Below are 72,089 nucleotides of genomic sequence, written 5' to 3'. Positions count from 1 at the left end.
GTAGGAGATAGGGTCTAGGGAGACCCAGTTTTGATCAGATGAATTCATCTGGCCATCCACCATCAACCAACTTGCTAACTTCCAATTCTCTTGAATTTCTTGGCTCATGGTAGATCATATATGCAAAATATGATGAAATTTGAAGTGCCCCTTGAGAAATTTGATCGATTGGTGAGATAGCTTGTTGGAGAAGTTACTCAAGATACCCAATCAAACTAGGGTTTCCAAGGCAAATCACCCTCAAACTCTTGAAGAAAACTTGACCAATATAACATGTAAAGAATATTGGGACTCATATATGATGCTCATAACCATTATTGGATCAATTATTTGTTATGCTCTTTGTTCATGAGGGTCTCAAACCCTAGATGTGAACTTGATGAATCAATGGAATCATGCCTTTTCCTATAAAAGAGTTAGACAAATGCAAAGACATATTTTTGGTATTTTGGTTAGTGAAATGATAAAGTACAAGTATGATATAATCACAAAGTGCTTGGTGATCTCTCCCAAAATAAACCCAATGAAAGAGGGGTAAGGAGGATGCCAAGATATGATCCCAATGCTAATGCTTATGATGGAATTACATGAGGGATCTTAGGGTCAAAATTGGGGTCTTACAGCTACCCCTATTTAAGGACATTCTAACTGAGGAGGTGAAGGTTAAAATCTTCGGCTCGACTCAGTAGAATGGGCTTAAATAACAACATAGAGAAACCAATTTTGGTCCCTAAGAGACCTCATGATGCATATGATATGAATGTAAAAGTAAATTCTTTGTGGGGAAATGTTGCCACAAAAGAAAAGAAATCAGAGAGACCGAAAGTCCGCAGGAGTAAAATGCATTTCCATAAGGAAAACTCACTAGGGAGATAGAGACTCTAAGGGGATAAAGAAGTTATGCGTAGGCCAGGTTACGACTTAAAACTACTGGGAGACTCGAGGACATCCATGTAAAATGGAAAGACTCAGCCAGAGAACAACAACATCTGCAGGGGATACGAGTAAGTCAGGATAAAATTGAAATACTCGACTCATGCAGGAAAAGTGATTTCACTAAGGAAATGCGCACTCAACTCGACTTGGGAAGATAAACTTCAACACAGGAGGAGCAAAAATTTATTATCTACTACCTGTTACTGGGTAAGGAGATAATAAAGATCTGACAGAGAGAACGTCCGTCATCGGTTAGGATGAACATATCAAGGATGACTCGCTGAGGACCATCAAGAGGGAGTATTCATTACCGGTTACTGGGTAAGAATAGCCTTACTGGGGAAAATTTTGTAGAAAATAGGATTTACAACTACCAGTTACTGGGCAGAAGACCAAGGGTGAGAGTATCCGTCATCGGTTAGGATGAACATATCAAGGATAAACTCAACAGGGAAGAAAATCCGTCACCGGTTAAGATGAACATATCAAGGATAGACTTGCCTGGAAATGCCAAGGAGGATACCCGTCATCGGTTAGGATGAACATATCAAGGATATACCAACTGAACAAAAAAGGGTAGGAATTACATCTATTGAAAGCTGGATAGAAAACCGTCGGAGAGAAAATCCGTCACCGGTTAGGATGAACATATCAAGGATAAACTCTGCGAGGGGACAAAGTAGGATTTACAACTACCGGTTGTAGCACCTCAAATTTTCACCCCCCATTCATGCATTCATTTCATTCTTAGGTCATTAACATTACATATCATTGCATATCACATTGCATCTTATCAGTCAAGACTGGCATCAGGAGAATTCATCAGTACAAAGAGAGCAAGTTTTCCTTGAGAGTAAGGCCACATGATTATTTTGAAGAGCTTATATGAATCAAGGTTCATTTTGAAGCTATTGTACCAAGTGTTAGAGGCTCAAAGTCATCTGTGCATGTCCAGGTCATCTGGGGCCCATAAAAGTCAACTGAAAGTCAACTGAGGGCTAGGAGGTGGAGAAATGGTTTGAGACACTTCATTCATGTCCAAAAAAGGTTTATTCATCATGTCAAACATCTATCTTGAAGATTTTGAAGCCAAATCAAAAGTTTCCAAAAATGGAAAGTGACCCGTAATTTCAAGTTTCCAAAAATGGCAAGTTTTTAGACCATATTCAACTTGACTTTCCAACATCAAAGAAGCTTCAAATGAAATTTTGTCCAACATGAAAGTTGAAGATCTTTCTCTCTCATTTCCAAAAAGTCCAAGATCATGAGCATCTGATAAATGGTTGAGAATTTATGAGCAAATGTTCACCAAGTGTGCATGGAACTTCAAAATGCCATAACTTTTGATCCAAAACTCCAATTGGAGTCACTCTTTTTGCAAAATGCATGTCATGACTAATATTTTCCAAATCTATCATTGCATTTCATGAAATAAAATCATATGATCATTGGCTTACACAAGTGCATTTTGGAGGGAAAATTGGCAATTTAAATTTGGTGCATTACATGAGCTAAATTCCAATTCTATTGTGTTCATGAGTTGATTTTAAGTGAAAATACACCTCCACGTGGTACTGTTCACGTCCATTTGGCCATGCATAGGATGCACTTACCAATTTTGCATCACACTCCATATTTTGTTAATCTTTCATTAGCCATGCTTAAACTTAATTACAACATGATTAAGGAGGGGTATATAAGCTTAATTCTAACAGAATTTCTCAGTTTTCACAAATTCTAGGTCTAGATTCAAGTTCCCTCCAAATTTTCTCTCAATTGAAACTTCAAATTTCTCCATATAGCACATGAATTTTATTGCATAATCGTGTTCAGCAAGTGTTATTGATGAAGGATCAAGCTCTGGATTGAAGATTTTGGCCAAGATTCGTGCACATCAAGCTCATGAAGATGAACATGGAGGTTGCAAATTGATCAAGATCCAAGCCAATTCAAGCATCAAATCGTGCATAAAGCTTCCATACACAAGCTTAGGAGTGGATCTGGACATTGCTGGAGCTTGAACACAAGGAATCAACTCACTGTTCTTCAAGAGGTTGGAAATTCGATCATCTTAATTCTTAATTCTATTACCATGATTAGATAGGCCTTGATGCACTGAGAATTCTGATGTGAATTTTATTGAAAATGGTTGAGAATTGATTGAGTTATATTGATTTGAAGTTTGTGTGTTCATGAATGTTTTAGCTCGATCTGCTTTTGTTATGAGGTTTTAGACTTAAATAATGTTAGATTCATACTCCTGGTACTGAGACGAGTCCATTGATATAATCCATGTTGTTTTTTGGAAAAAAAATGTTGAGCTTCACTGTAGCGCCACCGTCTCCATGAAGAAGACGGTGGAAACCACCGTCCCTCACCGCGCCATGAACAGTACCATAGGAGCTCTGGTTCGTGGGCTAGGTTTTACTGTACATGCGCCTTTCACCATGCTGTGCCGTGTTCGATCCTCCCCGCGTGCGTTCTTTATTTTCATTTTAATTCCTCACATTGCCAAACGACAGCGTTTAGTGTAATACGCTAGCGACCTTGCCTGGGTTCGATCCTTCCACATGTATGTTTTGATTTTCCAATTGACCTCATGTTGTAGCGCCTCCTTTGACATGTTGATCCTGTGTTCGATCCCAGCATGGTGCATTGTTCCACTTTTCATTTCACATTTTATTTCCAACGGATTTTCACATTTAATTCATTTTATTTCATCAAATTGCAAAAATCACTAAAAATAGAAAATGATTCCAAACAAATCCAAACTTTTTTCTACATGTTCATTTGAATGTCTTTTATTTTGTGGTGTGAATTTCTGGATTTATGCCCTGCTGGATTTTTGAATGTGATTGATTATTTGAACATGATGCAAAATGTGACATGTTGTACCAATTCTCTTATGAAATGCTCATACTTGATCCAATGGCCATGAAATTTGATATGCTGATTCCTAATATGATGCCTGATTTTTGAGTTTTTTGTTTGGTATTTTTAGCATTTTTCATCTCTGTTTTAGGCATAGGGATGTATGGTGTGACAATGTGTGTCACACATTTTGATGTTATACTTGTTCATTTTCATTCCTAGGTCAATTGAGCTTTTCTGATTCCAATTTTTTGCATAATGCTTGTGTTTAACATGTTGTTGCACATAAAAATTTCCATGGTTATTTGATTCATTTCTGTTTTAATATGGAATTTCTACTCTTGATGTCCAATTGTGTGCTTTGTGATTGCCTTTGCCTTAGCATGATCATTAGATGGATTTGCCTTAGGATTTGAGTCTGATCCTTTTAGGACATGTTCTTACTGGAATAAATGTGCTTCATGTTGAATATTGGCTGCTGTTTTGACTTTTTGCTTTGCCTTTGACCCTAGTCTTGGTACTAGTGGTTTGTACTCATCTTTTGAGCTTTGTATTTCAGGTTCAAGCTATTAGCTCTAGTGGTTGATGCAATCTTATGACTTGAGATGTAAATTTGCTTTGTCCACTAACCTTTGTTGTGTTGTAGGTCCCTTGGTGATGAACTCACTTGAGTTGTTGACTTACCTTGTGTGCATATTGGTTGTAACATTGTTGATTGACTGTTTGGTTTGTCTGAATGTGAATATTGACTTGATTGACTGTTTGGTTTGTCTGATATGACCCCTAGACTAAAGCCCGACTTGTTTGTCGAGGTTGATATGACCCCTTGACTAAGGCCTCACCCTTGATGTTTGAGCCCCTTGTTGGTGTGTTTACTTCATGTTATGTTTTTGTGTGGTGTGATTGTATCCCCATAGGATTGCTAGACTTCGCATAGTCTCTCGTTTGCATGTCAATTAAGGTAGCACGGTTCCTTCGCCTAGGACTTCCTTTCTTGCGTGAGCTTTCCTAAAACACAAACAAACTTTACCTTCTCTTAAGGACACGTTAACTTCTTCTACTACAGGTGAGTAAGTCTCCAAAGGTCGAGCATCCGGTAGATTGCGTAGTAACGTCGTTCATCTAAAAAACACAAAACAAATAGAAATAGTTTAGCCGAACTACGGCAACTCTGATTCTCATGTCCAGATGAGATACGTAGGCACGAGATGCGATGTCTTGTCGAGTTTGACTGACAACTAACTTTGATCCTTCTTTTCTCTCGCCCTCGTTGCGATCGAGACCTTCCGTTTCTCTTGCCCTAGTTGCAATCGAGATCCTTCTTCTTCTGTTTGCCTTTGTTTGTTAGGAGTCAGATGTAAGACCATTGATTGGCTATCTGTTTCCTGTTTCTTTTGTGGAGTTGGATGTAAGGTCGGCGATTGGCATTCCGTTTCCTATTTGCGTTTGTTTGTTCGGAGTTAGATGTAAGACCAGCCATTGGCAGTCTGTTTCTAGTTGTGTGTTTGCTCTGACGTCTCAGCGTCTTTGGTTTAGCGTTTTGTTTCGGCGTGCGTTAGCCGAGCTACGAGTGCTCTGATTCTTACTCTGGTTAGAGAAGATACGTATGCATAGGATGCGATGTCCTAGCGAGCACGCTTCCCGTTTCCCCGAACTACGTCGACTTTGATGTTTGTGTCTGACAAACTACGTAGGCCCAGGATGCGACATCCTGCCGAGTCCCCTTCCTTCATCTTCTTTCACTTGTTTATTGTTCCAGTTTGTGCAGTTTTTGAGCAGTTTCTCAGCAACCTTATTCTATTCTTTTGAGCGTGGATCCCGTCGAGTACGACGGACGTGAGGGGTGCTAATACCTTCCCCTTGCGTAACCGACTCCCGTACCTTGCAATCTCTGGTCGTAAGACCATTCCTTTCCGTTTTTCAGGTGTACTTCTAGCGTTTCCTTTCCCTCCTTTGGGATAAATAACGCACGGTGGCGGTTCTGTGTCTTTTCCCGCCGGTTGTTTTTCGCGTATGCGACACCGGTTACTGGGTAGAAAACCGAAAATTAGAATATCCGTCACCGGTTAAGATGAACATATCAAGGATAGACTCTGAAAAGGGGATAAAGCGGGATTTACAACTACCGATTACTGGGTAGAAAACCAAACAAAGAGAAAATCCGTCACCGATTAAGGTGAACATATCAAGGATCGACTCTAATGAGGAGCAAAAAAAGGGATTATATCTATCAGTTACTGAATAGAATACCATAGAAGAGAAAATCCATCACCGGTTAGGATGAACATATCAAGGATAGACTCCGCACAGGGGAAAAGTAGGATTTACAACTACCGGTTACTAGGTAGAAAACCACAAGGAGAAGAAAACCTGTCATCGGTTAAGATGAACATATCAAGGATTAACTCTCTGAGGAACAAAATAGGGATTACAACTACCTTTTTACTGGGTAGAATACCAAAAATGAGAATATTCGTCATTGGTTAAAGTGAACATATCAAGGATAGACTCGGGCAGGGAAAGATATTTGTCACCAGTTAGGATGAAGATATCAAGGATATACTTCCTGGGGAATAGGTCCACTGGGGACTCTACTGAGGAAAGAAATAGGGTTACTTTTGTCGGGTATTGAGCAAGAAGTAACAAACTGCAAACTAAGAAGAATATTACCAGTTACTGGGTAATAGACTCTTAGGGGACCAAAGCATCTATCTAGGTGAGAGCTAGAAAGAAACAATCAATCAAGACTCAACCCAATGAGGACATAACTCAAGGGGAGTAATTCCATCCAGAAAATCTACTAGAGAGGAAACTAAAATAACAACCATCCACGAGGAAACAAACTCAGTGGGGAAACGGAGAAAGGTTAAAGTCTTTCTACTTAAGGGGCTGCCACTCTACAATTGAAGGAGGACAGACACCAGATTTGGTATGGGGATAAAATACCGCCATAAGAATCTCAAACAAATCAAATATGTGAGATATGCAAATTATGAAGTTATATGAATGTATATGTATATATGATGGTTATGCTGACAAAACGATCACAAAGGATACAGAGGTGTTGCAAAGAATTTGAACCACCGGTACAATCCTCGGTCAATCCATAAAACATGGAGACAACTGCTGGAGAACAGAGAAATCAACATCCCAAAGGTTCAAACCTAACAGGGGAAGGAGGAGATCTATTGAGGATAGAACAACCAATCTTTGGGGAATTTTAGGTCAACACCATAAAAATGGGAGACAACCCTACAGAGAACAATCACAACAAAAGCTGCTCAGAAACCAGGAGGAAACTCTGACTGGGAGCAAGTTGAATAGCGATTGGTGGGGAGATGAACTGATGTCAACCCTTGTGCTCAATCAAGCCTTCAAAACACTGAAGATCAGCAGAATGCAGTTACTTGTCATAATCCCTAACTTTTGCATAAGTTGCCCCAAGGTGGGGTACTCAACTTATCGGGAAATTCTTTCTGTTTTATGTCTCTAATTTTTTCCTGGATCGCCCTTTCGGGTTTTCAATCCACCGAGACGCTTATTTTTGCCTAAGTCGCCCTTTCGGGTTTTCAGCTTAGCGAGCTGTTCTTTTCTTTTTTAGGTGAAGTATTTCTTGACTGCATCTGCGTTCACAGGACGAGTGAACTCTTCACCATCCATAGTTGTAAGAATCAATGTACCGCCTGAAAAGGCTCTCTTAACAACATATGGGCCTTCATAATTGGGAGTCCATTTTCCTCTAGAATCTAGCTTAAATGTTAAAATCTTCTTGAGCACAAGGTCACCTTCTATGAATACACGAGGTCTGACATTCTTATCAAAAGCTTTCTTCATTCTCTGCTGATATAACTGACCATGACACATGGAAGTTAATCTCTTCTCTTTAATTAAATTCAACTGGTACAACCTGGTCTGACACCATTCAGCCTCAGTCAACTTGGCTTCCATGAGCACACGCAACGAAGGAATCTCAACCTCTACGGGGAGCACTACTTCCATACCATATACAAGAGAGAAAGGGGTTGCCCCTGTTGAAGTGCGGATGGATGTACGATACCCATGCAAAGTAAATGGGAGCATCTCATGCCAATCCTTGTACGTGACAACCATCTTCTGAATAATCTTCTTAATGTTCTTGTTCGCAACTTCAACAGCCCCATTCATCTTGGGTCTATAGGGAGAAGAGTTATGATGTGCAATCTTGAAGTCTTTGCAAAGAGCTTCCACCATATTGCTATTCAAATTCGATCCATTATCAGTAATGATCTTGCTTAGCACATCATAATGGCATATGATCTGATTCTTGATAAACCTTACAACAACTTGCTTGGTCACATTTGCATACGATGCAGCTTCAACCCATTTCGTGAAGTAGTCAATTGCCACTAAAATGAAACGATGTCCATTCGAAGCTTTGGGCTCAATCATCCCAATCATATCAATTCCCCACATGGAGAAGGGCCATGGGGAAGAGATAACATTCAATAGTGTCAGAGGAACATGAATCTTATCAGCATAAATTTGACACTTGTGGCACTTCTTCACAAATTTGCAACAGTCAGATTCCATTGTCATCCAATAGTAACCTGCTCGCAACATCTTCTTTGCCATTGCATGTCCATTATAATGAGTACCAAAGTAACCTTCGTGCACTTCGGTCATCAACAAGTCTGCTTCGTGTCTATCCACGCATCTGAGCAAAATCATGTAGAAGTTTCTCTTCTACAGTATATCACCATTCAAGTAGAAATTACCAGCTAATCTTCTCAAAGTCTTCTTATCTTTCAAAGATGCCCCAGGCGGGTAAATCTGACTTTGGACGAAACATTTGATGTCGTAATACCATGGCTTCTCGTCTTTGATCTCTTCAACAGCAAACACATGAGCTGGCCTATCAAGACGCATTACAGATAAATTGGGAACTTCATTCCAATACTTCACTATAATCATTAATGCCAATGTTGCAAGAGCATCTGCCATCTGGATCTCATCTCGAGGAATATGATGAAATTTAACCTTTGTAAAGAAAGTTTAAATCCTTCTCGCATAATCTCTATGTGGTACTAAACCGGGTTGATTTGACTCCCATTCTACCTTGATCTGATTCACAACCAAAGCCGAATCACCGAAGACATCCAAATACTTGATTCTGAGATTCATGGCCTCTTCAAGCCCCATAATGCAAGCTTCATATTCTGCCATGTTGTTTGTACATTTGAAAGTTAATCTAGCTATAAACGATAGATGCGTGCCTTGAGGAGTAATAATCACTGCCCCAATGTCATTTCCATATTAATTAACAGCTCTATCAAGTACCATGCCCCAACGAGGACCGGGTTCTGGCCCTTCTTCAAGCAATGGTTCATCACAATCTTTCATTTTCAAGTACAAAATCTCTTCATTAGGAAAGTCATATTGTATTGACTGTTAATCTTCAATTGGTTGGTGAGCCAAATGGTCAGCCAAGATACTACCCTTGATCGCTTTTTGAGATCGGTATTCTATATCATACTCTGATAACAACTTCTGCCAACGGGCAATCCTCCCAGTTAAAGCAGGCTTCTCAAATATATACTTTATTGGATCCATTTTGGATATCAACCAAGTGGTATGATTCAACATATATTGACGCAGACGCTTAGAAGCCCAAGCCAATGCACAACAAGTCTTCTCAAGCATAGAATACCGAGTCTCACAGTCGGTGAACTTCTTACTGAGGTAGTAGATTGAAAATTCTTTCTTCCCAGTCTCATCTTGCTGACCAAGAACACAACCCATACTATCTTCTAGCACAGTCAAATACATGATCAACGCTCTTCCTTCAACAGGTGGAGACAAAATCGAAGGTTCAAGCAAATATTCCTTGATACTGTCAAAAGCTTTCTAGCGGTCTTCGGTCCAATCACAAGACTGATCTTTCCGAAGAAGCTTGAATATAAGCATACATGTGGTAGTCATGTGGGAAATGAATCTGGAAATATAATTCAAGCGGCCGGGAAACCTCTGACTTGCTTCTCAATTTTGGGCGCAGGAATCTCTTGTATTGCTTTGACCTTGGCAGGATCAACTTCAATACCCTTCTCGCTGACAATAAAGCCCAACAACTTACCAGAGCGAACACCAAAAGTACACTTATTGGGATTCAAGCGGAGTTTATACTTCCTCAAACGCTGGAATAACTTCAACAAATGCTCAACATGTTCCTCTTCATCAATTGATTTAGCAATCATGTCATCGACATATACTTCAATCTCTTTATGCATCCATATCATGAAAAAGAGTAGTCATTGCTCTTTGGTAAGTCGCACCAGCATTCTTTAGACCGAAGGGCATCACTCTATAACAGAATGTTCCCCAGGGTGTAATGAATATGGTCATCTCCATATCTTTGGGTGCCATCTTGATCTGATTATATCCGGAAAATCCATCCATAAATGAAAAGACTTTGAATTTAGCAATATTGTCTACCAACATATCAATGTGTGGCAGAGGGAAATCATCTTTCGGACTGGATTTATTCAAATCTCTATAGTCAACACACATGCGGACTTTTCCATCTTTCTTCGGCACTGGCACAATATTGGCCACCCATTACGGATACTCAACTGTCACAAGGAAACTGGCATCAATCTGCTTTTGCACTTCCTCTTTGATCTTCACAGCCATATCAGGATATGTTCTTCTCAACTTCTGCTTGACTGGCGGGCATTCTGGCTTCAACGGCAATCTATGCTCCACAATCTCAGAATCCAACCCAAGCATGTCTTGATAGGACCAAGCAAACACATCTGAATACTCTCGAAGAAGATCAATCAACCCCTTCTTAGCATTTGGACACAGTCGAGATCCAATCTTGATTTCCTTCACATCATCTTCGGAACCCAAGTTGACTAGCTCAATCTGCTCTTCAAACGGCTGAATAATCTTTTCATCTTGCTCAAGAAGACGAGACAATTCATCACTCACTTTTACATCACTTTCCTCCTCGGCCTCAAACACAGGGAATTCAAAATTTGGAGAAGGTGAAGGATCATTGTATTCAATGGGGTTAGGAACCAACCTGCATAATGATTTGATATTTTGATTTTAGAGAAGTGAATTTGTGACCAAATATTATGCAGATGGACAATTATATTGTTTATTTATGTTTTTTGTGATTACCATTTTCAGAATAAAGCAAAAAGTAAAAATAAACATCAAAGATGTGGATGAATAGAATTAATTTTATTGATGATCAATTTAAAATGCCCAAACAATGTTCACTTCTCCCTAAGGCATATGAGAAGGATTTTAAAATATAAAAGCAATTACTTAGATCGATGCAAAATAACAGGAATATCAACGGCAGTGCAATTGTAGCATGTCTTTCCATGCGTAACAAAGTTGATGCAGTCTTCCTCTTCGCTATCCTCTAGCACAACAGCTAAGTGTTGTTCATTGCCATGAATGAACCTCCACTACGGAAGCTGAGTTGCATATCTTCAGATCTTACAATTGATGAGCCTTTCTGGAACCCCAAGTCAGTTCTGCCCTTGTTGTTGGAAACCTCTACCATGCGCCCCCACTGATCAACATGACCTTCTTCAAAAATCTTTTGAGCATCTTTCAACGAGGACATAGGTGCCCCAACTCTCTTCTCAGAAGCAATAGACAAGGCTTGGAATGGAGTTCCAACCTCATCCTCGGATTCAACATACGAGAAAGATGAAAGATGGCTAACCAACAACGCCTTCTCTCCTCCAACAATCACAAGCTTTCCATTCTTGACAAATTTCAATTTCTGATGCAAAGTGGAGGTAACGGCTCCTGCCTCATGAATCCATGGCCTTCCCAATAAACAGTTGTAGGCCGGCTGGATATCCATTACTTGAAAAGTAATCTGAAAATCACTCGGACCTATCTTGACTGGAAGGTCCACTTCACCAATTACTGTCTTGCACGAACCATCAAAGGCTTTGACGATTACACCGCTATATCTCATGGGCGCTCCTTGGTAAGATAGCTTCGACAAAGTTGACTTTGGAAGCACATTCAGTGACGAATTGGTGTCAACAAGCACATTTAACAAAGCATCTTCCTTACAGTTCATTGAAATATGCAAAGCCAGGTTATGATTTCTTCCCTCCTCAGGGAGTTCTTCGACGCAGAAGCTCAAATTATTGCATGAAGTGATGTTAGCCACGATGTGATCAAACTGATCCCCAGTAACATCATGCTCTACATATTCTTGTTCAAGAACTCTCTGTAGTGCTTCTCTGTGGGCTTCAGAATTCATCAGCAGAGACAACACTAAGATTTTTGAGGGGGTCTGAAGCAGCTGCTCAACCACATCAAATTCGCTCCTTTTTATTAATAGGAGTACCTCATCATCATCACTGGCTTTCAAGTGGCTGGATTCACCAAACTTATCTTTTGAACAACCAATCAGATCTACATTAGGCACCTCCGCCTTCTTACCAACAATCATTTCTTCTTTGTTTTCTGGGACCACCGGCCCAAACACTCGACCATTGTGGGTCACCTTCGTAACATCAGCAATGCTCACTACTGAACTAGTCGTAGGTAACAGGACCTCTTGACCATTTTTTATCATTGTAGCATTGTACTGGTACGGTACAGCCTTATCAGATAAATACGGAACTGGGCCCGCTAACCGTATTACCAACGGCGATACTGATCTTTGACTGACATTATTATTGCTATTGCTATCATATTGAATTACCAACCGCTCTTGTTGCTTGAAAACGGGCACTATGACATTGATGTCGTCATCTACATGACGAGATTGAACAATTTGGATCATGCCTTCATCCATCATACGTTCGATGTCCCTTTTCACTACATCACACCCTCTCGGGTTCATACTACAAACAACACAACCATCATGGTCATGTTCACAGTCACTCACCAAACAGATATCCTTATGCATCTGCACCAAAGATCTTCGGATAAACCAGACGTCAAAAACCTTGAATTCTCCAGGACAACCGTCCACCATATTTACTGAAGAGTTCCCATGAGCGGGCAAAGGGTTTGCTTTCACATTTGGCGCGCGGTCCTCAAAGGACACCATACCACTCTTCATAAGCTTTTGAACCTCATACTTCAATGGATAACAGTTTTCAATATCTTTTCCGGGTGCTCCTTGATGAAAAGCACAACAAAGCTCAGGTTTATACCACCAGGGAAGTGGTTCTGGGATCTGCGGTGGCTTCCTCGATTGAATTAAGTTCTTGAGAACTAGCGAGGGATACAGTTCTGCATACGACATAGGAATCGGGTCAAAAGAGACCTTCTTCCTTTCAAAGTTCTGCTGATGATTATTGTTATTGGTATTGTTGTTGTTGTAGGTGTTCGTTCTTTATTGCGGTTGTTGTTGTTGACGTTGTTGTTGTTGTATTAGTGTTGCTTGTTGATTAGAAAATACCAGAATTACTGACGAAACTTGATGATGATGATATTGACGGGGTGGTGGATTTCTTCTGATCTGAGGCCTCCTCTACCTCCCACTGATTACTGCGTTGGTCTTACTATCCTTCTTCTTACCAAAGTTGCTACCATATCTCTTGCTTGTTGATGCCTCATATCTTGACAACCGTCCCTCACGGACTCCTTCCTCAAGTCTCATCCCCATATTTACCATTTCAATAAAATCACTGGGGGCACTAGCGATCATGTGTTCATAATAAAATGAATTCAGGGTCTTTAAGAAGATTTTTGTCATTTCTTTCTCCTCCAAAGAAGGAGTTATCTGGGCAGCCAACTCCCTCCATCTTTGCGCGTACTCTTTAAATGTCTCTTTGTCCTTCTGAGACATAGACCTCAACTGGTCTCTATCTGGCGCCATGTCCACATTATATTTGTATTGCTTCACAAAATCCTCTCCCAAGTCGTTGAAAGTGCGAATTCTTGCACTATCCAACCCCATGTACCAACGGAGTGCAGCACCAGTCAGGCTATCTTGGAAGTAGTGAATAAGCAATTGATCATTGTCGGTCTGAGTAGACATCTTGCGAGCATACATCACAAGATGACTGAGCGGACAAGAATTCCCCTTATACTTTTCAAAGTCAGGCACTTTGAACTTCACCGGGATTTTGACATTGGGCACCAAACATAACTCGGCAGCACTCTTCCCAAACAGATATTTACCTCTTAGCGTCTTCAATTCCTTGCGCAGCTCAAGAAACTGATCTTTCATCTCGTCCATCTTCTCATAAACATCCAGACCCTCAGACGGCTCGGAATGATAGATGGTATCCTCTACGCGAGGCAAAGTGTGTACAATGGGAGGTGGCACGGACATGACCGGGCTAGATGCCGGCATGGAAGCAAATGTAGGCGCAAAGCCTTCGGGTAAAAAGTTGGGTGGCGTTCCACACGGGAATCCGGCAGGCATATTCGGCGTGAAGTGGGCGGTAGTAGTAAGCACGGTAGAGGTAACCACCTCTGAAGTAACAGTCATTGCGGGAGGAGTTGCGGGTGTTGGAGACGCTTGGTTCTGAGCAAAAAGAAATGACTCCATCAGGGCAGTCAGGCGGACGATCTCGTCCTTCATCTCTCTATTCTCTTGCTCCAAATGTTCCATGATTTTCTGATGATTGGCTCAGGTATTGTACCGGTGAGTCAGCTTGGCTAAAGCACAAAAGAAATACCAATCAGACATCTGGCGAAAACCTGCTTATTCAAATGATGCATGAAATGCAATGCTTGATTATTTTTATTTTCAAGTAACTTACTATATCATTTGCAAATATATAATATTTAAATGGCAATTGCAACAATTTGATATGACCAAAAAAATCCCTTTTTATTTATGTAAATTGGAAGGATTACACTGAGTACAATTTTAGAATCCAAATGAAAAAGATACAAGAGAAAAGGAGACTAGTCATCCTAAGGATCCTTAACAACAATGTCAGAAGATCTGGCTAAAGGCGCATATTTCCTTCGAATGCGACGAGTCTCGGTCTCAAAAGAAGCCTTCATCTGAGTCTTCTCGAGGACAAGCTGATCAACAATCTTCTTCCGAGCAGGATTGTAGTTAATTCCTCCTTGTGTACCAATGAGAGGCACATTGGAGAATTCACCATAACTATCAATAATTTCCAGACTGCTCAAAGATGGGTCATACCAAACTATATCATCATTAGTGAGAGACATAAGTCTCTGAGACCACCTTAGACATTGTTTGTTCTCCACAAAAGCAGGCGTCTGAGGCAAGTGCGAAATAAACCACTTGTACAAAAGAGGAATGCAATAGACAATCGTTCCCCCACCCTTAGAATTCCTTAGATGCAAAGAGAAATACATATCACCCAACAAAGTAGGCACATGATTCCTAATCAAGAAAAGTTTAACGGCGTTAACATAAAAAAACGTCAATGTTAGGGAACAAAGCTAATCCATAGATGAGCAACACAAAGATAGCTTCAAAAGCGTCCACACTACCAGCTTGAGCAAACGTATTAGCTTCCTTGATGAGGAACACAAATGGAAATCCAAACAACCCTCCTTTCTTCACCCAATGAGCCTCTATCTCAGACTTCTTCAAGTGAAGAGCTTCAACAATAATACTAGATCGGGGAATCTCCTCCAATCCACTAAAAGGCACTCTACTAGAAATAGGTATCCTCAAAAGATGAGAATACTCCTCCAAGGTAGGCACAAAAGCTGAAAATTTGGGAAAGTGAAACAATGGTAAAGAGGATCATAGAACTGCACTAATACACTCAAGAGTCCTTCAACCACATCAGCAGATAAGATGGAAAGAAGCTTCCCATGACGTTGTTTAAAGGCCAAGGGATCTAATACAAAAGATGCTAGCTTCCTTAACTCTTTCAAGTCGGGACATCTGAAACTGTACTTCTTAGTGTTCCTTCGTCCATAATCCATGGTCTGAAAAATATTTGCAAATAATACCTTAGTTCCTTAAAATTTTCATGTGATGAATGTTATGATGCGCATGAATGCATGAATGCAACAATCACAAATAAGGGATCACACACAAGGAAAGCAAAGGTCAAGGGATGAATCAAGTCATTGTCAAGATCAATCATCCATTTTGGTGGATTATGGTTTACACCTTATCAACACCTAAGTTCCATTGATGTTGACAAGACATGATTGGATCAACCAAGAATCAAGAGTTTGTTGCAAGTCACGAGCATGGAGTCTAGGTAAGAACCATCCCAAAGGAGTGAACTAAGGATAAAAACTTGTAGATCATGTTCTAAAAAGTTCCCAGAGTCTTAATTCTATCTATCGGATATTACAGGTTAAGATGACTGACTCATCGACCCATAATATTCTCAAGAGAAACTTGTCTGAGTGTAGTATCGCGTAACAACTGTTATCAAGTCTACACTTGAACGGTTTCCGCACTACGTCCTAAATAGGCCAAGATGGGTTAAATGTTCTAAGGTCCTCAGCTTCTCGGACTCAATTAGAGATAGTAATGCCTAACCACAAATACTTGTGTGACATTTCCAAATCCAAAGGAGTCTCCACTGAGCAGATGGATCTCAAGCCAACTTGTTAAGGACTACTCCACACAAGTTGAACATGACTATACCATCCTCATATCTTAATTGCACTCAAGTTCAGGTTAGAACTTATCTTACCACTCAGAGATCACCAAGCACAACAAGCAGATTATATCACACATACATATATACAAATATATTCACACAAAAAGTAGGCTAAACCCACTGGTGACTACTCCCCAACAGAGTCGCCACTTAATTTCTGTAGTGGAAAATTCATGATCATCAAGCTATTGACAAGCTAGAGATCAAATAACAAGAGTCGCCACTGTGCTTTTATTGTTTCCAAGGGAAAAGGGAAAAAGTACGAACAAAATCCAAAAGTAAGAAGTTTTCAAATCAAAACTAATAAAAAGTCAGAGATCACAGGTAAGGGGGTTGGTTACACAGAAAGAAGGTGTTAGCACCCAAAGTGTCCTAGGTACTCCTAGGGAGCCCTTTTTGTGTGCATATGTATTTTGTACAAAGTGATGTTTACAAACAAATAGAATGGGGGGATGAGAAAAGAATTCATTAATTATATTTTTGTGTTTGACAAGACCTTCGGTCTTGTGCCTACGTACCAACATAAAAATGAGGGATCAAAACCTCGTAGTTTGTGATACAAATTTCAAAGTGGGTGCATTACTTTTAACAAAAATTAAGTTTGAAAGGCACAAAGGCCTAAAAATGGTTTGAATGTGTTAGTTCTTTTTGGATTTTTGAAAGTTTAAGTTAAGTATAGTTAAGTTTATTTACAAGTTTGATTTAAGAAAAGAAGTTTGAAAATACAATGGCATAAGGCCAAAGTTTCTATCTTTTTTGCAAAAGTGGTCAAAGTTTAGAACAAAAAATAGTTCACTCAAAGAAGATTTTAAAAAATGGAGGGAGAGATTTTGAAATTAAAGAAATGGGGAGAAGATGAAGAGACTATCCTATGCACAAAATTAAAAGTTTAGAGTTGAAAAGATCTGACCAAATGGGTAGCAATCCAATAGACAAGAATGTCAATAGAAACCCAGAATTCCCTTTGGACTTTTAGAATCAAGCAACACACAAACGCACAATTATATTATCTTGAAGAGCAAGACATCAAATAAAGATGGCCACATCCAAGCTTATCTATTCCATGATCTTCTCCAAAATAGCCCATGTAACAGATGAATTCCATAAGTCACATGTTCAAAATAACAGCTTCACAATGATCATGTTGCAGATGAATCTTAGAGAGGTTTTCAAAGATGTATCAGATGAAGTTTCAAATTTGCAAGCACTTGGTTCTTCAATAAGTTGGCATTGGCCAAGTCCTTTAGCTTAGAAAGGTGCCTAGATTTTAAGTCCATTTGTCCAAAATCAAGCCAACAGTCCAGTCAAAAGTTTTTTAGGGTTTTTGTTATTATTATGTACATTAATGGTCAAATACCATACAAACAAGTAAAGTATATACAAACAAAATATATCACACAATATGGTCCAAATGGACAAAGTGAAAATTGAATTTACATAAACAATTAGAATGATATGAACAATGGCAAATGAAGTAGAGTGCTAAAAATAAATTGCATTAAAGTAAAGGCTTGAAATTAAAAGTTAGTAGTTAATTGGTTAGAAGTTAGTATTGTTTTGCTTTTGCTTTTCATTTCAAGACATTCTTTGGAGAACACTCAACCGACTTATCACAAGCATGAATCCTTGAGCCAAAACATCTTCCAAAGGAAGGAAAGAAGGCCAAGTTTCCACACAATACCATGAAAGAGGGGAGACTTACAATCTCACTAACTAGAATGCTTATGCCTTTTATGTCACAAATTTAGCACTATGTTAAGCAATCGTAATTGGACTGATGTAGAAGTCACAACTATTTGAGGTCGGGCAATAGAATTTTGGTGTTAATGCATGTTAGAGACATAGTATAATGGACTATGCTCATGAAACATACCACACACAAAAAGAATATGCAAAAGGTGTGGCCTAATCTCATCCATACTCATGTCAATTTTTCAATCAACTAGTATTAGGACTTTGAGATGTCATAGGCCAAATGGAATGAATGAATGAAGAAAGGGAATAAGATGAAGTGGGAAAGGAATGGACCAAAACACAAATTGGTCAAAAGAGGACTTTTACCAAATTAATATCATCCATTCATTTTGGGAGATGGAATGTACATTCCATCAATCCCCTAAATCCAATGATATTAATTTGACAAAGTCAAATCAACCTTGACCAAGGCCCAACAACAAGAGTTAAACATAAACAAGTCATCACAATTGGTCAACAAATTTTATTTGGCATTTATTCAAATTAAAAAATACTAAAATAGTGCATTTAAATTAAATATGGTTTGTCCAATTCCTAAAATCTCATCAAAACACCAAATAAATGGCCATGAAATTTATCATAGGTCAAACAAGGTCAAAGGACCTTGGAGAAAAAATTTCATAATTTTTGGACATTTAAAAATATTTTTGAACAATTAAAAACAAATGCAAAATCAATTAATTCATGAAAAATATTAATAATGATCCAAAAAATAATTTTAATTCAGAATATGCAAGAGAAAAATATTTGAAATTTTTTGGTGAAAGTCCCATATTTTTTTTGGATCAATATTGAATTTAATATGAATTATTGAAAATAATGCAATTAAAAAATGCAAATTAAAATATCAGAAAAAATGTGGACCACTTGATCTCCCTCATTAATTGAGGTGACAGATCAAGTGGCCAGAAACGCGCGTTCCACCATGTTCTCAAGTCAGCGCGTCATAACATTGGTATTTAAAACGCACGCTCCAGATTAAAACAAATCAAGAGGATCCTGTGGTTGTGAGACATGTCGGCGCATGGCCGGAGCTGCAGCTCCGGTCTTCTTCTCCGGTGGACCTCACCGGACTGGTCCACCATCAACCATCACCAAAATTAAAAACAAGGGCATTATTTCAAAGTAAAAATGGCACTGAGCTCGAATCTGGCCTCAATTCACTCTAACTCCAAGTATATTGAGAGATACATGGAGTTGAAATTTGAGGTACATGAACTGAGTTGCTTCGATTTGGCCTCAAAGCAACTCAATCTTCTTTCCTATATTGGTAGGACTTCAGACAATCAAAGAATCAATAGAATTAAGCAAGAATTTGAGAGAATCAAAGAGATCAAAATTTCTGGAAAATACCTTCAATGGAGGTCTGGATTCAACTGATCTTGATCTTGCTTGTGCTTGGTCTTACTCCACTTGCTTGCAGAAGAAGGATTGGATGCTTACAAGGCATTGGATTCCTGGAGATTTGAATTTCAAAATAGTGGAAATTCAACCTCAAATTCAAAAGAATTTCTCAGGTTTATCCTTTGCAAAGTGAGGGTTTGAGATGGGGGATCAAAGTTGGCGTGAATGTCTGTGAAATTCTAGGCATATGGAGCTCTATTTATAGCTGAAATCATTGATATTTGCACAATTGAAATCACTTTCCAAATTTGGTCATTGATGATGCATGGGTGCATGGGCGCGCTTAGGCCCATAAAATGATTTCCATAAGTCCACAAATGAATTTTAGATAGTCTGAATTGAGCTTGGATTGCAAGGCAAGTGTGCATTTGAATTTGAAGTTTGATCCTTGCCAAGTGATGTCACCATGTTCATGCCATGCGCATCCTATGGATTCCTTGTCCAAAATGAATGAATTTAAGCTCTTTGGAAAGGTGAGATCAAGAGGAACAACTTTCATGTTCAACTCTTTGGAAAGGTGGAAGTTTGGAAATTTTTGACATATCAAAATTTTTCTAAGTGTCAACCCATATGTCTTAATATTCCACCTTGCTTAACTTTTTATATGAGCTTTAAATGAGAAAAGTCTCTTCATCAAAGTTGTAGCTATCTAAAAGACCTTCAAAGTGGTAACCAATTTCATTTCATTTGGATTTAAAATGATAGAGTTATAAGTTTGGAAAAATCACTTGGTCAACGGTATAGGTCAAAAGTGACCTATAATGTAACCTCATATCACATGCTCAAAAAAGTTTAATTAGCTCCCACTACAAACATAACGTTTAAGTAGACACATTGAATTTGATTGTGAAACTTGGAAATCTTTCATCTCATAAAAATTGAGCAAGTTATGGCCTTGGGAAGTTGACTTTCAAATTAGGGTTTAGACAAAATGACCTATAATGTTTCAACATAGAAAATGATTTTACAAGAAAAACTAGCTCTAGGTCTCAACAAGAAAGTTGTTTGGAATGTCATTTAGAGTAAGTTTTCTCTTGAAATCATTTTCATATGGTGAAAATTGTAGGAGATAGGGTCTAGGGAGACCCAGTTTTGATCAGATGAATTCATCTGGCCAACCACCGTCAACCAACTTGCTAACTTACAATTCTCTTGACTTTCTTGGCTCATGGTAGATCATATATGCATAATATGATGAAACTTGAAGTCCCCCTTGAGAAATTTGATCAATTGGTGAGATAGCTTGCTTATTGGAGAAGTTACTCAAGATACCCAGTCAAACTAGGGTTTCCAAGGCAAATCACCCTCAAACTCTTGAAGAAAAATTGATCAATATAACATGTAGATAACATTGGGACTGATATATGATGCTCATAACCATTATTGGATCAATTATTTGTTATGCTCTTTGTTCATGAGGGTCTCAAACCCTAGATGTGAACTTGATGAATCAATGGAATCATGCCCTTTCCTACAAAAGAGTTAGACAAATGCAAAGATATATTTTTGGTATTTTGGTTAGTGAAATGATAAAGTACAAGTATGATATAATCACAAAGTGCTTGGTGATCTCTCCCAAAATAAACCCAATGAAAGAGGGGTAAGGAGGATGCCAAGATATGATCCCAATGCTAATGTTTATGATGGAGTTACATGAGGGATCTTAGGGTCAAAATTGGAGTCTTATAGATACCCATTCCAATGGACATGCCATGGCTAAAAAGATGTTGAGAGCAGGTTACTATTGGCTGACAATGGAATCCGACTATTGCAAGTTTATGAAGAAATCCCACAAGTGTCAAATTTATGCAGATAAGATTCACGTTCCTCCAACACTGTTGAATGTCATTTCCTCTCCATGGCCCTTCTCCATGTGGGGAATTGATATGATTGAGCCCAAAGCTTCGAATGGACATCATTTCATTTTGGTGACTATTGACTACTTCACAATGTGGGTTGAAGCGGCATTGTACGCAAATGTAACCAAACAAGTTGTTATAAGGTTTATCAAGAATCAGATTATATGTCGTTATGGTGTGCCGAGTAAGATCTTTACTGATGTATCTAACTTGAATAACAACATGTTGGAATCTCTTTGCAAAGACTTCAAGATTGCACATCATAATTCTTCTCCCTACATGTCTAAAATGAATGGGGTTGTTGAAGCTGCAAACAAGAACATTAAGAAGATCATTCAGAAAATGGTTGTGACGTACAAAGATTGGCATGAGATGCTCCCATTTGCTTTACACGGGTATCGTACATCCATCCGCACTTAAATAGGGGAAAACCATATCTCACTTGTTTATGGCATGAAAGTCGTACTCCCGATAGAGGTTAAGATCCCATCACTGCGTGTGCTGATGGAAGCCAAGTTAACAGAAGCTGAATGGTGTCAGACCAGGTATGACGAGTTGAATTTGATTAAAGATAAGAGGTTGACGACCATATGCCATGGCCAGGTGTATCAACAAAGAATGAAGAAGGCTTTTGATAAGAAAGTCAGACCTCGTGTGTTTAGGGAAGGTGACCTTGTGCTCAAAAAGATTTCATCTTTCAAACCAGATTCTAGGGGCAAATGGACTCCTAATCATGAAGGCCCATATGTTGTCAAGAGAGACTTTTTAGGCGGTGTTTTGATTCTTACAACTATGGATGGTGAAGAGTCACTCGTCCTATGAACGCCGATGCAGTCAAGAAAGACTTCTCCTAAAAAGAAAAGAACAGCTCGCTAAGTTGAAAACCCGAAAGAGCGGCTTATGCAAAAGTGAGCATCTCGGGGGATTGAAAACTCGAAAGGGCGACCCAGGAAAAAGTTAGAGACTTAAAGCAGAAAAATATATCCTGATAAATTGAGTACCCCGCTTTGGGGAAATTTATGCAAAAATTAGGGATTATGGCAAGTAACTACATCCTATTGATCTTCAGTCTTGAAAACATTCTTGAGCAAGTCATCTGGTTCTGATTCGTCATTCTCAGTTGAAGCCAAGAGCATAGTGGATGTTGAAGTGGGTAGAAAGATTAGTGATCATTGTACTCAATGTATCCCTTTTCCATATAAATTACCATTTTTCAACTTTTGTAAAGATCTATGGAGTCTTGTCATTTACAAACTACCATTCTATCAAATAAAGTTGAACTTTTTATCCAATTGTTTATACTCTTATATATCTTTCAGTCAAATAGAATTAAATTTTATGATGATCATTTTGAAATTGAATTTAAAAATCAAAATCATATTTTCTTAAATAATAAAAGCAATTACTTTTTAAAAGCAATCGATTTCATTTAAGGAATATCAACAGCGGCCTGAGAACGGGTAAGCCCTAAGATGCGAAGCTTTGTTGGTTTTCCACAAGCAGTTGGTGTGGTCTCTATTTCCTCCCCAACAACATTTCAGCAACTCCGGTCGAGTTTTGTTGGTTTCCCCAGCTGAGTTTGTAATTTCCTCCCTTGATTGGTAGGTGCATTTTCTCAACGGTTTGCATGTATCTAGCATAAGATTTTTGTTTCCTTCAAGTCGCTAGTGGATTTCATTCAACACTGATTCTAGAGCAGTATGTTTGATCCTCTGTAAGGTTGTCTCCCATTTGATATGGTGTTGACCTAAAATTCCCCACAGGGTTGATAGTGCGGATCCTTGGCAGATCTTTTCCTTTCCTTTAGCCATGGTTGAGCCTTTGAGATAGATGATTCACGGTCATCCTTTACCTCTCTTTCTCCAGTTGATTCCCTCCTGTTGAGATTGGCTGAGTGTTGTATTGATGATTCAGATCAACGACATTTGTATCCTTTGCGATTGTTTTGTCAGTATAATCATCATATATACATATACATATACATATACATTCATAGATTTCATTATTGCATTATTATTGCACTTTGTGATTCATTATTTTTATGATCCTCTGCTATGGTGGTATCCTTTTCCCCATGCAGATTTGGTATGTCTGTTCTCTTTCAATTATAGAGTGTCAGCCCCTTAAGTAGAAAGAATTCAACCTTTCTCATTCCCCACTAAGTTATTTCTTCGTGGATGATTATTATTTTAGCTTCCTCCCAGTTGATTATCTGGATGGAACCACTCCCCTTGAGTTATATCCTCATTGGGTTGAGTTTTTGATTGACGATTTCTTTCTAGATCTTACCTAGATAGATGCTTTTGGTCCCCCGAGAGTCTATTACCCAGTAACTGGTAATATTCTTCTCAGTTTGCGAGTAATTTACTTTTGCCCAATACCCAGAAAAGGTAATCTATTTCCTTTATTCTTCCTAGCGGATCCGTTTTCATGTTTCCCCAGGAAGTTTATCCTTGATATGTTCATCTTAACCGATGACAGATATTTTCTTCCCCTGCTTGAAGTCTATCCTTGATATGTTCATCCTAACCGATGACGGATATTCGCATTTTGGTATTCTACCCAGTAAAAAGGTAGTCGTAATCCCTATGATTTCATTCCCCAAAGGGTTAATCCTTGATATGTTCATCCTAACCGATGACGGGTTTCCTCCTCTTTGCGGTCTTCTGCCCAGTAACCGGTAGTTGTAAATCCTACTTTCCCTTGCAGAGTCTATCCTTGATACGTTCATCCTAACCGGTGACAGATATTCTCTCTTTTGGTTTTCTATCTAGTAACCGATAGATATAATTCCTATTTTCTCCCTTCGGAGTCTATCCTTGATATGTTCATCCTAACCGGTGACAGATATTCTATTTTTGGTATTCTATCCAGTTTCTGATAGATGTAATTCCTACTCTTTCCGACATTCTATCCTTAATATGTTCATCTTAACCGATGACTGATATTCTTCCCTTTGAGTCTATCCTTGATATGTTCACTTTAATTAGTGACGGATATTCTCTTTCTTTGGTATTCTTTCCAGTAACCGATAGTTGTAAACCCTATTTGGCATTTTCCCCAGCAAGTTATTCTTACCTAGTAACTGGTAATGAGTACACCTCCTGGTTGCCCTCAGCGAGTCATCCTTTATATATTTACCCTAATCGGTAACGAATGTTCTCTCTGACAGATTTTGTTATCTCCTTACCCAGTAACCGGTAGTGGATAATATGCTTTTGTTACTCCTGTGTTGAAGTTCATGTCTTCCCCAGTTGAGTTTGAGTGTGTATTTCCTCAGTGAAATCGCCTTTTTCTATTTGGTTCAGGCACTTCAGCTTTGTTACGATTTACCTATTTCCCTTGCTGATTTTCTTCTTATCCCCGACTGAGTCTTTCCATTGATTTATTTTCATGGAAACCCTCGTGTCCCTTAGCAGTTTTAATTCGTAGCCTGACCTACACATACCTTGTATCCCCTAGAGTCTTTGTCTCCCCAGTGAGTTTTCCTTATGGAATTCATTATGCTCCTGTGTACTTTCAGTCTCTCCGAATTCTTTCCCTCTATGGCAACGTTTTCCCCACAGAGATTATTTTAACATTCATAGCATATGCATCATGAGGTCTCTTAAGGACCAAAATTTGTTTCTATTGTTGTTATTTAAGTCCATTCTACTGAGTCGATATGAAGATTTTAACCTTCATCTCCTCAGCTAGAACGTCCTTAAATAGGGGCAGCTGTAAGACCCCAATTTTGACCCTAAGATCCCTCATGATATCGCATCATATGCTAGCATTGGGATCACATCTTGGCATCCTCCCCACCCCTCATTCATTGGGTTTTCATTGGGAGATATCACCAAGCACATTTGATTGTATCATACTTCATTTTTATTTGTTTACTAACCAAAATACCAAAAATATGTCAATGTATAGTTTGTTGCTTTTGTAGGTAGTGTACATGTTCACCTATGCTTTATCAAGCTCATATCTAGGATTTGAGACCCTCAATGCAAGGAGCTCAATCAAGATTCGTCTATATTGGCTCTAAACATCATATATGGATCCCCATGTTCTTCATATGTTATTTTGATCAAGAAATCATCAAGGGTTTGGAGTTGGTTTACCTTGGAAAGCCTAATTCATCTAGGTATCTTGTGTGACTTCTTCAACAAGTTTCTTCAAAAATTGATCAAATATTTCAAGGGATACTTCACCTTATATCATATTATGCATATATGATCCTCCAGGAGTCCCAAAAGTCAAGAGAATGTCAAGCTAGCAAGTTGGTTCATGGTGGTTGACAAGAGAAAGTCAACTAGTCAAAATTGGGGTTCCCTAGACCCTATCTCCTACAATTTGTGTCATATGAAAATTATTCCAAGATAAAGGTTACTCAAACTTACATTCCAAACTACTTTCATGTTGATGTCAAAGGCTAGTTTTGATTGGAAAGTCAATTTTTATGGTGAAAGATTATAGGTCATTTTATCTGAACCCTAGTTTGGAGGTCAACTTCCCAAGACCATAACTTGCTCATTCTTTATGAGATGAAATCCATTCAAATTCCATGATCAAATTCCCGATGTCTACTTCAACTTTTCTGTTTGGAGTAAGTGCAACCTCAACTTGAAAATGCATATGCCAAGAGGAAACATTATAGGTCATTTTGGGCCATTACCATAGAACAAGTGATTTTCCTCAACTTCTAAAATGCATAACTCCTTCATACCAAATACAAATGAGGTCAAATATGTGACTAAATTGAAGAGGTTTTAAAGAGATACAACTTTGATGAAGGAACTTTTCTCATTTGAAGCCCATAGAAAACATTATTGAAGGTGGAAGAAGTGAACATTTGACTTGGAACTTAGAAAATTTTCAAATATGTTTGACTTCCCAAACTTCAACCTCAAAATTCATCATGATCCAAACTTCAAATGAAAACGTGTTCAACATAAATGTTGTTACCCTTGATCCCACCTTTCCAAAACATCCAAGATCATCTCATTTGGGTTAAAATTGAGGTACTTGCACATGGGTGTAAGTTAAAGCACCATTTGGATAATTCCAAGTTCCACTTTTCATATACATTTGCATGAGCTTCTAACATGATTTCAGCATGAAGTACATTGAACTTTGGATCATATGGCATCATCTCATGGGCCTAGTGAACAGCCATGCATCCATGCAAGGGAGAATTGGAAGTGTGCAAATATCATTCACATTGGTTATAAATAAGACCCTTCATGATTAGAAATAGGATCCCTCTGGCCCAAGCTTCGACCCCCTTCTTCCCCAAACACTATTGAAAGGATAATCTTGAAGTTTTCTTGAGAATCCGAGTTTCAATTCTCCTTCTGTTTTAGAATTGAAACTCCAAGAGTCCAGGCTTTTTAACCATCCAAATCATCTTCTGCAAGCTTCTAGAGTCAAGCCAAGCTAAATTGGAAGCAAGATCAAGCTAATCTGGAGCTCCTTAAAGGTGAGATTTTATAAACTTTTCTTCTTCAGTTATCCCTCATTTCTCATCCATTTTGACTGATTGTTGGTTTGCTGAAGTCCTACCAATGTAGGCAACAAGATTGAGTTGCTTGGAGGTCAAATCGAAGCAACTCAGTTCATGATCCTCAAAATTCAAATCCCCGTATCTTTTCATATACTTGGAATTGGAAAAAATTGAGGCCAAATTCGAGCTCCTGGGCATTTTTGCTTTAAATCCATGTCTTGCTTTTTCATTTTGGTGATGGTTGATGGTGGACCAGTCCGGTGAGGTCCACTGGAGAAGAAGACCGAAGTTCTGGCTCCGGTGATGAGTTATCTTGCTTCTCAGCCACATGATCCATTTAAAATGTTTTAATCTCAGCCTTTGGTTCTGATTACCATTGTTGCAGCACGCTTGACTTGGTACATGGTGGAACACGTGCGCTTGGTCACCAAATCTGTCACCTCAATTAATGAGGGAGATCTGATTGCCCTTGTTTTTTTGAATTCTATTTTAATTTCTGATTTTATGTTTAATCCATTTATTTTCATTAATTCATATTAATTTCATTATTAATCCAAAAAATATGGGACTTTCACCAAAAAAATTCAAATATTTTTCTCTTTCATTTTCTGAATTAAAATTATTTTTTGGATTAATATTGATATTTTTAATGATTTAATTGTTTTTGTGCATATTTTTAATTGTTTAAAAATACTTCTGACTTTCTAAAAATAATGAAATTTTTTCTCCAAGGTCCTTTGACTTTGTTTGACCTATGATAAATCTCTTGGCCATTTATTTGGTATTTTGAAGAGGTTTTAGGTTTTTGATCAAACATAATTTAATTCAAATGCATTTTAATTTGATTTTTAATTGTTTAATTGTGTATAAATTGTATTGAGCCATTTTTATTGACTTATGAAGTTTGACTATGTGTTTGGGCCTTGTTCAAAGTTGATTTGACTTTTGTTGGATTAAAATCATTGGATTTAGGGGATTGATGAAATATACATTTCATCTCCCAAAATAAATGAATGATTTTAATTTGATAAAATTCCTCCCATGACCAATTTGTGTTTGTCTTATTTCCCCTCCCTCTTCATCTTCAATCCCATTCTATCTCATCCCTTTCATTGACCAAGGAAGTCTCATTATCCTAAGGCTAATTGTTTCATAAATAACTTTGTTTTAGATGAACCAATACAAGTATGGATGAGATTAGATCCACCCTTTGATTATTTTCTTTTTGTGTGTGGTATGTTTTAGGAGTATGGTTCATTATACCATATCTCTAACATGCATTAACACCAAAATTTCTATTGCCCGACCTCAAATAGTTGTGACTTCTACATAAGTCCAATTACGATTGCTTAACATAGCGCTAAATTTTGACACAAAGGCATATTATTCTAGTAAGTGAAATTGTAAGTCTCCCCCCTTTCATGGTATTGTATGGAAACTTGGCCTTTTTTCCTTCCTTTGGAAGATGTCTTGGTTCAAGGATCCATGCTTGTGAATAGAGGGTTGAGTGTTCTCCAAAGAATGACTTAAACAATTGAAAAGCAAAACTCCACTAACATCTAATCAAGTAATATTTGACTAACTTTTATTATAATTACTTTTAATTTCAAGTCATTTACTTTGTGCAATTTAAATTTAAGCCATTTATCATTTGCCATTTTACATACCATTTAACTTGTTTATGTTTATGTAATTTTGACTTTGCTCACTTGAGCCATATATTATGATTGTATATACTTGTTTGTGTTTGTGGTCTTAGGACCTTAACATACCTAATAAACAACAAAAACCCCTAAAAAATGTTTCTGTGGACTGTTGGATTTGATCTGAGCTTTGGACTTAGAATTAGGCAACATTCCCTATGCAAAAGGACTTGGCCAATGCCAACATTTCTGAAATCAAGTTCTTGTGATTTGAATTTTTATCTGATGCAAGTATTGGGATCCACTTGAGTTCATCTGCTACATGGTCTTGATGCAAATGTCACTTTGAACCTGTGTCTAATGCCTTATTCTAAACCAATCAAGGAATAGTTCATCTGATACAAGGGAAGGTTAAGAAGAAGACTATGAAGTTGCTTGCTTGGATGTGGCTATCTTTATTTGATGCCTTGCTCTTCATCTTGCTACTTATTTATTGATATTGCATGATTCTAAAGTCCAAAGGAAAAATGAGTTCCTATATGATATTCTTGTCTATTGGATTGCATTCCATTGGTCAGATCTTTTCAACTCTTAAATTTTAAATTTTTGCTTAGGATTAGTCTCTTAATTTCCTCCCATTTCTTAAACTTCAAATCTCTCACGCTTTTTTTAAAATCTTCTTTGCTTGTGATTTCTAAACATAGACTTTATTGCAAACTAGAAACTTTGGCCTTATGCCATTGCATTTCTAAACTTTTTTCTCAATCAAACTTGTAAATGAATCTAATCATATTGACTTAAAATTTCAAAAGAAAAAAAGAACTAACACTCATTCAAACTCTTTTAGGCCCTTTGTGCCTCTTTTAAATTTAAATTTTTGTTAAAAGCAATCCATGATACCACGAACTACGAGGTTTTGATCCCTCATTTTTATGTTGGTACGTAGGCACAAGTCCGAAGGTCTTGCCAAACACAAAAATATAATTAATTAAATCTTTTCTCATCCCCACACTCTATTTATTGCAAACATCCTTTTATACCAAAACACATGCACACATAAAAAAGGGCTCCCTAGGAGTACCTAAAACACTTTGGGTGCTAACATCTTCCCTCTGTGTAACCAACCCCATTACCTGTAATCTCTGGCATTTTATTAGTTTTGATTTTAAACTTCTTATCTTTGGGTTTTGTTCGTACTTTTCCCTTTTCCTTTGGAAACAATAAAAGCGCGGTGGCGACTCTAATTTTATTGACGTTAAATTTATCCATAGCTTAATGGTCATGAAATTACCGCTACAGATCCCTACATACATCTCACCATTTATGCATACATTATTAATTATGCAACAACCAATTCATGTTGCCACATGAATAATACCAATAAATAACAGCAACTTGTCAACATCTTAACATCATCGACATAGCAACATAATCATCACAATATGATATTACAATAATGCAACTATTCATCAACCAAACATATAAACCAATACATTTATTAACATAGTAGGCATGTGAATATTATTAAAACATCTAAAAAATCACTAGCATGTTATAGGTCTGAGCGTTATCTTTCTAACACTTCAAACGACATCAAAATCGGACTTACAAAATAAAAGTTATGACCAAAATCGTCGGGATGTGTCAACAATTCATTAACCGAACGTATGAACAAAAACTTCACCAACACAGTAGGCATAGGGATAATGCTTAATCAATTAACTTATCACTATCACATTATATCTCTTAGAGTCAGATTTCTAATGCTTCAAACCCTAACCCAAAATGATTCACGAGTTGAAAGTTATGATCAAAACCGTGCACGAAGACGTTACTAAAAAGTTGTTGTTTTCTAAAATTTCCAACACAATTTTCATCTTTTTCAACCCCCAAAACATCCATGAAATAATCACTAAAATTACTTTATCCCTGAAGAAAAGTTATAGACCTCTATTCAATATATTCAACGCTTCAAACAACAGTCGATTTGGACTTACGGATCAAAAGTTATGGCCAAAATGATTTTGACCAAAAAACATAAACAAAGGCTCCCGCGCTGAGCGTGGTCGTGACAGACAGAATGCAGAATTTTTTGCGTTTTCATCGTTTGAGGCCTTCTGGACCTCCGATTTTGATTCTGTAAAAAGTCAAACGCTCAGAAAATTACAATCCATACAATACTCTAATTATCTAAAATTAATTTACAGTTTTAACACAATTAAATCATTTAATCACAGTTTTAACACAATTAAATCATTTAATCACAGTTTTAAAATTATGCCTAAAACCTTCGAAATTGCAACAATGGTGGATATATGCTCAATCATAAAAATAGAAAAATATAGCACATAAGGGACACGGAATTCATCATATAATCATCATATAACAACCATCATAGCATCCAAATTCAAAATTATGAATCAAAACACTTAACCCTAATGAGGTTAAAGGTTCATCCATTCTACCATTCTACCATACCCATTACTATTGGAACAAGTTCTCACCCTTACCTGAATTCCTTGTAAAAATTCTGAATTGAAACCTTCACTCTCTTCCCTTAATTGCCTTGTCTCTTGCCTCTTTTCTCCTTTTTCTCCAATGTCACGTACTGTGAAAATCTCCCTAAACCTAGGTTCCTCTTGACTTTTTATTTTTAGGGTAAACTTTTCCAAATCATCAACTTGGTCCAAACTTAATTATCTCATATTCCTTCCCCCCACTAACTTTCTCAATTTCTCATATTTTCCTCAATTATTCTATCTTCACTAATTAATATAATAAAAATAAATAAAATATTATTTTTAATTATCAAAATAATTCTAAATTATTTTACTTACTTCTATCATCTCTCTATACCCCTAACTCAATGATACATACTCCGCCATAAAATGAATCATCAAAATCCATAATTCAAACAATTAAAATATAATAAAATATCTAATAAAAAACGGTGTTTCATAACTCTCTCTCACTTAAGAAATTTTCGCCCTTGAAAATTACATGAGGAAAACAGAGTTAGATACGACTCCCTCAGCTGCTTCTCACGCTCCCAAGTCATGCTCTCACCAACTGGTCCACCCTAAACTAACTTCACCAAGGAAATCTCTTTACCATGTATTTACTTCACTTCCCGATCCTCTATCCGCATGGGTGATACACCAACAGTCAAATTATCTCCCATTTGCATATCCTCCATCTGGATCACATGAGATGGATCCGAAATATATCTCCTCAACTAAGACACGTGAAACACATCATGAAGATTAGCAAGCGGCGACAGAAAAGCAATCTGATAGGCCGCCTCTCCTATCCTCTACAAAATCTGGTACAGACCAACAAAACGCGGCGTGAGCTTTTGAGACTTCAAAGTTCGACCAACCCCAGTTACATGCGTAACTCTCAAAAACACGTGATCTCCCTCCTGGAACTCAAGGGCTTTCCTCCTCTTGTCATGGTAACTTTTCTGACGACTCTGCAATGCTTTCATCATTTCCTGGATCATCTTGATCTTTTCAGTCGTCAAGTGAACAATCTCAGGTTCGAGCACAACACGTTCTCCCGACTCATCATACACAAATAAGTTTTACACCTCCTACCATACAACGCCTCATATGGTCCATTCTGATACTAGAATAGAAACTCTTGTTGTAGGTAAACTCAATCAACAACAATTAGCTATCACAAGTACCTTCTTGTTCTAGAACACAAGCCCTTAACAAGTCCTCCAAAGACTAGATAGTCCTCTCTATTTGACCATCAGTCTATGTAAGATAAGAAGAACTCAACTTCAACTTAGTACCCAAAGTAGCCTGCAGACTCTCCCAGAACCTCGATGTAAATTTTAGATCTCTATTTGACACAATACTTGAAGGATTACCATACAACTTCACAATCTCATCAATATACAATTCAGCTAGCTTCTGCAAGGGATAATTGATCATCATCGATATAAAATGAGTCGATTTTGGTCAATCTATCCACAATCACCCAAATTGAATCGCATCCCTTTGAAGTCTTTGGTAAACCTGTTACAAAATCCATGGAAATACTATCCCATTTCCACTCTAGAATATTCAATGGTTGCATCAGACCCAACGACTTCTGATGTTTGATCTTTGACTTCTGGCAGGTCATACAAGCATGCACAAATTTGGAAACCTCTTTCTTCATTCCTGGCCACCAAAACATCTTCTTCAAATCTTGATACATATTCGTAGCACCGGGATGAATACCTAATCCGCTTCTGTGACCCTCCTCAAGAATACTCCTCTTAAGTTCGGGTACATTAGAAACAAAAATTCTATCTCTGAACATCACCACACCATTTTCATAAACTCGGAAATCTTATCCATTACCTTGGTCGATTAATGTGAGACGATCTATCAAACTTAAATCAGATCTCTAGCCTTCTCTGATCTCTTCAAAGATACCACTCGTCAACTTCAACATACCCAACTTCACATTGTTAGGAGTTTCTCCACCCACTAACTCATATCTTTGAATTGCTCAATCAGTTCTAACTCTCAGGCCATAAGCATTGACCTGTATAAATACTTCTTACTCATCGCATCAGCTACAACATTAACTTTACCCGAATGGTAACTCAAATTAAAATCACAACCCTTCAAAAGTTCAAGTCATCTCCCCTGCCTCATATTCGACTCTTCTCATCAAATAAATATTTCAAACACTTGTGATCACTGAACACTTCAAATTTGGAGCCAAATAGGTAGTGGCTCCAAATCTTCAACATGAATACCATTGTTGTCAACTCAAGATCATGCGTAGGGTAATTCCTTTCATGAAATATCATTTGTCTCTAAGAATGAGCCACAACCTGGCCATTTTGCATCGACACACCTCCTAGACCCATCTTCGAAGCATCACAATATACAACAAAGGACTCACTTAGATTCGTCGAAATCAAAATTGAAGCAGACATCAACTTCATCTTGAGTTCTTGGAAACTCTTTTCACAATACACATCCCAACCTAGGCTTAACCCTTTCGAGTCAGCTGAGTTAACAACAATGCTAAATTTGAAAAACCTTTAATGAACTTCCTGTAGTAACCAGTCAATCTAATAAAAACTTCTAATCTCAGTGACAGACTTCAGAGTCTCCCATTGTAACACGTCATCTATCTTCGATAGATCCACAATTATGCCACCACTAGAATCACATGACCAAGGAAACTCACTTTCTTTAACCATAACTCGCACTTGGAAAAACTTTGCATACAAATAGTTCTCTTTCAATGCCTATAATATAATTCACAGATCACCCATAGCCTTATACTATCGTCCCTCTTTTTCACTAACAACATTGACACACCCCATAAAGAAACACTTGGCTAAACAACCTTCTTCTCAAGCAAATCTTCTAGTTGCTTCTTCAATTCCCCAACTCTAAAGCATACACCCTATAAGGAGTCATCGACACCTGACTAGTACCAGGTGCTAAGTCTATAGAAAAATCAACTTCGTGCTCTAGAGGCAAATCACTGATGTCTTCAGGAAACACTTCAGAAAATTCACACACTCCAGGAAGATCACGAACTACTCCCTGTTCTCTAGCTTCCAACGAAGCTAACATCACAAACACTTGTATTATATCCTTCACGGATTCTCTCACTTGCTTAGCTGATACAAACGTCAACTCTTTACCTTCATTGAGTTAAAACTCACACTCTAGAGGCAAGTCATAGATATCTTCAGGAAAACATTAAGAATCACACACCACTATAACACTAGGTGTCACATTTCTCTCTACTCTATGAGAAACAACATTAACAATACCTGATCGTTTTCCCTAAAGACTTCCCAACTTGACCGGTAGACAGGATTCTCGAATCCGCATCATCTTCAGTGTTAGGAACAACACAACTTTAGCATCGCTTGAGCTCTTGCAATTAGAGGCACACTGCACCAACTTAAAAAAAACAATTGGTAAACACTTGGTTTGACTCCAACCAATTCATTCCAAGAATAACATCAACTTGTTCCAACAAAATACAAATCCTACACATCCTCAAGGAACACGTCAGGATACTCAACACCCTAATGGCTAATCTCTGGATAAAACATCACCTTCCCCTCACAAGGAAGCGACCAACGAGAACACCTGACCTCATTCCCTCAAGGATCACACCATTTTACTAACCGACACCATCCTCGAATCCGACCTCTCTTTGGGTTCAGGAAAAGCACAACATTCTCAAAACAGGTTAACTAGCCAACACTACACTCTTGCATGCAGCAACATGATGTCCAAGCTCTATACGATTGGAACATCTAAGAGAAGCAGACGCTTCTCCCCTACTTATTTCATTCCCAACTTGCAAATGGAAAACAAAACAAGCATCGACAGTGTTCTCACACACATGCCGCATACTAGGGAACAAACATAATTAAACAACCTGGCCGGACAGACCGACCTTCTATGATACCACTAATTTAACACCCTAAACCGTCACTTAATTTATCGCGTAAATTAAATATAAAATAAAACCACGTAGGGTGTCACACATTCATAACACACATGACTTGCTCCGTAACACGAGTTTCAACAGTAAATTTCAGTACACACGTTTATAATAAGGATGTTTACATGACATCCCACTTATCTGAATCATACCTGAGATGTTTACACGACATGCCACTTATCTGATCGGTATTATATATTCACATAATAAGACATCCATAACTTGTCACTGCATGCTCACTTCCATTTTAAAGTATCATTGCAGCGGAATTATCATCACAATTATGGAAGATAAAACAAGTAATAACATCTAGTCTCAACTTCAATTGTAATAACAAAATAAGAGAGTTGTAATCAATCAACTCAACATCTTAAGAATTCTCAACAACAAAATTAGTTTTATGACTTCAACATAATCATACATAAGGAATAAAATAAGCGTTTAACCCAACCCGATGTTACATGATCAGAGCAAGGTACCACTAGTAAAAGCGACAAAATAAAGAAGTAACCCAAGAGTTACCTTCCACTTACTTCACCAATACTAATCTTGAGTATCTGCACGAGGCCCATGTAAAGGCAACATTCAAACAGAAGTGGTGATAATTCATTTTAATAATAACGATATAGAATGAAGAATAGAGTATAACATTTACACAATCATGCACAATAATATATCACATTCTTACATCCAAATCATAATCAACATCATACACGACAACATCGCAATTATCATCAACATCATACAAAAGGACATCTCAATTATCATTAACATCACATGCAACAACATCTCATCCAATAACACATCAACAACAACCAATACAAATGCAACACTTATACAATGTACTCAAAACCGACTCGACATGCATGTGGTACCAAATATGAACATTCAGGTTCATCTCACTCCATTATCCCCACCATAGGATCGATTCCCTCTTGGAACCGGATCACACCAAAATCGTTATCATCACCATATGTAACGTTTCACTAACCCCCCATAATAGGAATTAGCTACCCGCACCCGATCCATCAGAATAGGATCGAGGCTCACCAAAACTCGTTACCATTAACATAGGTAACGCTTCACTAATCCCCCATAATAAGAATTAGCTACTCGCACCTGGTACATCACCATAGAATCGAGGCTCACGAAAATTGGACCGAAGCCCATACACCAAGATGCATGACTCTCAAATAACATGCATTAACACAACAAGGTTCACCTAAAGGATCCCTACACACATCTCATCATTTATACATCACATAATTCATTATGCAACAACCAATTCATGTTGCCACATGAATAATATCAACAAACAATAGCAACTTATCAACATCTCAACATCATCGACATAACATAATCATCACAAAACGATATTACAACAATGCAACGATTCATCAACCAAACGTATAAACCAATACATTTATTAACATAGTAGACATGTGAATAATATTAAAAACATCTTAACAATCACTACCATATTATAGGTATTAGCCTTAGCTTTCTAGCACTTCAAATGACATCAAAATCGGACTTACGAAATAAAAGTTATGACCAAAATCGTCGGGATGTGTCAACAATTCATTAACCGAACGTATGAACAAAAACTTCACCAATACAGTAGGCACAAGAATAATACTCAATCAATTAACTTATCACCATCACATTATATCTCTTAGAGTCAGCTTTCTAATGCTTCAAACCCCAACCCAAAATGATTCACGAGTTGAAAGTTATGATAAAAAATTATGCACGAAGGCATTACTAAAAAGTTGTTGTTTTCTAAAATTTCCAACAGAATTTTCATCTTCTTCAACCCCAAAAACGTCCATGAAGTAATCACCAAAATTATTTTATCCCTGAAGAAAAGTTATATACCTCTATTTTAGATTTTCAACACTTCAAACGACACTCGATTTGGACTTACGGATCAAAAGTTATGCCCAAAACGATTTCGAGGGTCCCACGCTGAGCGCGATCGTGACGGAAAGAATGCATAATTTTCTGCGTTTTTCATTGTTGGAGGTCTTCCGGACATCCGATTTTGATTCCGTAAAAAACCAAACGCTCAGAAAATTACAATCCATACAATACTCTAATTATCTAAAGTTGATTTACAGTTTTAACACAATTAAATCATTTGATCACAGTTTTAAGATTATGCCTAAAACCTTCGAAATTGTAACAATGGTGGATATATGTTCAATCATAAAAACAGAAAAATATACGCACATAAGGGACACGGAATTCATCATATAATCATCATATAACAACCATCATAAAATCCAAATTCAAAATTATGAATCAAAACACTTAACCCTAATGATAGGTTTTCAAATTCTCGCTTCACAATTCCGAAAATGTTATTTTGGAAAAGTCACTGGATTGTTAAATTAGAGTAAATTGCTAAGGTGAGTTCAAAGATGTATCTCCGAAATAAATTTAAGAAAATATGAGGCGAGTCTTAATTGGGACTTGTTTCAGTGAAATAAAAAATACGTCTGAAGATACATTTCCAAAATCTGAGAATATTTTCGAATTTTTATAAGATGTTTTTCCACCTTTTAAACTAGAATTAGCAATTCTCTTTCTTTAATAGTTTTCTTCAAACTGACGTAATATGAGTAGGAATGAGAATTTTTCACCATACAATCACCTTTTTTTCAATTAAAACTTTTTTTCTTTTCATCTTTATACTAAAATACCACTCTTTCAAATAAATAAATAAATCAATCTTATAAAGTCTGGTAGAAGAAATGGTGGACTTTTCTTCGAGTAACAAACACCCACGAAATGAGATGGCGGGCCTTTCCATCATGTTTATTTCTCCATTTTATATTTTATTAAGGTTAATCCATTTTATTTTATTTAAACTAATATATTATTTACATAATAATAAAAATAATATAATTTTTATAGAATTTAATTGAAATACACAGGTGTAAACTAATTTTACACCGTCAGTTAATTATAGATATTGGATATTAGAATAAGTTTGATTTTTATTTTTAAAATCGGTAAAGTAATGCAAACAGGTGATGATAATGAATTGACCTTGTAAAACTAACCGTGTATAGTAATTAATCTCATTTTTATAATAATAAATAATATATATTTTAGTTTTATAAATAAATAAGTAATTTTTAGTTTAGTTTAGTTTAATTTAATTTAATTTAATTTATATTTTTCATTTTTAATTTATTATATTAAATTATTTTAAGTTAATTAAAATTTTTAAATTATTTTAAATTAAATAATATTTTATTACATAGAATAGGTATGCTAATAGAATAGGCATGCCAATTCACAATTATATTTTTATTATTTAAATATAAATTTGCCAAATTAATTGGCAGTTGATTTGTTTTTTTCCTATACTGGACCCGTCAATAGTGGATCCATGTGGTAACTTATATAAATAGAAACATCTTATGAACCATTTCCTCACACCTTAACTCCTTTTCTTCTTCAAGTCCTTGTATAATCTTTTTCAGCATAAGTGTTACCAGAACCGTCTTTTTTACATGTAACAGGCCTCCTCTAGATCAGGTTTGAGGTCATTGGGATTTCGGTCGGGTAAAGGCGAGCCATAAACTATTGATTAAAGGAAGAGATGAATGTATATTATTATAAGCTTGTTTAATACATATCAATTGTGGATGATAAAGATGACATCTAATATTATTGTTATTGTCTTGTGCTACTACCATAAGTACAATCCCTTTATGTCTATCATATAATCAAGTTCCATCAATTTAAACAACAGGGTTGCAATATGCAAAACCTTTGATACATGTTTGAAATGCCCAAAATAGATGGTGGAAGATTCTGTGTCCATCAACAATAATGCATTTATTTGCATATATGGGTAACATCTTCATTCTTACCATTGTATCATGAACGTATTTTTGTAGTGCTAACAAGTAAGGTGAAAGTTTATTGTATTAGGTGTGTCGTCTACCTACAATCTTGGGGATGACCACGAATGATGAGGCTAGCACTATTTAATACCAATTCATCCCATTTTCTATACGCGACTAATTACATTTTAAACTTATAAGATAGATAAATATGTTTATTAAATATATTTTCTAAAGACTAATTGTTTTTTAGATGGTTTACATATGAGATAAATTATGAAATAAATCCCTATCATTTTACTTTGGGATATTGGACGTTATTCGATCATTTTGAGGCAGTTGATGTATTATATTTGAAACTAAACTACTAATGTTTAAATGTTTAAATTGTTTTTTAACAAATTATTTAAATTTATGTAACAGTTTACATGGAAGCTCTATCTTGATCTAGTAGATGATGACCCAACAAATAATGCCAATTGAAGTTTGACAACACTTTTGACAGTGTTCACCATTGTGGAAATACAACATACAAATATGGTTAAACTCCAATTTGATTCAATAAAACATTTCAGGTCCACTTAGGTGCATGGACGAATATCACAAAAGTCAAGTGTCAAATCAAGGAAGTTATCAAAATTAAAAAGATTTATATAGAGAATAGCATCTTCAATGAAAGAACCGTCACATCACTGTCTTACAAGGCTATATCATGAACATGGAATATAAACTGAGAAACTAATATTTGGTTTAATATAGATCTATTTCAAATTTTTATCTATCACAAAAATAAATTACTGTTTGACCCTCTCGACCAACCCTTATCTTTAAACTTCCAACACACTAGACCATACACCAACATATACCAACACAACCACCTTTCACTGGTAACACCCAATAACCTATCTTCAACACCCAATAACCTTATAGCCCAACCCAACCGCCTTATCTCCCAAGTCAGCACTACCAAAATACACAAACCCAAAACTCACATTTTGACTCTTATTCCCAATAATAAACATCATAAACCACTGCTTATAACTCATATTCATGCACACAACCTACCCCTAAGAAAACAACAAATTCCAAACACTAAACCATAAATCCCTTTTTATCCATCACAATCAATCACCCCGAATCTATCCCAAACACAACAACATTACATTCATTCCTTTGACAACTCAACCCAAAATACTACCTAACCATATTGGTGTTTGAGGGGAACAAATTAAATTATAGTAGTGCGGCGATAAATGACTCGTTCTCTGATGACACCTTCACACTCTTCATGAATCCTAGAGTTGATGTGGGGACTTCTACTCAGCCACCTAATAACGGTGAGAACTAACATGTATTTTAAAGAACTGAACGACAAGGGTGCATCTAGTCAGTGTGGAACCAGTGACCACTTTCAACAAATACTTGAGTAGTATGGTGCGAAATTCTATGAATGAAACACACACAATTAGATTGAATCTAAAGTCTTTAAATCTGGAGTGAGCTTGAGGGCCTTGGTCATGATATGAACACACAAAAAGTGATAAAAAAACATGAGTGACCAAGATTTGTTTGTCCGTCAAGTTCCATATGCTTGGGATGAACATGAAAGATGGGGTTATGGGCAGTACAAATGATACAAATATTGTCATAATATAATATAGGAAAAAATGGGATTCTCAACTTAGGAGAAAGGAAATTGTATTTTTTGTGGGGAATGGAGAAACCTAAGAATAAAAACTCTTGGGAGTAAAGACACCATATTTCCGTTTTACTAGATAACTTCAAGTGAATCTAGTTTTAGCATTTACAAAGGTGATGTAGCATGCGAATTAAATAACGGATGTTATGAGTGTAGGTATGGATGTTCAAATCTGAATCGATCCAAATAAAAATTGCAAACAAATTAAAAAAAAAACAAAAAACAAAAAATTGTTGGATGTCATTTTGTAAAAATCGCTCGGTTCAGATCGAATCTTAGATTGATTTTTCAAAAGCAATCCAAACCAAACTGAACCGCATGTATATATTTCTATACCAATTTTTTTAGTATGATATGTTGTGTTAGTTTATTATTAGATGATATTTATTTTTTAAAATACTATTTATAAGTTTGATTTAATATATTTTATTATTATTATTTCATTTCATTCAACCATAAGCAATTATTATCATATCTTTTAATATATTATAAGTTACATGTTATATCAAATTTATTATTATATAGTACTTTTATAATAGGCAAAATATTCTCATTGGTCCTTTAACTATACATTTGGGTTCAAATTGATTCCTTAATTTTTTTCGTGTCAGATTGGTCTTTTAACTCTTCAAAGTGTATCATGTTAATCCTCTTTGTCTAATTGACGATGAATTTAACGATCATTTTTTGAATTTTTTTCGGCGTTAATTAGACGAAAAAGATTAACATGATACATTTTGAAGAGTTAAGGGACCAATTTGACACGGAAAAAAAATTAAGGGACCAATTTGAACTTAAGGGTATAGTTAAGTGACCAAAAATGATATTTTGCCTTTATAATATAATAAAAAATTATTTGCAATTTGAATATCTAAAAAATCGATTCAAATCAAACATTATGAAATTGAATTGGATTAGATCAATTTTTTTAACCAATCATCAAAAATTGAATCAAACCGCAAGTAAATTTATCTTTAGATCGGATATGACAAATAAATTACTCACTCCCGTCTCAAATATAAACAATTAAAAAAAGTCTTAAATATGAGCCAGAGTCACCTATATTTATTACATTTAATGTCATTATTTCAAATATACTCCTATTTTTTCCCCATATTTTTATGTTTTTAACGATTTTCAATGCAAAAAGTAGAGGTAGAATTAGAAAAAGTGTTAAACTTAAATCCATTTAGACATTTTTTAAAGGGTGAACTTTTTTGTAAAGTTATTTATATATAAGACCAAAGAGAGAGTGTAATAAATATGTTTTGCGAGAGGATAAAACAAAAGTAATTTGATTGATCTAGTGGTGTAAAACAACAAAATATATATGAGAAAATAAAACAAAAAATAGATATAAAAAAATAAAGCAAAAAAGAGAAATAAATAAGAAATATAATTATTAAGTATGTTATTTATTATAAAATAAATATGAAATAAATTGATAAGAAATAATAGTAGTTATTTTTAACAATATTGAATTATTCTCGAACAGGTAAATTCATTAAATTTAACTTTCTAGTATTTTAACTAATTGGATTAGTTTAAACTATGATTTATTTAAACGATTTTTAAATGTTATTAAAATTAATTAATTTAATTTCTAGACTTAATTTAATTAAAAATAAATATGAGAAACTAAATTAAATCAACCCACACAATAATTTATTGTTTTTTTTAAGAAATCATTTCTTGCACACCGTTTCCGCAAAAAATGATTACATTGTGATTTTGTTCATTACAATTTCAATTAGTTACTGACAATATATGATTTAAAATTGAGATATCCGAATTAGCTGTTATGTTGTTCCCTTCTTTGATCTAAAATTGTAATCTTTGTTTACACTTAAGATAGTCAGGAGGGAAACAATCTTCATGTATAGATAGGGTTTCAGATGTGAACTGTTTGGTATAGAATTGTAGAAAGGTGTCTTGAGTCTCCTCCTCTTTGGATGTTATGTCACTGTTGCCTTTATCCATAGTCTTGATTTTGTTGTGGTTTCTCCTTTGTATGGCCTTTTGATCAAAGAACTTTGTGTTTTTGTCTCCCTCCCTAAGCCAGTGGATCTTAGCTCTTTGAGTCCACCATATTTCCTCCTGATGAAGGAGGGATTCTATTTTCGTTTGAATCTCCTGCATTTGTTTCTTATGCATGTTCTGGAGGTTGGTAGCTTGAAGGTTTTTGTGTTTGTTGCTAATGGCTAGGATCTCTTTGGTTGGGTGGGCAAATTTTGTGGATCATCATTGCCACAAGGTTTTAAGAGTGTGGGATAGCTTAATATTGATGTACGGGTTGTTGCTATAGTTCTAGGAATCTGTTATTATTTTGTTGGTTTCACGGGACTCCAACCAGATGTTCTCAAACCTTTTAGGTTTGTCAGTGGCCTTCCTAGTCATGCATTAATACTTGGACTCTTGGAATGTGATGAGGATAAGATTGCGATCTGATTTGTATTTGGGCAGGTGAAGCCATAGATTTGATTTGTATTTGCGACCTGATCTGATTTGTTGGAATCTTTGTTTCCATCTGGGGGAAGCCATAAATCTGTCCAGTCTAGAAGCTATGAAATTGCCTCCCTGCTGGTTGTTCCTCCAAGTAGCCATATGCCCATAAAAACATAGATCCACCAGATTACAAGCACTAAAAGTGTCAAAAATAAGTTGATTAAGTTGGGGGTTTAGAGGATCCCCCCCCCCTCATTTTCATGATTAGCAGTAGTAAGATTCAAATCACCAAAGATAAGCCAATTAGGGTGGAAGTGTCTTTGGGCTATGTTGATAATCATATTACATGCGAGATGTTTTTGACTGGACTTAGGGTAGCCATAGATGGCAACCCCTCTATATAGAATGTTATCAATGTTATTCCTATGAATGTTATTATTATTAGTCATAATATAGAAGTCAATATAGTTCTTATTAAAATCATTGATAATGAGATTTACATTGTCGCCCCATAAAAGAGAAATCCTCTCATCCCTACCTATTCCATTGCTACCACAATCAATGCTAAAAACATTGGACAAGGATCCAATTTTAGCAAGCTTATTAAAACATAAATCATTGCTATACTTCTTAGTTTCAGATAAGAAAAAAATATTAGGTGAATGAAATCTTATAAAATGGGTGAGAGCTATGATGGTTTGGGGGGTTTTCCAACCCCATGCAGTTCCATGCCATGATCCCCATCCTTTTCTGGTTTCCTTGTTAGGAAGGCATGCCAATGATGTTGTGTTGTTTAAATCTAGACAATTAGTGTTGTTGTCAGTTGATTCCTCCTTTTCAATCAGTATTTTTGTTTGTTTGTTTGAAGTTAACACATTTTTCTTCTTTGCTTGCTTTGCTTTCTTCCATTAAGGAAATAACTTCCATTAGTTCAATCATAGGTTTATGGATAGGGCTATACGTGCTCATGTTAAGCTTATTTATGGGAATATTGCTGAATTTTCTGTCCTCGATAGATATGTGTTTCCTTCCAGGATGAGTAGCTTTGAGCCATGTGCCTAGAGGGTTGACCTCTATTATGCTATGGACCGGTGCAACGGTTTTGTTACAATACTCATCACTATGGCCCATTTTCCCATAATAGAAGCAAAGAGGGGTAATTTTTCATATCTAAAGTCTATCCAGGTTATGCCATTGTTTTTGCTACCAATGTACATTCCTGGGCATATAGGGGACTGCCTTTTTAGGTAGATTCTAGCCTTGACAACCATGGTCTTGTCAGGAATGTCATAGAGCCATGTTTTAATAACTTCTCATATCCCCCCAGTTTCTCCCCCATCAGAGTAGTTTTAGCATTTGTGGGAAGCCCCATTATTTAAACCCATATCGGGGCTTTTGAAAAACCCATCTTGTTGATTGCACTTCCGCCATCCCACTCCTGCATGATTATCCACGAATTTCTGAATAACCATGGATCTCCTTTGAAAATTCTTTTGTGATCTTCAACTTTCTCCATAGTGAACTGAAAGATATCAGATTCTATTTCTTGGACAAGGAGATTCTTTGGGTTACACCAGATGCCAGATAGGGCTGTTTGTAGCGATTTTTTGTGGATATGATTTTGTGTAATGATTTTGCCAAGGATACTTATTCTTGGTTCCAATGATTCTTGAATTTCCTCTACTTCATAGTAAAAGAATCCCGGGCTTGAGGCCTCTACTTGATTGTCTTGTTCCCTTTGATCTCTATTGCAATCTAGATTAGATGTTGGGCTGGTATTGATAGTGCTTGCCATGCTTTTTTTCCTTGTATTGTTATAGTAAGGTTTTGACTATTGTTTTGTTGTTGATCATTTCTTTTCACAAGGACCAATTGTCGAGCAGTGTCTGTGCTTGTTCCTACATGTTCCATGGTAGCACAAATCAAGAAGGAACTTGTGGAACTCAAGGACGAAAAAGCAAGAAGGAGACGAACGTGTGGTGTGAAGGGCCACTAAAGAAAGGAAAACGGGAAGAAAAGAAAACGGGAAGGATCAAGGGCTAGAACAAAAACGGAAAGATTACTTAGTATTTTTATAATACGAAAAATACCCTTTTTGCTCCCTCAACTATACCCTTGACTTCAGATTGATCCCTTAATTTTTTTCGTGTCTGATTGGTCTCTTAACTCTTTAAAGTGTAACATGTTAGTCCTTTTTGTCTAATTAGCGACAAATTTAGCGACTGTTTTTTGAAAAATTTCGTCGCTAATTAGACGAAAACGACTAACATGGTACGTTTTGAAGTGTTAAGGACCAATCTGACACGAAAAAAAAAATTAAGGAACCAATCTGAATCCAAATGTATAGTTAAGGAAGCAAAAATGATATTTTGCCTTTATAATATAATAAAAAAAATATTTGCAATTTGAATATTTAAAAAATCGATCCAAATCAAACAATATGAAATTGAATTAGATTAGATCAATTTTTTTAACCAATCATCAAAAATCAAATCAAACCGCAAGTAAAATATTTTTTAGATCAAATGATATTTACGTCAAAACCGATTCAAACTGCACCATGAATCCCCCTAAATAGAGTTATAGAAATCAATATGATTTAATACAAAATGTGCATTATGAAAGAGTGAGATAATTAAAATAAAAAAGATAATTCAAATGTTTAAAATATATTTTTTCTTATATGACAAATAAATTATTAATTTCGGTCTTAAATATAAACAATAACAATAATATCTTAAATATGATCAAAAATCATTTATATTTATTAAATTCAATGTCATTATTTCAAATATATCTCTAATTTTTTTCTTCATATTTTTATATTTTAAACAATTTTTAATATAAAAAATTGAGGTAAAATTAGAAAAAATGCTAAAATTTAATGCATTTAAACATTTTTTTAAAGGATGGATTTTTTTTTTTAAATTTATATATATATATATATATATATATATATATATAGAGAGAGAGAGAGAGAGAGGAGAGAGAGAGAGGAGAGAGAGAGAGAGAGAGAGAGAGAGAGAGAGAGAGAGAGAGAGAGAGAGAGAGAGAGAGAGAGAGAGAGAGAGAGAGAGAAGAGAGAGAGAGAGAGAGAGAGAGAGAGAGAGAGATTACTATACATTGTCTGTAAAAAGTTTTACACTGTCGATTCATCATCATCATCCGTTTGTATTACTTTGTAGATTTTTGAAATAAAAATCAAATTTTCATTAATATACGACGTCTATAATTAACTGCTACGGAGTAAAATCTCTTTAATCACTATCATATATATATATATATTATATATATATATATATATATATATATATATATATATATATGAGAAATAAACGCAATTAGATTGATTTAGTGGTGTAAAAATATATATATATATATATATATATTATATATATATATATATAATATACTATATATATATATATATTATATATATATATATATATATATATATATATATTATATATATATATATAATCTAATATATATATATATATATATATCTATTATATATATATATATATTATATATATATATATATATATATATATATATATATATATTATATATTATATATTATATATATATATATATGAGAAAAAAAATAAAAATAAAAAATATATTTTTACAATGTCTACCAATCAAAAATGTATATCCTACCAAATTATATATTTAGTTTTAAAAAATCATACCAAATTATATATTTAATTTTAAAAAATCACACCAAATTATATATTTAATTTTTAAAAATCATGTTTTAGATAATGGTGTAAAAGTAGTTTACGGTACTATTTTTAATCTAAAAAAAATAAAGAAAAAGAGAAGTAAATAAGAAATATAATATATATTAATATGTTATTTACTATAAAATAGATATGAGAGAAATTGATAAGAAATAATAGTAATTATTTTTAAAAATATTGAATTATTCTGAAACAGGTAAATTTCATTAACTCTAACTTTCTAGCACTTTAATTAACTGGATTAGTTTAAACTATGATTTATTTAAACGATCTTTAAATGTTATTAAAATTAATCTCTAGACTTAATTTAATTAAAAATTAATATGAGAAAATAAATTAAATCAACCCACACAACAATTTATTGTTTTGTTTTAAGAAATCAATTCTTGCACGCCATTCCCACAAATTTAGTGACTCGCCAGATTTATCCGTTACACTTCTCCACCGTGTCACAGCTTAACCGTCGGAAACTGTAGTTGCTGCTCTTCTCAAAACTGTATCAGACTATCAGGTTTTTTGTTTTTCCTTTCTCTATTTAGGGTTTTGAATTCTCTTATTCATGATTGGGTTTTGAATTCTGTTATTCTCTTATTCATGATTGGGTTTTGTAAAGCTTTAATTTCAATTAGTTGCTGACAATCTGTGATTTAAAATTGAGATATCCGAGTTAGCTGTTCTGTTGTTCGCTCCTTAGACTTAATCCTAATTTTGTAATCTTTGTTTCTTATGGTCTCATTTCCTCTTTGAAGTGATTCATTTTTATGATATAGTTTTTTTTTGGTTGATTCAATTCCACTTTTCATGTTAGGACAGAAAAATTGTCTCTATCAAAAGCTTGATTCTGTTAGGTGTAATCTTTGCTACTTCATATTGTCTTGGATTTACTTTTTCCCTCTTTTTATGTTATTTTATTTTTCAGAGCTTGGAGATGGATTTGATCTAAATATACATGATTGGAAGACAATGGAATGTGCAAGATTTGATGCTGTAAAGGACAATTAGGTCTAAACATATAATAAACTTGATCCTGCGATTGCATCCGGAATTAAATAATACATTTCAATGGATCTTGGCTTGGGTGGTAGCAACTCTTCTCCGCCTCGGCCCAAATGGAGAAAAGTGGCCTATGGCGGTATGCAACCTGGATATAATGACAATCATACCGATGAAACATTCCTTGAAGGAATGGTCATGAATGCCAGTGTTGTAAAAAGGGACATGCTAAAGGTGATGCTTGACTCAGTTTCCATTTCCGAATATTTATGCATTGTTGCTCTTGTTGTCTTGGTCTGGACGTATACACTTTCGTCCTCTCTTGATGAAAATTCTCTCTTGTTAATTGATCTAAGTCTTCTTGTTTCCGGTTTTCTAATTCTCCTTTTTACTCAAGAAATGCTTTCACTTACTCTTCTCCTTCATTATGCCCTTAATATCTCATTTTTTATAACCGGTTTATATGTTTTGGCTCCTATCTATCAAACTCTTACAAGGTCCATCAGTTCTGATTCCATTTGGGCAGTAACTGTATCGCTTCTCATACTTCACCTTTTCCTGCACGACTATTCAGAATCCACTGTCAAAGCCCCAGGGGTTCTGAAGAATCCTGCATTAACCAGTTGTATATCCGTAAATGCTTCTGTAGTCGCCTCCGTTTTTATTGCTTCTCGTCTTCCATCAAGACTACATGTGTTTGCCATCATGTTATTCTCGTTACAGGTTTTCCTTTTTGCTCCACTGGTTACATACTGTATTAAAAAATATTCCTTTTGCTTGCACCTATGCTTTTCTATTAGTTTGATGGTCCTGACATTAAGTTTTGTGTACACACTGCATCGATTTCTATTTGTGTTGCTACTTAGTTTGTTGGTTTTTGTGAACTTGGTATGTCCTTATTGGCTTATAAGGATTCAGGAGTACAAGTTTGAAATCAATGGACCTTGGGATGAGGCTAAGCTTTGTTTTGATATTACAGACTGAAATCAGAACATGCTATTCAATGTTGTCACATTCAAATTAACAGTTAAAGGATACAGAGAAGAAAACAGTACAAATTATTGTCAACAACTCTTTCAAGCAATCAACAACCTTCAATGGGGGGAATGTTGGCACATAAGGATTATTGTAACAGAAATGGTTCAATAAATATGGAGTTGAAGTCATCATATCTTGTTATTATAATTACTGAAGATCACATATCTTGTTATTATAATTACTGAAGATCACATAAAATTTTGGGAATTTTAGTTTTATTGGTTTCTCTCCCAAGTAACGTGCATCACATCCAAGGTTTTCAAAATTAATTTCTTCAAAGTCGGATAAAATGAAGCTAAATCAAGTTAAATTCAGATCTTATTTTACTTGAATTCATCTCCAATTTTACTCTTATTTTACTTCACAATCGATTTAACTCAAAATTTATACTTAAAAATGTGAAACCAGTTAGTTTTAACAACATCTTTTACATTCCATTTAAAAGCAGTATCACAAAATGTTTATGAACCTTCATCAAACATGTGAAGGAGTAGAACATGACTTGAGGGAAACACTAGAACATGATTGACAACATAGCTAGTTTTGATTCTTGTATTGCAATTGAGTCAAGCTTTTCGAACTGTAGATCTAAAAATTAGCTGATGTTAGAAAGGTCTCGAGAAGGTAACTTATTCTCAATCCAGGATTACTAAATATATATTTTTCTCTTAAGGTAATATACAATAGCAAATCTTAATGAGCAAATGTTGTTCAATCAAGCATTATTTGATGCTTGTACAAGTCAATCTCTTCTTTCAGGAGGAGCTAACCTGCCACCCCCAATTAAATCCGACACTTTTACATTTTCAATAGTTCTTTCTAAATTTCTGATAATAGATCAAATTTTCGGTATGAAATTTTTGTATATTTTATCAAAAATTTCGAAAAGTTACGTAGTTTATCAGAAATTTCCGATAGTGTAAATTTTTTTTCAAAAAGTTCGATATTTTTTACTGGAAATTTCAAAAAAAAATTGATATTTTTTCGAAATTTTCTATGACACAATAGAAAATTCTAATTTTTTTTAGAAAGACATAAAAGGTAATAGCAGATGTATTGTGGGAGTATTAGATTCAAGGAGGAGGTATCAAGTTAAATGCTCTTCTTGATCACTTGACATACACCTCAACCAAAACCAACCCAACAGCACAAAGAATAGATTAAACAGGAAGAGAACAATGGAATTGCCTTTGACACCAAGTAATCTAGTTCGAGGCTCTTCTTTTTCATGCTGCAATTCATCTTCACTCTCAGTGGCAACAATACCTTCATCACAAGTGTTAAAAAATTTGGCCATCCTTTCTGAGATAGATTGTAAGCCTTTGTCCAACGACTCTTCGTCTCCCTCATAATCATCGTCCCCTTCAAAGATTAAATGAATTCCACATTTTATCAATTCCAACCTCTCATCAAAAGGAGGACTCCTCTTTGTCACACTAACTGTATCAGCATCTTTTAAAAAGGCTACCAATGGATGGTAATCATGAAACCTTTGCAAGTGTATGTGTGGTTCATCTGTCCTTGGCACTCCCCATATGTTTAGCCCTGCACTAAAAATTTGTTTGCCTGATTTGACAACATTTGCTTGAACATCAACCACTCCTGGTGTTTGAATATTCTTATTGTTATGGTTAATTGAGAAAATAACACCTACAACTACACTTGTTAGCTCAAGATTTTTGCGCTTGGAAAAGCTGACAGTTTCTCCAGAAAACCATTCAGGTAACTTGGTTCCTGGCATGCCTAAGTTCTGAAGATTTCTCAGTGCAACCTGTCATAAATATAAGCAACGACATGAAATTAAAGGGTTCCTTTACTTTTGGTGTTTCTAGTTTCTATTTCCACTAATAAGATAAAAATTAGATAAGACATTATGGGAAGTTTTTGAAAATGTATTTTAAAACTAGATTGAATATATTTTTAAATTTTCGAAAGAAAAGAAAACGTAAGTTTTAGTGTTTCTGGAAATGCCTTCTCTCTATTTACACCTAAAAAGAAAAATTTATAACAAAATCTCATTCCACTCATCCATATAAGGAAGATGCAAATTGTAATTGAAATAGAAAAATGAAAATATTCAGAGTAAACAGGCCCTTAGTTCTGATTTTTCTTCATTTTTATTATTCATTGAATCGAGATTTATAGGCAAAGAGAAGGAGATAACAACCTTTGAAAGACTTTTGCGTGCTTTGGAGGAGCATGCACTGCAACCACTAAGGAACAATCTTCTCAAGGACTTCAAGCATTCAAGACCTGGAATATCTACCACTTTCCCACAGTTTGTGAGTTTCAACTCTTCCAAACTCTCTAAATTTGATATGTCGTGTATAGTTTCTAATGCGTAGCAATTATCAGCGTTTAGCTCGATCAAGCTTGAAGGAAGTGAGGGGAGGGAAGTTAGCTCCGTACAATTTTGCAGTTCGAGTTTCTTGAGAAAGGAAAGACCTTTCAAACTGGAAGGAAGGCTGTGGAAATTGTTGTGGCCCAATTTTAAAGTCTCTATTAATGATAGCTTCTCGAATTCATCAGGAATTTTACCAGACAAACCCCAGGCACGGGCATCGAACTCATATAGCAGGGTCAGTTTACAGAAAGAAGGCGGTATCACAAAAGAGCCAGTGTTCTCCAGAGATATGGGAACTAAATTAGGCTTCTTTGCCATTCTCAATGATCTCAAGCTTGAGAGCGTATCGAAACTTTCAGGCAAGTCTGACATAGCTGTTTCCTCCATCTTTAAGTGACATAGAGATTTCAAGTTTCCTATAGAAGCCGGGAGCTGTTTAAGCATTCTACATTTGTTCAATGTTAAGGTAACAAGATTTTCCAATGATCCAATTGATGCCGGTAATTCTTTGATATTTCCATTGAAAATGTTGAGTGTAGTAAGAGATCCTAGGAGGCCAATGGATTCTGGTAATGATTCAAGATTGTTGCAATTCCCAATATCAAGCTTCCTTAGCTGTTTCATGTCTCCAATTTGATCTGGAAGATATCTGATAGGTGTTCTATCTAATTCAAGTTCAATAATTGAGGCCAGAGTTTTAATTGAGTCAGGCAATTTACAGAGATGTTTACTGTTTCCAACTGATAACGTCCTCAGATAGGATAAAGAACCAATGGTGGAAGGGAGTTCTTTAATTCCGCTGTTGTAAGCCAAAAGCTCTGTCAACGATATGAGATTTCCAACAGAATCTGGCAATTGAGTGAGAGATGCACACGAAATCAAACTTAACTTCTCGAGATTTTTCAAGGATCCTACAGTTTCGGGTAATTCTTGTAAACCTAATTTATTAAGAGATAATTCTTGCAAAGAACATAGTTTTCCAATGCAGTTTGGCAGTCTTCTCAAATATGAGCAACTGTCTAAAACAAGTCGTTCGAGTTTGGTCAAGCGAAAAATGGACTCGGGCAACTTTACTATAGCAGTGTCATCAGCCTCAAGTGTTTTCAGTGATTTAAGCATGCCTATGCTTTCTGGTAATACTTTTAACTTGGTGCAATTAGAAAGAATAAGGCTCTCCAGATGTTTCAGCCCAGATACATCACTGGGAAGCTCAGTGATGTTTTCACAACGCCTCAAGTTCAAATTACGCAAGGTAGTCAAACTGCCAACTGATTCATGAATCCTTTTTAGACTAATGCAGCTATCCAACATTATTTTCTCCAGCCTGAGACACCTAGATAAATCAGGGATAGCAGCAAGTCGGTAGCAGTCGGAGAGTTTAATGACCATTAGGTTCTCTGGTACCTGCTATACAATGTGATGTTATGTTATAAGATGTTATATTTGTAAAAGTTATAAGGTTTCAGTCCTTTACAAACATAGCAAAGCGAAAGAAGGAACATAAACCGATATATATTTTTGTGTAAAAAATCCTAGCAATGAAACTTAATTCTAGAGTGTCGTATTTGTTGCATGCAATAGACCATTAATATCCTTATTTATTTTATTCTTGTACTACTCTTATTTCAATAACTCGTTTAACAAATGTCTCTATTCACTAACAAAAATAATTGTGAAAAAGGTTGCAAATGCAATCTCCAAAGTTTGTTCATTTGTGATTGAATTATGCATAAAATAGCTAAAGCATGTACCTTGTTGTGACTTTCCAATCCCCTCAAGCTTTTAATTTTCTCGGCATTTGAGAGATCAAGGACAGTCAGCTCACGTGGTAATGTGTCCAAAGGAATGCATTCCAAAGGACATCCTTGCCATTGTAGCCATTTCAGTTCATCTGGAAGAAACTTTCCTTCCAAACTCAGATTATTGATCTGAAGCAATCTTAAGGTAACCATTGGTTCAAAGGATTTTGTATCAAGTATAACCTCGTTAAATTTCTCTGCTACAATTATTGATCGTTTCTTGAAGTCTAGTACAATTCCTTGTATGCATCTTGTTCCCTACATAAAAAAAATGACAGCTGAATATCATCGAGGATTATTATTACAAGATTCATGAAACACACACTGACATGTATGTATGATAAATAAGGATCATGTACAGTTAGCTCCTTCTTTGGCGAAAATCATAGACGGATAAAATCAAATTGAACCAATCATGTTTGTTGGTTGGCTCTCGGGGATGCAACCTTTCGTCATGAAAATAATCATTTTCCAAAAACAAAACAATAAAATATTCAAACAGATAGAAGTATTTGTAATCTTATGAAAATTGACACATCTGAATTGTTTTAATATATAAAACAGCATGCAGTTTTATATATTCTCGAAAAGAGATCACGTTAACTAAACCCAACAAAGTTAGTAATATTATTAACTAGTCTCTTGTTTCTGTAATATTAAAATTTGGTCTTAAATGCCAACTTTGTCTGCTAGTGTTATTATTTTATCTTACTGCTAGCAGCACCAGCATAAAATATTAATGAAAGTTTTTGACACTTTTTGGTTAACTATATTTTAAGCTTTGCAGCTTAAAGTCTCTTCAGAATCTTTTACCTTGTTACTCTTCAAAACGGACATGATTTCCGCACGATCCCACAATCTAGTACGCATCCCGGGATCAACATGGTTTTCATCCATAACAATCTGCCTTCCCATATCTCTAATTTGATCATGCATCCACAAGGTGTTGTCATGTCTTATTTTGATTAAGCATTTCTGTACAAGTATCGTCATAGCTATCTCTCCTCTAAAACCACAGCCTCTCAATATATCAATCACATCACCGCGCTTCATTTCCGTTTGAAGAAAGAAACAGGCAATATCAAGGAATATACACTTCTCTTGTTCATCCAACCCATCATAACTTATCTTCAACACATCGTGAAGATTCCCGGGCCGAATCGTTCTCAGCTTCTCGATAGCATCCTCCCATTCCTCCACCCTCCTTCTCTCGCACAGAAAGCAACCGAACACTTCCAAAGCCAATGGCATTCTTCCGGTAAGAGACACGATTTTCTCTGAAAGATCCAGAAAAGCTGGCGGAGGGTCCTTTTTCTTCAAAGCATGGTAACTGAATAACTGTAGAGCTTCTTCATCATTCAATTCTCTGACTTCATACAACAGATTGACATGTTTTTCAGGCAAAGCAGTTGTGTCCCTTGTTGTAATTATGATACAGCTTCCTTTGTAAAACCATTCCCTTTTACCAATCAAAGTATCAAGCTGGTTTACATTATCAACATCATCCAACACTAGCAGAACCCGATTCTCATGAACTATTCTTTTGATAGTAGAAATACCAGCATTGACATCACCCATAAAACTCCGAGTCCCTTTTTGAGAAGAAAGATCTTTAATGATATTGCTTTGAAGAGAAAGCAAACCATCCTCTTTAGACGAGGAGTGTCTCACATTTGGAACGAAGCATCTACGCTCAAAACAACCAACGAGACTATTGAAAAGTGTCTTGGCGAGTGTTGTCTTACCAACACCACCCATCCCATACAACCCTAAAACCTTGACAGTGTTGGATTGAAGTTGTAACAGATCCATCACGTTGTCAACACGTTTATTGAGTCCAACTAGAAAGTCAGCGACAAGCATTGGAGTATTACTCAACTCCTTCAAAACCCTTTTCACCAAAAGGCGTATCAGTTTCTCATGCCCGCCTTCGTAACTAAGAAACAAAAACAAAAGGAAAAGAAGAATCAGTAAGCTGAAGAAATCAGTAAGATTTTATGATTCTACAAAATTGAGAAACCTGTTTGTGAAAACAAAGCCAGCAAGTCCACCAAGTTGTTTCATAGCATCTCTCCACTTGGAAACCTTAAGATTATCAAACCTGTTTTCAAGATCAGTAAAACCTTTTTCAAAAGGAGTGGACTGTTTACGAACATGAGAAGGATCAACTTCGTAGAAAACGGGAATAACAAGCCTCTTAGATTCAAAAATCCTGACAAGTTCATCAAGACACCAATGAGAGTCAGCGTAATTAGTAGAGATAATAACAATGGAGGCAGCAGAGTCATCAATGGCTTGAAGAAGTGTGGTATCTATGCGATCCCCACGGTCCAAACCCTCGTCGTCCATGAAAACACGAACTCCTTCACTGTGGAGAGATTCATATAGTTTTTTGGTGAAGCATTCGCGTGTATCTCCACCTCTGAAACTCAAAAACACGTCCCAACGAAGCCTGAATTCTTTTCCAGCCGGCGAAGAAGACGACAACGACATCACCTCTGAAACTCAGATACAACTGAAATAGGAAACTATATTAGTAGCGTTTACTTTACTTTGATTGACTAAAGTTCGTTTACATGCATAGTTACTATGATAGTCGATGGCATGTGGAAAATTTGAGAACACCTTCACTTTACTTCGTGGCCTCTTTCCATCCATCAATACATTGGTTGGATACAAGAAAAGCACAAATTCCAATCATAACTTGTTGAAAGAGAAGAGAGATTAATGGAAGGTGGAACCTACAAAAACACTTCATGAGAAAGCTGCCAATCGATACATTTTTGTCCTTATTTTTCTTTTCCTTTTATATATTTTTTAAATTATACCGTAGATTCTTTAATTTTCTTTTAAATGATTAATCATTTAACTTTTTTTTTTGTATTCCTACTCTTTTTATTATTATTATTTTTTTTATATTTTGAATATTTAAAAATATCGTTATATTTTTAGTTGTATATCATCATTTTCGTATCATTTAAAATAATTGCATTCATAACTAATATTTTTACTCTATTAAAAATTTGATAACGATACGCATATTTAATAACTTAAAGGATCCAATTGTTATAAAAAAATTTAAAGATCAACATGTTACAATAAAATAACTTAAAAAATCTCTGATGTAATCATCTATTTTTTCACTCTTAACTTTCATTCCTTCAAATTCTCTCATTTCTATTCTTATCATCATTTGGATTCATGCATAATAGAGAAACATAAAATAATAAAGATGAAGAATTTCTCATTTCATTCATGAAGTGAGCATTATAATTTATACATGATAGTGATGGTGCACCATATCTAAGTGTGTAGCTCATACATGAGATAATATAACTTGTATCTTAAGACTGACTAACTAACTCACCAACTAACATCTGAACTAACTTCTTATTTCTCCTCCAACTATATTACTATTATTTGATATCCCCCCACAAGTAGAAACTTCATAAATGTTTGGACATGAGAAATAAGAAGGGTTTTTCCAAAAGAGACTCGATGAAAAAATCAAATATAGGAAGAAACATGATTATACCTACCTGGAATTTTTCTCATACAATATGACAATCTATCTCTATGTGTTTGATTCTTTCATAAAAAACAGGGTTAGCAGCTAATGTGCAATTTACTTCGGTTACCGCAATAAAGAACACGAAGTTTAACATATGATACTTATAGATCACGTAACAAGTAAAAGATCCATTGAAGTTCACAAGTTGCAGATGCTAATGCCTGATATTCAGCTTCGGAGGAAGACATGGAAATTGTGTGTTGCTTTTTTGTTCTCCATGAAATAAGGGAATTTCTAATGAAAAAGTATAATCATGAATTGTATGTTGCTTATTTGATTATATTTCTTGGCAACAAACTTTGCCTTGAACCTCTCATTGCTTCCATATGAATTGTGTTTGATCTTATAGACTCATTTATAGCCTATAGGTTTGATTTTTTTTTTCAAAATAACCATTTTTTTAAAAAAACAAATCGAAAATAACCAATTATTCAAAAAAATTACCAAAATAACCGTGTTTTGAAGAGAATGCGTCAGATGAATTGGCGCATCCCCAATGCATGAAGAGGAGGCACCAATAGCATTGGCGCATGCATTGGGCTCCTCATGAGAAGGCGCCAATGCTAGTGGCGCCTATGTGTGTGCTTGATTGTGTGGGCGCCAATTCATATGGCGCCTGCTTGCATATCATTGTGGGCGTCAATCCCTCAGGCGCCCACGTGTTTTGTACAATTGATGTTCCGTCTCTATAAATACCACGCCTTGGATACAATATTTTTCACTCAAACTCATCTCCTAATACCATAATTTATCTAGTTCAACCACCATCAATTTCAATTTTCTCCGTTTCAACAATATCTGCATACATTCAGAAACGAAATGCTGATGTAATATTTTCCGCCGTTGCGGCTCCGATACAGATTTGACTTTGGAACACAGATACGTTTGAACGTCTTAATCGGACATTGTACAGTTGGTTAGAGGGAGAAATTGGAGAGGGTGAACGGATTAGAAGAATACAATGGCTTGTGTCCACGTTCAACCAAAACGGAGAAGTGCGCGAATGGGTGGATATTAAGACCGACCAAGACGCTCGTAGGATGATGCATTACATGTTCAAAATTGTTTTGATGGTTGTAATTGCATAGTTCTTGTATTGTATTTGTTATAATTATTTGTGTTACTGTTTATGTAATGATACTTTAATCACAAACATCTAATATGAAATAAATTTAGTTTTTCATATATTGCAATAGAGGTACATGTAAATTTATCTGGTTGTGCTCGTTCCAACACTAGGACAGTTATTACGATTGTGACCTGGTTGACGGCATGAACTACATAGTCTAACCATTTTGTTCGCCATATCCAATTTGGTTCGAATCCGGGTGCTGTTTAGGCGACCCTTTTTCTTCCTTCGCATAACTTCGTTGTGCCAGACGATGTCCCCTTAATATTTTGGCCAATAATCCTGTTTTGCCACTACGGAAAAACTAATTTTATAAACATTTGAAAGGCTGGCAACTTTGTAAACTTCAGATAGCAAGTAGGATGGATCCCTTTGAACCTTTGAGCATGCCGCAATGACATGGGAATAGGGGGTACGAAAGGCTTGGAACTTTCCGCAGTCGCACTAACCTCTATCTAGTTCGACTCTGTACTATCTGTAGCAAGGTATTCGTTACCATTAGAGATATTGACTAAATCCACGGTAAATCATACAAGTCGAGTCGCCACCGCACTTCTATTTATCCAAAGGAATGGTTAGAAAGTGAACAAAAACCTAAAAGTTTTATCAAATCAAAACCTAGTAAAAGAGAATCAGAGATCTGGGTAAGGGGGTTGGTTATGCAATGGGAAGGTGTTAGGCACCCAAAACATCCTAGGTACTCCTAGGGAGCCCTTTTCACACTTGTTGTAAGATTGTTTGTTTTGTGGAAAATTTTGTTTGTGTAAACATGATTGAAGAGATGAGAAGAGAATGTACAAGTTTATTTACATTTTGTGTTTGGATGGATAAACCCATTGCCTACGTACCATCTTATAAAAAGATTAGGATCAAAACCTCGTAGTTCGGGGTAAAAATCTCAAAATGAGTTGGTGCATTGATTAGTCCAAAAGCCTTAAAGTCTTTTGTTATCCAAGGGAGAAAACTCAACCAAACCACAAATCCACCATGTGAGGATATCTTCAACATGCTAGTGAGGGGTTAACCCTATAATAAGCATGGATGACTCATTGTCCATCATTAAGGATATAGGTGAGTATTACATCTACCACAAGGATAACTCAAACCTAATAGCTAAAGGTTATGAAAGATTTGATTAAGAAAGTGGCCATTGGAACCACAAAAAGACATTTGAATGGGTTATATTTACCAATTAGAAGTATGTACAAAAATGGTCAAAGTTGACTTAAAGATTCAATTCAAAATAAGTGTTATGAAAAGAAAGTTTGAAAATCAAAAGCATAAGGCTTAGGTTTCTAATGTTTAAAAACAATGGTTAAATGTTTGCACAAAGAGTTTTGGCTTGGGTTAGAGTGGAAAGAAGAAGAAGAAGGGCTAAATCCTAAACATACAAGAGGTGAGGGGAAAGAGAACAAAACCACACAAGGAGTTCCTCTCTTGAGATCATATTGATGATCCAAGTAGCTCCCATCCTTTGGAATAAGCAATCACAAAGCATAAGCAATCAAACAAGTCTCATAAGAGATCCTCAATATATCTTGTATCTTTCACTTAGGATGAACATGGCAATGGTCCTTCAATTGAGCTCATAGAATCCCTAGCACAAAAGCACACACATCAAAAGTTCCATGAAGTAAATCAAGAATGGACAAGAGTGAGTTTAGAGATTTGGTCCTTCTAACCCATCTTCTTCATTAAGGTCGATTTTCTCCAATTTTGCATAAGGAAAGTCCTAGAATCTAAGTCCAATTCTCCATTCTTTGCATAGGGAAAGTCCTAGAAACTAAGTCCATTTCTTTGCATTTGGTTCACAAAAATCAAAACAAAACACAAGCATAATAATATATACACAATTATGTGCTCAAATGAGCAAAAGGCAAATGGCATCAACATAAACATGTGCTCAAGTGAGCAAAGAGAAAAGCAAATGGATAATATGTGCAAGAATAGTAAATTGCATAAAAGTAAAGGTTAATTGTTAATAGTTAGTGTTAGTAGTTAGTGTGCCATAAGGCAAATTTAGCGCTATGTTAAGCAATCGTAATTGGACTTATGTAGAAGTCACAACTATCTGAGGCCGGTCAATAATAATGTAGGCAACAAACACAAGTTAGGAGTCTTGATTAGTGAACCAAGTCCCAACAACTTGCCATGCCAAAAAGGAAATGAGAATTGATCTTGTATTGGTTTAAGTCTTTTGCATGATTTAGGAAACAACCTATCCTTAATGCAAAGTCATTCACTTGATCAATTGATCAAGATGAATTAGATTTGAATCAAGGAAGATTAAGTCTCCCTAATCAATGCTAACTTATCAACCTTCAACTCATTGATCAAAAAAAAAAGAAGAAGAAGAAGAAGGAGATGAATAAGAGAAATGGAAATGGCAAAACTAAAGTACATTAAATGAAGTAACATGTACCAATCCACATATGTTGAGCAATGACATTGAAAGTCAAGGTCAAACAATCAAAAAACAGAAGTGAGATGAAGATTGGAAGTCAAGAAATGAACAAAATATTTTTGGCATTTTTTAATATTAAAATAAACTTGAATTAAAAATAAAAGAAAAGGTCAAACTTCAAAATCACTTCAAATCAACCTTGAAAGGTCCAAGTGATTTATCCCAAGTTCAACAAGGTCAAACAAAGTTTGTCAAAAAAATTCAGCATTTTTAAAAGTCAGAAACTATTTTTAATCAATTAAAAATGAATAAAAATAACCTAATTGAACTAAAATCTCAAATAAATCTCAAATTAATTTAAAAATTGATAAGAATATTTTTCATAGATCCATCATCATTCAAATAGGTTAGGAAAATATTTTTGTATTTTTTGAATATCAAAAACTAATTAAAATGAATTAAAAATAACCAGAAAAGAGAAAATTTACAAAAAATATCAAATGAAAAAATAAAAAAAAATAAAAATCAGAAATAGAAACTAGAATTTATTTGGAGACTAATGCCATTGGTCCCATAATTTTTGGATTAAAAATGAAAGAGATATTGATTTTTGAAATAAAAAAGAATTAAGGAAAATAAAACCAGAAATTAAAAATGGCAAAAAACGAGAGCCCTTGGATCTGAGCTCATTAATTGAGCTGGCAGATCCAAGCGTCCAGAAGTGCGTGCCTAGTGTAGTCCACAGTCAATGCAACCACATGGAGCCATTAATTTGGTCATAACATTGAACGGATCAGATCGAATCTGGGAATGGAAACGCACGGCTATGATTGGATCTGGAGTTGGGATGGCCACCGGAGCCACCGTCTTCTCCGGTGAGACCTCCAGCTCCGGTGAGAATTGCAGACATGGCAATCTCAACCAAATGGAGCGATCTATATACCAATCGAAAGAGGAAGTGATGTACATCACTCCTATACCACGCACTTCCACTATAGATCCCTATAAATGGAGAAATCAGAGCTGGAAGTATGATGGTGTTCATCATGAACTTCATGTTTTTGCAAAATTGAAAGCACAAATCAAATGCCTCTATTGAGAGGACTTCAGCCAGACCAAGAAACACAAGAAATAAGCAAGGATCAAAGAGTTTCGAAGAGGAAAAGTTCTGTTATCCACCTTTGAAATGCAGGTCTTGTAAGCACAATTCTTCACAACCAAGGCTTGCAATGAGATCTAGTGATGAAGAGGAAGCAAGGCTGAGGAGTTATAGGTCTGAAAATCAACCAAGGAAGTTGAAATTCAGATCTGAATTTTTTAGAGAAAATTGAAAATTCCTTTAGTGGTGGTTATGGAGAGAATTCTGCAGCATTTCAGGTCGAATCAGGGTGTCAAATGAGAGCTTACATGCCATGTATTTATAGCCAAAGCCATGCTGAAAGTGTGATTTCAAATTTGCATGAATGGAGAGGGCCTCCATGCATGGGCCTGTACAGGCGCATGGAGGGCCCATTTCCACTTGATTTGGCAAGCTGAGATCACAAATGAATGAAATGAACGTGCAACATGGGTGTAATTAGCTCATGCATGGCAATTGAATCAAGTTTCTCAAAAATGCACTAAAAGTTCTCCTCTTCGAAAATGATATTTGCCAAATCCAAATATGGTCATGTGAGTAATGGTTGGAAAGGTTTTGATGTGAGGAACAATTGTTATGTTGGGCAAAAATCTATTTGGAGTGTGGAAATTTATGAAATTTGAGTTTAAAGTGTGATGTGCAAAGCATGTCAATGCAAAATTTCTAAATTTGGCCAATGTTCAAGCCCTTTTGTTTTGATGATGCAAGCCTCAAATGAAAAAATCTTCAACATCAAAGTTGTAGATATTTTCAAGACAATCAAAATGGACTTAAATTTTGCATCATTTGGATTTTTTGATGAAGAAGTTATGGGCACTTGAAGTTGGACTTTTTTGACTTTTCAATGCATTTGGCCCAAAAGGACATATCATGTCTTGCATTATCACATGTATTTCCTTTAAGATTTTGAAATTTTGTTCAACATAACATTTGAATTAGACATCTTAAGCTTTCCAATTAATTTACCCCACCTCAAAATCATAAAAAATGAATGAGTTATGTCCTTGGGAAGTTGACCTAAAATTAGGGTTTCAGTCAAAATGACCTATAATGTATTGGAATGACAGATGGTCTTCCAAGCTTCAAATAAATTTTTGATGAACATGAAAGTTGTTCATATTATCCTTAAGAACATTTTTGCTTTTGGAACCATCTCCATTTGACCAACACATAAAAAGTTAGGTCTCAGTGCATTTCAAAATAGTCAGATGAATTGACTGATCAACTTCTCAAGTCCATGCCTCATATCTTGATGAATTGATGATTGAGGACACTCAAATAAGTTCAAATATGCATGAAATGAATAGTTAAAGAACTTCCCTTGATTGTGTTTGATCATGGGCTGAGGTTGCTTCAAGAGCAAGGCATTGTGGTGCACAGATGAATTAGGGTTTCCTTGAAGAACAAGACCTCAAACCTTTTGACTTGTTATGACCAAAATGATGAATTGAGGTGCTAGGGAGGCATAAAAGAAAAAGAAATCCGGATAAACTGACAATCCAAAGGAGTAATACACTCACCATGGAGACAGAGACTCTAACAGGGAGTAAAGGGATGAAAACGCGTGAGTAGGTCACGACTCAAAGCTTGGGGAATAGAATTCCAAAGGAAAAAAAAATCCAATGGAAAGACTCGAGCTGACTCGAAGATGCATGTATTGGGGAATATGCCAATACAACCAAAATTATCCACAATGGATACTTCGGATAAAAATCCGGACTCAGGTAAGGATGTCCACTAAGAACTCAGCTGAGGAAGATCCCAATAGAAATCTCCTGGGAAAGCAATGGGGTGAGGTATTACCGGTTACTGGGTAATAAGCTCAAAGAGATACGTGTGATCTGAACACCGGTATAAGGGTGAGAGAACAACACGCTCGGGAAGAATGAATATCTAAGACCCGTATAAGGGTGAGAGATATCAATCGACCAAATCATCTGAGGAAGACCTAAAAGGTATATTTCAACTCAGGAGAAACTGACTCTACAGGGGATAAAAAGTCATAATAGGGAGCAGAAGGAAGGAACACCAGGGATGCCGGTTACTGAGCATATAATAGGTGACCAACCAGATCGTGAATTGGGGAATGTTCCCAAAACACTCATCATCCAAAAAGAGGGCAAAAAGCAAACTCGATTAAGGGATGGACATTCGATTCCAAAATAGGGATACAAATCTTACTCAACTGGGGAAGAACAAAAGGCTTCGACCAAAGAGTGCATGAGATATATTATCTATTACCATCAGAACGTAGATAATATACTCGCATGGAAGATTATCCACAACCGGTTACCGGGTTAATAAAGGATAAATCGACCGAGAAAGGAAAAGGCATCGGGATACCGAAACTAGGTATATAATGATGACCATCAAGGGGAGCAACCAACATTACCGTCAACCGGTATGAAAGATGACTTGCTGGGGATAAAATTGCCTAATCAGAGCAATTATCCAAAAGAATAAGGGAATATCACCACCGAATATTGGATAAGGATAACCGTCAAGAAGGGGATTACATCTACCGGATACTGGGTAGAAAACCACGGAAGAGTAAACGTCATCGACTAGGATGAACAAGAAGGTTAACTCTACAAAGGGGAGAAAATAGGGTTTACAACTACCGGTATAAGGGTAGAAAACCACAGACTCCGCCGAGGATAAGATGAATAATTACTGATTACTGAGCGATTATTCATTTATACCACGGGGGAATACAGGAAACAGTCATAAGAGGCCAATTTAGGATCAAACCAGAGAGGCAAACTGAATCAAGACTCGTCCTAGTGAGGATATCACTCAATAGGGAAACCCCTCCCAATATATGCGTTGGGAGGAAACGAGAACAACCATCGTCCACGAGGATATAACTCAGTGGGGAACGCGGAAGGAAAGATAAACACTTTCTGCTTAAGGGGCTGACTCTACATTGAGGGATCATACGCCAACATCTGCTTGGGGAAGGTATTATCAAATAAGCAGGGAATAACAAACGAAGATATATGGCAAAAATGTAATATGAATATCTGAATGTTTGAAAATTATATGCACACATGCATGATTTATGTATGATGAATGCTGACAAACAGACATTTCTAACACAAACAGGCTCCAAAGAATAAGCACACAAACATCCGGTACTATATCTCAAGGGAGAAAGCCAGGATCATCAGAGAGTATCCAATATGCCGAGAATCAGAGATACCAGGAAGCAAAGACCTCCGCAGAGGATGAATCATCAGTCATTCCAGCTGGGGAGAGGAGTATATTGCATAGATAAAATCTGCCGCATAAGCAACTCTACTTGGGAATCTATCTGAGGAGGTAAAGGGATTCTGGGGATCAACCACCAAGTATCGTACCCACCAAGGAGGTCACATCTGCTGAGGAGGAAAGATTGTTACTCCACTAAAGGGGAGAGTGGTGAATATCAAGCATTCCACTCAGTAGGATAAACCACAAAAGGCTCCGGAGGAAGAAGATACAGTCATGCCAGGAGTACGAACAAATGTCTTACCCTGTTGGAGATCATACCATCCTTGGGAGAGCACTGAGGATCTCCTAAGTATCCTTTTGTCATTGTGAATGTTCACTTTGTTTAAAAAGAAATTATGAAAAATTCGTTTCTTCAAAACAATGATATTTTCTCAATTTAAAACATGCAAAACATTTGTTGAATGGGAACAAATAAGAGTGCAAATAATTGGATAAAAGGCTCAAATTTATTTGATGGAATGGTAGTCTGCAAATGGCAAGACTCCATAGATCTATACAAGTTTGAAGTTGGTGATATATATTGGAAAAGGGCTACATTGAACATAATGACCATTTCTCCACCAATTCTGAATTCGATGTATTCGAAGCTTCGGTTGGTGACGAATGAGCAAGAATCTCTGACGGATGACAATTGTAGAACAAAGTCTTGTCAGGATGCAGTTACTTGCCAAATCCCTAATTTTTGCCTAGATTGCCCCAGGATGAGGTACTCAGTCTAGCGGGATACAAATATTCATTTTCTTTCATGTCTCTAACTTTTGCCTGGACCGCCTTTCGGGTTTTCAATCCACCGAAACGCTCATTTTTGCCTAAGCCTCCCTTTCGGGTTTTCAACTTAGCGAGCTATTCTGTTTTTATTTTTAGGCGAAGTATTTCTTGACTGCATCCGAATTCACAGGACGAGTGAAATCCTCCCCATCCATAGTTGTGAGTATCAAAGCACCGCCTGAAAAGGCTCTCTTAACAACATATGGACCTTCATAGTTTGGAGTCCACTTGCCCCTGGAATCGGGCGCGAAAGACAAAACTTTCTTGAGCACAAGGTCACCTTCTCGGAACACACGAGGCTTGACCTTCTTATCAAAAGCTTTCTTCATTCTCTGTTGATATAACTGACCATGGCACATGGCAGTCAATCTCTTCTCTTCTATCAAATTCAGTTGGTCATAACGACTCTGAACCCATTCAGCATCAGTCAACTTGGCTTCCATCAAGACTCTCATTGATGGGATCTCCAAAGGCAAGGGAAACCAAGATGCTAATGATCCTTGAGGCAATGCCAAATGCAATGTTATGATGCCATGAGGGATCTTAGGGACAAAATTGGGGTCTTACATTATCCCATCGACATGCCCTCGTTGTGATCCATGGACTCGGCAACACTATACCAACCTTTAGTTCGGTCAAAGACCGTAACCACATATGTGTTTGCTTTGGCAGCTTCATGTCTGATGAATTTCATTGAAGCATCACTGAACAACTGTCCAGATTGCAACACTGAACTCCATTTTGAGCGTCTGGTTTCAAACAACGCCCCTAGCCTGAAATATGTAGCCTGCACCAAAGCGGTTATTGGTAGGTTACAAGAGAGAAAGGGGTTGCCCCTGTTGAAGTGCAGACCGACGTACGATATCCATGTAAAGCAAATGGCAGCATATCATGCCAATCCTTATACGTGACAACCATCTTCTGGATAATCTTCTTGATATTCTTATTAGCAGCTTCAATAGCCCTATTCATCTTGGGTCTATAAGGAGAATAATTATGATGGGCTATCTTGAACTCACTACACAGCTCTTTCATCATTTTGTTGTTCAAGTTAGATTCATTATCAGTAATGATCTTATCTGGCACACCATATCGGCATATGAGTTGATTCTTGATAAACTTCACGACCACCTTCCTGGTCACATTTGCATACGACGCTACTTCAACCCACTTGGTGAAGTAATCAGTTGCTACGAGAATAAATTTGTGTCTGTTGGACGCTTTTGGCTCTATCATGCCAATCATGTCAATTCCCCACATGGAGAAAGGCCATGGTGATGAAATCACATTCAGAAGTGTCGGGGGAATATGGATCTTATCCGCGTAAATCTGACATTTGTGGCATTTCTTCACATATTTGCAACAGTCAGACTCCATTGTCAGCCAATAGTAGCCTGCTCTCAACATCTTTCTAGTCATGGCATGTCCGTTGGAATGAGTTCCAAATGAACCCTCATGGACCTCAGTCATTAACAGGTCTGCTTCGTGTCTATCCACGCATCTGAGCAGCACCATGTCAAAATTTCTCTTGTAAAGTACATCACCATTGAGGTAGAAACTGCCTGACAATCTCCTCAAAGTCTTCTTATCTTTCACAGATGCCCCAGGCGGGTAAATCTGGCTTTGAAGAAAGCACTTGATATCATAATACCATGGCTTATCATCTTGCACCTTATCTACTGCAAATACATGGGCTGGTCTATCCAAGCGCATCACAGTGATATTGGGAACTTCATTCCAAAGTCTTACCACAATCATTGAAGCAAGTGTAGCGAGAGCATCCGCCATCCGATTCTCATATCGAGGGATATGATGGAAGTCAACCTCAGTAAAGAATGTTGAAATCCTCCTCGCATAATCCCTATATGGAATGAGGCCAGGCTGATTCGTTTCCCATTCACCCTTAATCTGATTAACAACAAGGGCCGAATCACCATAAACATCAAGATGCTTGATCCGAAGATCAATGCACTCTTCCAATCCCATAATACAAGCTTCGTACTCAGCCATATTATTCGTGCATTTGAAAGTTAACCTTGCTGTCAAAGGAAAATGTGTGCCCTGAGGAGTAATAATCACTGCCCCAATACCATTTCCATATTGATTTATAGCGCCATCAAACACCATCCTCCATCTGGAACCAGGCTCTGGCCCTTCATCGAGCGTAGGTTCATCACAATCTTTCATTTTCAAATACAGAATCTCCTCATCTGGGAAGTCATACTGAACTGACTGGTGTGCCAAGTGGAACCAGGCTCTGGCCCTTCATCGATCGACTGGTGTGCCAAGTGGTCAGCCAATATACTACCTTTAATAGCCTTCTGAGCTCGATACTCAATGTCATACTCAGATAACAACATCTGCCAACGGTCAATCCTCCCTGTTAAAGCAGGTTTCTCGAAGATATACTTGATTGGATCCGTTCTGGACATCAACCAAGTTGTATGATTCAACATATACTGGCGTAAGCGCTTAGCAGCTCAAGCCAAAGCACAACATGTTTTCTCAAGCATTGAGTATCGAGACTCACAGTCAGTGAACTTCTTACTTAAATAGTAGATGGTGTACTCTTTCTTCCCTGATTCGTCTTGCTGACCCAGGACACAACCCATTGAGTCCTCAAGAACAGTCAGATACATGATCAAAGGTCTTCCTTCTGCGGGCGGAGACAGGATCGGAGGTTCAGACAGATACTCTTTAATACTGTCGAAAGCTTTCTGGCAATCCTCGGTCCAATCATGGGACTGGTCTTTCCGGAGGAGCTTGAATATCGGCGCACATGTGGCAGTCATGTGGGATATGAATCTGGAAATGTAATTCAAGCGGCCAAGAAAACCTCGGACTTGCTTCTCAGTTTTGGGCACAGGCATTTCTTGTATTAATTTGACCTTTGCGGGATCAACCTCAATACCTCTTTCACTGACAATAAAGCCCAATAACTTGCCAGAACGGACTCCAAATGTACACTTGTTGGGGTTCAAACGGAGCTTGTACTTTCTCAAACATTGAAAAAGCTTCAACAAGTGCTCTACATGTTCAACTTCCGTTCTTGACTTAGCAATCATATCATCAACATATACCTCAATCTCCTTGTGCATCATATCATGAAACAAGGTGGTCATAGCTCTTTGATACGTGGCTCCGGCGTTCTTCAAACCGAAGGGCATCACTCGATAACAGAATGTTCCCCAAGGTGTGATGAATGTTGTCTTCTCCATATCCTCGGGTGCCATCTTAATCTGATTATATCTGGAAAATCCATCCATAAATGAGAAGACATTGAATTTAGTTGTATTATCTACCAACATATCAATATATGATAGAAGAAAATCATCTTTCGGACTAGCTTTATTCAAGTCTCTATAGTCCACACACATCCGGACTTTTCCGTCTTTCTTAGGCACGAGCACAATATTGGCCACCCATTGAGGATATGTAGAAGTCACCAGAAACCCTGCATCAATTTGCTTTTGAACTTCCTCTTTGATCTTTACTGCCATATTAGGATGAGTTCTTCTGAGCTTCTGTTTCACAGGCACGCACTCAGGGTTCAAGGGTAAGAAATGTTGCACAATATCAGTATCTAAACCAGGCATGTCTTCATATGACCATGCAAAGACATCAACGTATTCTCGTAGTAATTCAATCAACCCCTTCTTAACAGACTCTTCCAGGAGTGCCCCAATCTTCACTTCTCGTACACAATTCTCAGATCCCAAGTTGACTGTTTCCAGGTTCTCAAGATGTGGCTGAATGATCTTTTCTTCGTGCTCAAGTAGACGGTTAATCTCGTCAGGAATCTCTTCAACATCATCTTCTTCTGCCTCAAATACAGAGAATTCAAAATTGGGAGATGGTGTTGGATCATTATGTTCAATGGGTTTGATCAACCTGCATAATGATTTTGGATATGAAAAGCTTTAGAATTCAAACAAGGCAATCATTATGCAGATGAAAAGATTAATTTTATTCTATTTTTAAGGTTTTATGTGATCACCAATTTCATGCAAAAAGCAAAAAGGGAAAATAATTGGAAAAACAAACATTTAACATGAATTTATTGAATGAAAATATCATTGTATTTATGCGCCAACAATGTCATCACTCCTCCTCTTGGCATGGGAGGATGGTTTTTTAAACACAATGAACATTACTTCAACTTATGGATAACTGTTGGAATATCCACAGCGACCCAATTATTGTAGATTCCCCCAGGGATGACGAAGTTGCCAGAATCCTCTTCGTCCTCTTCCAAGATGGCAGCAACTTCTTCATCTTGACCAGTGTGGATCAAACCTCCAATCTTGAACAACCCTTTAGTGTTGAAAACCCCGGAAGAAAAGCCTATGCCAGCCCGAGACTTATTGTCTTCTAGCTCAATCATTCTCCCTAAACCAGCAGTTGTACCACACTCAATGGCCAACTTTGCATCTTTATAGGAAGCAAATGAAGGAGTTCTCTTCTCCATAGGCTCAGCAATAGATAAAGCTTGGAAAGGAGTTCCAACTTCATCCTCAGCATCTATGTATGAGAAGGAAGACAAGTGGCTAACTAGGAGAGCCTTTTCTCCCCCTACCACCACCAGTTTCTTGTTCTTCACAAATTTCAGTTTCTGGTGTAGGGTGGATGTCACGACGCCTGCTTCGTGAATCCATGGTCTGCCTAAGAGACAGCTATACGATGGGTGAATGTCCATAACCTGGAAGGTAATCTGGAAATCACTCGGTCCGATTTTGACTGGGAGGTCAACTTCCCCAATCACCATTTTACGCGACCCATCGAAAGCCTTCACAACAATTCCACTCTGCCTCATGGGAGGCCCCTGATATGACAATTTCAAAAGAGTGGTTTTTGTCAATACGTTCAGTGATGACCCAGTGTCCACCAACACATTGGACATGGCGTCGTCTTTGCAACCCATAGATATATGTAATGCCAAGTTGTGGTCTCTTCCCTCCTCGGGGAGATCAGAGTCACAAAAGCTCAAGTTGTTACAAGCAGTAATGTTCGCAACAATGCTATCAAATTGTTCTATTGTGACATCATGATCCACATATGCCACATCCAAAACTTTCTGCAGAGCCTCTCGGTGTGGTTCTGAATTTAACAGCAAGGATAACACCGATATTTTGGATGGCGTTTGTAGAAGCTGGTCTACAACATTGTACTCACTTCTCTTGATGAGCCTCAGCATCTCATCACAGTCTTCTTTCATATTGCCACTCGGGCCAACAAAAGCAGGAGTTATCAATGTAGAGGAAGGCTTAACAACAGGTGCCGGATTCGGAGTGCTCACAGCATTCCCAATCGGGCGTTCAACAGAATCAGTACTAACTTGGTGCCTGGAAGGTGCTGAAAACACACGACCGCTGCGGGTCAAACCACTAACATCCGCAATGTTAACAACAGAGGAAGATGGTAAGGACACCTCTTTCCCACTTTCTACCGCAACAACATTGTAGCGATAGGGAATTGCTTTTTCGGAAGAGTAAGGTACTGGTCCGACCGACTTGATGGTCAATGCAGGGGAAACCTTCTGCTTGCTACTATCATATTTGATAATAACGGGTTCAGGGATCCGAAACACTGGAGAAATTACATTGACCTCAGGCTCGTCTTCATCAACATTTATGTTCTGAAGGATCTCAATAACTCCTTCATCCAGCATTTCCTGAACATCTTTGCGCACCTGGCGACAACCTCTTTGGTTAACGGAACAAACTCGACATCTATCGTGGTCATGCTCATAATGACTATACTCACACAACAAACGATGCATTTCGACCAGCGATTGTCGAATATGACTGACATATTTGACTTTGTTGACAGATTTCCCATGCTCGGGCAATGGGTTCTTCTTCACATTAGGACCTACGTCCTCAAAACACAAAATGCCACATCTCACCAGGTCTTGAACCTTGGTCTTCAAAGGGTAACAATTCTCCGCGTCGTGGCCGGGAGCACCAGAATGGTAGACACAGTGTAATTCGGGCTTATACCACCACTGGGGGTTAGCAGGTATAGCCGGTGGGTCTCTTGGAGTAATCAACTTCCTCTCTATCAAAGAGGGATATAACTCTGCATACGTCATTGGAATAGGATCAAAGGTGACCCTTTTCCTCTCGTAACTCGTGCTGGTTTGATTACTGTTTCAAGGCTGGTAAGCCTGCTGCTGCGGTCGGTGCTGTTGTTGTTGATATTGCTAAGGTGGTTGCTGATTGCTGTTATGCTGCTGGTACTGCTGATTATCTCTGAAAACAGGTACTATATGAGCCACCTGGTGCTGGTTACTGGCAGGACGCACAGTCTTCCTCCTCACAGAGGGTCTTCTTGGTTTCACATGGGAGGTCACATCATGTGCCTCTCCATCTTTCTTCTTCGCAAACGCCCCATAATGTTTGGCAGAAGAGCCTTCTTCTCTGGTTAGACGTCCTTCTCTAACCCCTTCTTCTAGACGCATCCCCATATTCACCATCTCGGTGAAGTCAGAAGGAGCGCTAGCGATCATCCGCTCATAATAAAAAGAACTTAAGGTCTTCAAAAAGATCTTAGTCATCTCTTTCTCTTCTAGCGGAGGCACGATCTGTGCTGCTAACTCTCGCCACCTCTGGACGTACTCTTTAAACGTTTCCTTGTCTTTCTGGGACATGGCTCTCAATTGATCCCTATCGGGAGCCATATCCACATTGTACTTGTACTGCTTGACGAAGGCCTCGCCAAGATCGTTGAAGGATCGGATGTTCGCACTGTCTAAACCAATGTACCAACGCAGAGCGGCACCGGACAGACTGTCCTGAAAGTAGTGAATGAGCAATTGATCTTTATCGGTCTGAGTCGACATCTTCCTGGCATA

The 72,089-nt window shown here is 36.7% G+C and overlaps 2 protein-coding genes across 5 annotated transcripts; one reads left to right on the top strand and one right to left on the bottom strand.

Annotated features, from left to right (window-relative positions):
* Positions 1-47,102: 47,102 nt before the first annotated feature.
* Positions 47,103-48,938, top strand: LOC127075177 (phosphatidylinositol N-acetylglucosaminyltransferase subunit C). The gene is made up of 2 exons (XM_051016656.1): positions 47,103-47,290; positions 47,699-48,938. The coding sequence occupies exon 2, from the start codon at positions 47,842-47,844 to the stop codon at positions 48,754-48,756; it is 915 nt and encodes a 304-aa protein (XP_050872613.1). The 5' UTR covers positions 47,103-47,290; positions 47,699-47,841; the 3' UTR covers positions 48,757-48,938.
* Positions 48,939-49,845: 907 nt separating this feature from the next.
* Positions 49,846-55,722, bottom strand: LOC127075176 (disease resistance protein RPV1). 4 transcript variants are annotated; one of them, XM_051016654.1, is made up of 6 exons: positions 55,542-55,722; positions 54,974-55,468; positions 53,767-54,889; positions 52,906-53,211; positions 50,978-52,561; positions 49,846-50,581 (listed from the first exon to the last, which is right to left on the bottom strand). In XM_051016654.1, exons 2-6 carry the CDS (start codon positions 55,444-55,446, stop codon positions 49,898-49,900), a joined length of 4,170 nt encoding a protein of 1,389 aa, XP_050872611.1. In that variant the 5' UTR covers positions 55,447-55,468; positions 55,542-55,722; the 3' UTR covers positions 49,846-49,897. The 4 variants fall into 4 exon arrangements, with proteins under 4 accessions (XP_050872611.1, XP_050872610.1, XP_050872609.1 ...); XM_051016653.1 differs by having other exon boundaries at positions 55,579-55,722; XM_051016652.1 differs by having other exon boundaries at positions 54,974-55,722.
* Between the last annotated feature and the right edge of the window lie 16,367 nt (positions 55,723-72,089).

This window comes from Lathyrus oleraceus, chromosome 4 (genome assembly GCF_024323335.1).
Source record: "Lathyrus oleraceus cultivar Zhongwan6 chromosome 4, CAAS_Psat_ZW6_1.0, whole genome shotgun sequence".
Classification (NCBI taxonomy): Eukaryota; Viridiplantae; Streptophyta; class Magnoliopsida; order Fabales; family Fabaceae; genus Lathyrus; species Lathyrus oleraceus.
This window is presented reverse-complemented; position numbering and strand designations above follow the sequence as displayed.

Excerpts from the sequence above, each read along its gene's own strand:
- LOC127075177 (XM_051016656.1), top strand. The coding sequence starts at position 47,842 with ATGGATCTTGGCTTGGGTGGTAGCAACTCTTCTCCGCCTCGGCCCAAA.
- LOC127075176 (XM_051016652.1), bottom strand. The coding sequence starts at position 55,446 with ATGTCGTTGTCGTCTTCTTCGCCGGCTGGAAAAGAATTCAGGCTTCGT. Across the intron at positions 53,212-53,766 it reads CCGTTTTGAAGAGTAACAAG|GGAACAAGATGCATACAAGG; the intron begins GTAAAAGATTCT and ends TTTTTTATGTAG. Across the intron at positions 52,562-52,905 it reads GATTGGAAAGTCACAACAAG|CAGGTACCAGAGAACCTAAT; the intron begins GTACATGCTTTA and ends CACATTGTATAG.